This window comes from Coffea arabica, chromosome 1e (assembly GCF_036785885.1).
Source record: "Coffea arabica cultivar ET-39 chromosome 1e, Coffea Arabica ET-39 HiFi, whole genome shotgun sequence".
Taxonomy (NCBI): Eukaryota; Viridiplantae; Streptophyta; class Magnoliopsida; order Gentianales; family Rubiaceae; genus Coffea; species Coffea arabica.
Window position 1 is genome coordinate 47259977 of NC_092311.1, and position 55709 is coordinate 47315685.

At 36.1% G+C, this 55709-nt stretch overlaps 6 protein-coding genes and 3 long non-coding RNA genes across 18 annotated transcripts; 5 read left to right on the plus strand and 4 right to left on the minus strand.

The window, feature by feature from the left end:
- The first annotated feature begins 2877 nt into the window (after window positions 1-2877).
- On the plus strand, window positions 2878-6861 carry LOC113708297 (proteasome subunit beta type-4). Of its 5 annotated transcripts, none has more exons than XM_072059247.1 (8): window positions 2929-3120; window positions 3219-3292; window positions 3395-3468; window positions 3754-3855; window positions 4376-4505; window positions 4677-4836; window positions 4938-5127; window positions 6429-6861. In XM_072059247.1, the coding sequence occupies exons 4-8, from the start codon at window positions 3801-3803 to the stop codon at window positions 6536-6538; spliced, it is 645 nt and encodes a 214-aa protein (XP_071915348.1). In that variant the 5' UTR covers window positions 2929-3120; window positions 3219-3292; window positions 3395-3468; window positions 3754-3800; the 3' UTR covers window positions 6539-6861. The 5 variants fall into 5 exon arrangements, with proteins under 5 accessions (XP_071915332.1, XP_071915348.1, XP_071915345.1 ...); XM_072059241.1 differs by having other exon boundaries at window positions 2931-3120; window positions 3754-3830; XM_072059231.1 differs by having other exon boundaries at window positions 2878-3120; window positions 3219-3468; window positions 3754-3830.
- Window positions 6862-14933: 8072 nt separating this feature from the next.
- On the minus strand, window positions 14934-16549 carry LOC113708319 (uncharacterized). 2 transcript variants are annotated; one of them, XR_003452414.2, is made up of 3 exons: window positions 16196-16549; window positions 15640-15951; window positions 14934-15510 (listed from the first exon to the last, which is right to left on the minus strand). It is a non-coding gene; the product is annotated as an uncharacterized lncRNA (long non-coding RNA). The 2 variants fall into 2 exon arrangements; XR_003452415.2 differs by having other exon boundaries at window positions 16049-16549.
- A 6482-nt stretch (window positions 16550-23031) lies between these two features.
- On the plus strand, window positions 23032-24100 carry LOC140011095 (uncharacterized). The gene is made up of 2 exons (XR_011818332.1): window positions 23032-23550; window positions 23685-24100. It is a non-coding gene; the product is annotated as an uncharacterized lncRNA (long non-coding RNA).
- A 3622-nt stretch (window positions 24101-27722) lies between these two features.
- Window positions 27723-30597, plus strand: LOC140011096 (elongation factor 1-alpha-like). Of its 2 annotated transcripts, none has more exons than XM_072059265.1 (3): window positions 27723-27990; window positions 28816-29294; window positions 29383-30597. In XM_072059265.1, the coding sequence occupies exons 2-3, from the start codon at window positions 28833-28835 to the stop codon at window positions 30268-30270; spliced, it is 1350 nt and encodes a 449-aa protein (XP_071915366.1). In that variant the 5' UTR covers window positions 27723-27990; window positions 28816-28832; the 3' UTR covers window positions 30271-30597. The 2 variants fall into 2 exon arrangements, with proteins under 2 accessions (XP_071915366.1, XP_071915362.1); XM_072059261.1 differs by having other exon boundaries at window positions 27724-27990; window positions 28809-29294.
- A 925-nt stretch (window positions 30598-31522) lies between these two features.
- On the minus strand, window positions 31523-35729 carry LOC140011097 (protein disulfide-isomerase 5-1-like). Of its 2 annotated transcripts, XR_011818334.1 has the most exons (6): window positions 35393-35729; window positions 34521-34579; window positions 34250-34425; window positions 32431-32538; window positions 31987-32092; window positions 31523-31836 (listed from the first exon to the last, which is right to left on the minus strand). XR_011818334.1 is itself a non-coding variant. In XM_072059274.1 (5 exons), exons 1-4 carry the CDS (start codon window positions 35507-35509, stop codon window positions 31998-32000), a joined length of 447 nt encoding a protein of 148 aa, XP_071915375.1. In that variant the 5' UTR covers window positions 35510-35699; the 3' UTR covers window positions 31523-31836; window positions 31987-31997. The 2 variants fall into 2 exon arrangements, 1 of the variants encoding a protein (XP_071915375.1); XM_072059274.1 differs by lacking the exon at window positions 32431-32538 and having other exon boundaries at window positions 35393-35699.
- Window positions 35730-38803: 3074 nt separating this feature from the next.
- On the minus strand, window positions 38804-42071 carry LOC140019047 (uncharacterized). The gene is made up of 11 exons (XM_072071529.1): window positions 42066-42071; window positions 41823-41943; window positions 41635-41721; window positions 41485-41535; window positions 41188-41307; window positions 41029-41091; window positions 40866-40928; window positions 40707-40784; window positions 39621-39705; window positions 39408-39455; window positions 38804-38932 (listed from the first exon to the last, which is right to left on the minus strand). Exons 1-11 carry the CDS (start codon window positions 42069-42071, stop codon window positions 38851-38853), a joined length of 804 nt encoding a protein of 267 aa, XP_071927630.1. The 3' UTR covers window positions 38804-38850.
- A 2584-nt stretch (window positions 42072-44655) lies between these two features.
- Window positions 44656-45838, plus strand: LOC140021552 (uncharacterized). 2 transcript variants are annotated; one of them, XR_011825408.1, is made up of 3 exons: window positions 44656-44890; window positions 44997-45098; window positions 45375-45838. It is a non-coding gene; the product is annotated as an uncharacterized lncRNA (long non-coding RNA). The 2 variants fall into 2 exon arrangements; XR_011825409.1 differs by having other exon boundaries at window positions 45013-45098.
- Window positions 45839-48981: 3143 nt separating this feature from the next.
- Window positions 48982-51730, plus strand: LOC140004115 (elongation factor 1-alpha-like). Of its 2 annotated transcripts, none has more exons than XM_072059284.1 (3): window positions 48982-49124; window positions 49943-50428; window positions 50517-51730. In XM_072059284.1, the coding sequence occupies exons 2-3, from the start codon at window positions 49967-49969 to the stop codon at window positions 51402-51404; spliced, it is 1350 nt and encodes a 449-aa protein (XP_071915385.1). In that variant the 5' UTR covers window positions 48982-49124; window positions 49943-49966; the 3' UTR covers window positions 51405-51730. The 2 variants fall into 2 exon arrangements, with proteins under 2 accessions (XP_071915385.1, XP_071915379.1); XM_072059278.1 differs by having other exon boundaries at window positions 49950-50428.
- A 954-nt stretch (window positions 51731-52684) lies between these two features.
- On the minus strand, window positions 52685-55214 carry LOC113708324 (vicilin-like seed storage protein At2g28490). The gene is made up of 5 exons (XM_027230787.2): window positions 54689-55214; window positions 54096-54289; window positions 53929-54009; window positions 53449-53853; window positions 52685-53332 (listed from the first exon to the last, which is right to left on the minus strand). The coding sequence occupies exons 1-5, from the start codon at window positions 55050-55052 to the stop codon at window positions 52850-52852; spliced, it is 1527 nt and encodes a 508-aa protein (XP_027086588.1). The 5' UTR covers window positions 55053-55214; the 3' UTR covers window positions 52685-52849.
- Window positions 55215-55709: the final 495 nt, after the last annotated feature.

Consider the following 55709-nt stretch of genomic DNA (forward strand, 5'->3'; position numbering starts at 1 on the left):
TATGACATTTTCGTTATGGATATTTGAATTTTGGTGGATTGAAAACTCTGCAACAGAAAAATATGATAGCTGATTTACCTCAAATCACAACACCTTCAGAAGTTTGTGAAGAGTGTGTTATTGGCAAACAACATCGGAATAGCTTTCCAAAAGGAAAATCGTGGAGAGCAAAAAATGTCTTGGAGTTGATTCACTCTTATCTATGCGGACCCATAAATCCGTCATCTAATGGTGGAAAACGTTATTTTATGATGTTTACTGATGATTATAGTCGAAAAACTTGGGTCTATTTTTTGCAGGAAAAATCAGAAGCATTTTCAACATTCAAAAATTTCATGACTCTTGTCGAAAAGGAAGCAGGCAAATCAATAAAATTTTTTCGCAGTAATCGTGGTGGAGAGTATAATTCACAAGAATTTATAAATTTTTGTGAGGAGCATGGAATTCAGAAGCAGCTTACAACAGCTTATACGTCGCAACAGAATGGTGTTTCAGAAAGGAAGAATCGTACAATATTGAACATGGTGAGGAGCATTTTGACAAAAAGTGGTGTTTCAAAAATTTTTTGGCATGAAGTTGTCAACTGGAGCATTCATATATTGAACAGAAGTCCCACACTTGCTGTTAAAAATATGACGCCTGAGGAAGTATGGAGTGGACGGAAACCAATAGTGGATTACTTCAAAATTTTTGGATGCATTGCCTATGCTCATGTTCCAGAACGAAAGAGGACAAAACTAGACAACAAAGGGGAGAAATGCATTTTTCTTGGTGTTAGTGATCAGTCAAAAACTTATAAGCTTTATAATCCTATCACCAAGAAAAATGTCATCAGTCGGGATGTAATTTTTGATGAGAAAATTTTTGGCCATGGAGTAGCAATATTATTAAACAACAAATACCTGCTGATTTTGATGGAGTTGATGAAGAAAACAGGCAGCAGTTGGCAAAACAAATTCCATCAAATGGTCCAAATAATGTATCAATTTCCCAAACAGTAGCAGAAGATGAAGGACGGCCTCAACGTATTAGAAAAAGACCTGCATGGATGATTGATTATGAGGTAACTGGAATTGATCAATCTGAATACCCACTTACATATTTTGCACTATTTTCCAATTATGATCCTACAGTTTTTGAAGAAACTGTCAAAGATTTGAAGTGGCAGAAGGCAATGGATGAAGAAATTGCAGCTATTGAACGAAATAATACTTGGGAGTTAACTAATCTTCCAGAAGGACAAAAATCTATAGGTGTCAAGTGGGTGTACAAGACGAAATTAAAGGAGAATGGAAAAGTTGACAAGTACAAGGCACGTCTGGTAGTTAAAGACTATATACAAGAGTTTGGGGTGGATTATGGAGAAATCTTTGCTCCAGTCGCAAGGCATGACACGATTAGGATGGTGATAGCATTGGCAGCTCAAAATTCATGGCCTATCTTCCAATTGGATGTGAAATCAGCATTTTTACATGGTGATTTACAGGAATAGGTATTTATTGATCAACCTCCTGGTTATGTGAAGGTTGGAAGTGAACATAAGGTATACAAACTCAAGAAAGCATTATACGGGTTAAAACAAGGCCCACGTGCTTGGTATAGTCGTATAGATGCTTATTTTTTTAAGAAAGGATTTAAGAAATGTCCATATGAGCATACACTTTTTATAAAGATTGGAGATGGAGGTAAATTGCTGATTGTTTGCTTATATGTTGATGATCTTATTTTTACTGGGAATGATAGTGCCATGTTTGAGAAACTCAAGAAATCTATGATGACTGAATTTGATATGTCTGATCTTGGAAAGATGCATTATTTTTTGGGTATTGAAGTGGTGCAATCTGCTGATGGAATTTTTGTCTCTCAAAGAAAATATGTGCAAGAAATTCTGAACAGGTTTCAAATGTCGAATTGTAATTCTGTTAGTACGCCAGTTGAAATGGATTTAAAACTCATCAAAGAACCAGGAGGAAAGATGGTTGATAGCACCCTTTACAAGCAAATTGTGGGAAGTTTGATGTATTTGACAGCAACTAGGCCTGATATTATACATGCTGTAAGTCTTATTAGTAGATACATGGAAAGTCCAAGGGAGACACATCTTCTAGCTGCCAAGAGGATTCTTCGATACTTGCAGGGAACCATTGAGTATGGATTATTTTACAAGAATGGTGGAAAATCAGATTTGTTTGGTTTTACTGACAGTGACTATGTAGGCGATTCTGATGATAGAAAGAGTACGTCTGGATATGTGTTCATGATGGGTTCAGCAGCTATTTCATGGTGTTCAAAAAAGCAACCAATTGTTACGTTATCAACAACTGAAGCAGAGTATGTAGCTGCAACCGCCTGTGCCTAATTTGGTTAAGGAATATTCTTGAAGAGTTGTATTTTCAGCAAGAAGGAGCTACTACAATTTATTGTGACAACAGTTCTGCCATCAAGCTCTCTAAAAATCCAGTTGTACATGGAAGAACCAAGCACATAGACGTTAGGTTTCACTTTCTAAGGGAGCTCACAAGGGATGGAATAATTGATTTTCTCTACTGCAAAAGTGAAGATCAGATTGCAGACATAATGACCAAGCCATTGAAGTTATTCACGTTTCAGAAATTAAGGAAGTTACTTGGAGTCTGTGCAGTTGATAAGTCCTATTAAACTGAATGTTTGAGAAACTTTCAGTTTAAGGGAGGAATTGTTAGAAATATTTACCGTTATTAATTAATTAATGAAATTAGTAGAATTAGTGGAGTTAGTGAAATAATTAGTAGAGCAACTAGTGGAATTAGTGTAGCTAATGGAGTTAGTGGGATAGTTAATGGAGTTGGTTTCAACTCTATAAATAGATTAATTTCATGTTACGAGGAATGTCAGTTTTACAAAGAAATAAACATTTTGTCCCTTGCTTCTCTTATTATTTGCCTCAATATTTGTATCAGTTTCAAAATTGGATCGGGAACTAACCGCTCTTATAGAAACCCGACACGTCACCGATGTTTTCTTCAAGGGAGGGGAAACGTTAAACAAGACAGCTTCTCAAATGACACACCTGACACCACCGCCCAAATTGTGGACCCGTCTTCCCAATTTCTGCATCGATTAATAATTCAAAAACTGAACGTAAGCAATTTCAATTATCAATAGAAAATAAGCAGAAGCCAGTTCAGTACTTTTTTTTTTAATTTAATTTAATTTTTTGGATTTTTAAATTTCTACAGATGTTGGACTCTGAAGTTCCGGCTGCTACTAAGAATAGCTCAGTTATCTCTGAAGCCGATTCGCAGCGAACTTTGTAGTGTTTTCTCCCTCGTTCTCATTTAATTTAAGAATAGGACTCTGAAGTTCAGTACTTTTTTTTTTAATTTAATTTTTTTGGATTTTTAAATTTCTACAGATGTTGGACTCTGAAGTTCCGGCTACTTCTAAGAATAGCTCAGTAATCTCTGAAGCCGATTCGCAGCGAACTTTGTAGTGTTTTCTCCCTCGTTCTCATTTAGTACTTAATTACTAATTTCATGTTTAATTTTTAAGTGGAGATCAGTTTAGCTTGTTTTTTTATCAGTTGATTTTTTAAAAATTGTGAGACTAGGGTTGGGTTAAAGCAGAGTCGGGAAAAGGAAGTTGAAAAAACTATCTATTGTTACCTTTACGTTTATTACATGCATGATCAATGTGTGGGGTTTTTTAAGTATAGTTTTTTTTTTTTGGGTGGGATTCATATGTATATGTTTGATTAAAGTGGTTTTGTTATAGGTACCCGTATGTGACGGGGACGTCTGTGGTTGGGATTAAATACAAGGATGGCATTCTTATGGCTGCTGATATGGGAGGTCAGATCTCCTTCTCTCCATCCATGTATTGACTTGCTGCAACTCATAACTGAGTTTATGCCCTGTTGTTTATTTACTTACTTTTGGGGTTGGGAGGATATTTGTCTGAGTTAAGCTCATGTCAGTCGGCATGACCAAGTTAAATTATATCCCATCAATTATACAAGCCTCCAATCTCAGTCTCATTGAACTGTGGCAGGCTTCTATGGGAATTAGATTATAAGGCTTGAACTGGTGAGGTTATAACTGTGAAGAGACGACACATTGCTGCTAAGCTATATCGCTTTCTCTGCCCTCATTGGGAATTATAATTGCCTAATCTTGAGTGAGCCGGTCCAGAGAATCTGAGGTTGATGTGTACAGATATAGATCCATATTGCATTCTTAAATTACCATCATGTTAAGAACTACTAGAGTTCTTGGGGTTCAAGTTTTTCAATGAGGACATCAGAAGGCTGTTGGTCTGCTTGGGATAAAGACAAATTCATGAGTATAAAACATACTAATTATATCAGTCTTCTTGTGTAATTATGTCTTTCTTTCAGGTTCCTATGGCTCAACCCTTCGGTATAAGGGTGTTGAGAGAATGAAACCAGTAGGAAAACATTCGCTTATTGGCGCAAGTGGAGAACTTAGTGATTTCCAGGAGATATTACGTTACCTTGATGAACTCATGTAAGTTTTTCTTATCCTGGATGGGTGCTACTGTACTTAGGGCGCAATGAATGGGTTTTATGTTCTGTATTCATGTTCCTTCAATTTAGGGTGTGTTTGGGATTTTGACTGCTGATGATGGAGATACAATTTGTGGTGAAAATAGCTATTATCTATACTTTGTGGATGCAGGTTATATGATAACCTGTGGGACAACGGTAATTCCTTGGGCCCTAAAGAGGTTCATAACTATTTAACCCGAGTGATGTACAATCGCCGTAACCAGTTTAATCCGTTGTGGAATTCTCTTGTGCTTGGTGGAGTGAAGAATGGGCAGAAGTATCTTGGAACAGTAAACCTCTTTCAGTATTATTTTGGATACATAGATTGCTATGTATGTATGACTGCATAGTATCTACTTTTTGTTGATGCACGTGACTTTTTTTTCCCCAGGTTAATATGATTGGTGTGCATTACGAGGACAATCATGTTGCAACTGGGTTTGGGAATCACCTGGCACGACCTATTCTCCGGGATGAATGGCATGAAAACTTGAGTTTTGAAGATGGTGTTAAGCTACTGGAGAAATGCATGCGTGTGCTTCTCTATCGCGATAGATCAGCAGTGAACAAGCTCCAGGCAAGTTTAATGTATAATTCGGGTCCTGCTGTCTGTTTGGTAATTTACACTCATATGGCTGAGCTTGAGATGTCTTGCTTGTGGCTTTTGCATACTTGGGTATTTGGTGAGGTGAAATAAAAAGGAATTGAAATTTTGGAATGTAAAAAATCAAGCATTGTCTGGCCATTTAAATGTTGACATGGCACCTGACTTATTTTCACTGAAATGGCTACCCTTTAGGTGTATTCTTACTGAGACATAGTTTTTCCTTTTCCAACACCTGCTTTAGTACCATAGGAGGTGAATAGGTTGAAATAAGCTTAAGCTCTTGACTCTGTATACCATTGGATACATATTCAACTTATTCACAAATACTGATTTCTAATGGTCAAATAACCTCATGAATTGTTGGTGATAAATTTGGATTTTCTTCAATACTACTAAGAATATTATGCTGAGTGTCAGTGATTCGAGTCAGCATTTCCAGTTCTATGGGAACAACAAAAGGGGATAGAGTTGGAAAAAAGGGATGGGACAGGGTGTCGATAAAGAACTTCTCAAGGTAGTAATGGTTGGGAAAGGTTGTTTTACTAGATAGTCATCTAGGCAACCAATTTTTACTGTGGTTTCTATCCCGTGTGATCCACGAGCAGTCAAAGAGTCTTGAGCAAAAAACCATGGGAGCATGTAGAATCATAGATTGGTCCTGTGAACCACAGGGTGGTGGGTTCAGTAGGGTTGTGTAATTAGGAAAGGATACTCATGTGCGAGGAGTGACTTCATCTGTGGTGAAAGGACATTTGATGAGTCCTATGTTGAGCAAGGTGTCCAGTAATGCAAAATTCCATCTAGCAGGGCCTTTGTGGTTTTTGTTTCCTTAATTATAGTCATACTAAATCCAACTCAAAGGAGGAACTTTGCTTAAATAAAAGGACACTGATGTGTCACGTGTTAAAAAATGTTCAGCATTGCAATTTCGAATTTAGTTGTGGATTAAAGTTGCTAAGCTCTGTAGTAAAAGTGCAACCAGTTTTTTTTTTTTTTTTTTTAAGGCTTAATTTTCAGTCATGTATTGCCAACATTTCATCCCCTTGACTCCCTCTTTAGTCTTTCACAGCTTCTCAGAGAACTAATGGTTCAGTTATATTTTTATCTCATGCTAAAGTTGTGCTCTCTCCTTACCTTAGACTTTTCTTCTTCCTGGGGATGTGTTGTTGCATCTGAACTGGTTTTGCGCTGCTGCTTCCAGTTTTGTGTTTTAGACACACATTACTTTCCTTGATTGAAAGATGTTGTATTCACATGAGTTGATTTTGCAGATAGCAAATATCACTGAGGAAGGTGTGACAATTTCTCAGCCGTATGCATTGAAGACATCCTGGAATCTTGCTGCTTTTAAGAATCCAACAGTTGGTGCTGAGGGCTCATGGTAATCAGCCACTGTGGTGCCTGAAATACAAATGTTGCTCAACTTTACGCTTGGCATGAGGATTTGCAGCATCTTAAGTGAACAATATCTTTATAAATCAGAGTTCCTGTGTATTAGGGTGGCTTAATATGTAGTCCTTGGCAGCTTTTTGTCATTTTGCTGCGCAACTTCAAAACTACAGATTAAGCTGGATTTTTTTCTTTTTCCCTGATGTCCATTTTATTTTGGACCATCAAACAGTAATTTGCTGCTCATTGGTTTTTCTAGTTCTGTGTTCTAGTTATTTGTTGCGGAATAACAAGTTTTCAAGCTTTTACTTGTTGGTTACTTTGAGATTTTCATACAAGTGGTACTGCCAGTTTTCATGAGTACAATAAAATAGACGTACGGGACTATTAATCTTCAAATTTATTGTCTAAGCCTTCCTTGGGCTTACAGCGAAAAGGCGGGAACATCCGCAAAAGCAACTCGGTGCGCAGAAGTCGAGCACTGCGCATGGAGTGTCAAGAAACCAGTGATTGAAGCAGGGATGGTTAACTTAACACTTGTACGGTTACAGTCATGCTTGTACTCACATGTTGAATTGGTGGACATGAGTGGGCACGAGTCGGAGTAAAATTTACTCGTACAGCAAATTTATGTGAGTGCATTCGTGCAACGACAGTTTGTAGCAAAACTGTGGTAAATCTCAATCCTGCCCCAAACCCGAGAAAACAATTGGTTGGCTGAACATGTCAGGTAAACAAGTAATCCCGGAGGGTGCTATGATCTCAATTCCACCAATTCGCTGGATGTAGGTTTTTTGTGGATCCCCCTTAGATCACTCTTAACTGGGTCATTTAGCCGTTAACTCCTGAGTGTTTCTAATCTAATTAATTGTCTATCTCTTGACAGAAAAAAAAAGCTATGATCTCAATTCCATTCGTCCGTATTCGTTTCTTTCAACAGTAGCCCTTCGGAAGAGGGGTGACAATCGGGTCAGAAACGGGTTTGATGAGTCGGTTTGAAATTCGGGTATAATAGATAACTTGCTAACTCGAACATGACCCGTCAATTCGAAATGGGTTAGGATATTTGACATGAACCCGAATGACTTGAAATATAATTTTAATTTACTAATTTACCACTTTAGTTTCTAACAGAACCAATTTCGCCCAAGACTAATTAAATAATCAAGTAATAAAAATCTCGATAAAATAATTTCAAATCAAATTTGAAATAAATTAAAACACTCTAAAAGTATTTTATCCCAAATCAGATTGAAAATAAATTAAGACACTATAAAAATAGAAAATAATGTAAAATATTATTTGTCCAAACATAATAATTCAAACTTCACACAAGTTAAATAAATTTATTTAGGATTAAGTGGTTAATGCCTTTGGGAAAAAAAGAATAACTTAGTTTAGTTAGATAAAATATTTTATATTTATTAAATTATTTTTAATTCATAAGCGGGTTATCAGGTTGACCTGAATTTGACATGCTTTTTTCGGGTTCATCGAGTTCGATTCGACTCTGATCCGAACTCGTGAAATCTCAAACCAAATCCATTAATTTCGTGTTAGATTCGTGTCTAGGGCTGCAAACGAGCCGAGTCGAGTCGAGTTTTGAGCTAATCGAGCCGAGCCTCGACTAAATTTTACCAAGCTCGAGCTCGAGCTCGAGCTCGACGAGCCGGCAAATTTCGAGCTCGAGCTCGACTCGAATCAAGTCGAGCCGAGCTCGAGCTCGAGCTCGAGTTCGAAAAAAAATAAAAAATAATTATTTTATTTAAAAAAAAATAAATAAAATAATATTTTTTCTTAATAAATAATAAAATATTAAGGATATATACGTAATTTTACTATAAAAATAAAAAATAAAAAAAAAATATATATAATATACGTAATTTTATTATTAAACAAAAATAAAAATAAAAAATATATATATATATACCCAAGCTCGCGAGCCGGCTCGCGAGCTAACGAGCTTAATATTCTGAGCTCGAGCTCGACTCGAGCTCGATTAATAACGAGCTCGACTTGCTCGATTCGTTTGGAGCCTATTCGTGTCATGTTTTCGGATCGAAAATTATCACCCATACTTCAGAAATGCGCCTATTATCGCAAAATACCGTAGATGATCCAATTATCTGCCCATTAATCTCAAATGATAGGAGGCCCCCATCTACCAAGTTTCTTTCGTAAAAAGGCTTTAGGTATTATTCAGAAAACGCGAATATAATGCCGAGTATTATATTGGGGAAGCCGAGTATTGTTCGTAAAAAGGTTTCTTTCCCCATGTTTTGCCTCCTTTCCTTATTTTGCAGTAAGTACAAATAATACCTGTTCCAATGGCTGTACCTTGGGGAGACACTGATACGGTGGCATTAATTGGCGAAGCCGTCATTGGTACCAGATCCTCAGTCGCACAAATTAAAGGAAGACACGTTGCACTCATTTAAAACACCCCACAGAATTTTTTTTTTTTTTTTTGGAATTCCTGTTGTCTGTTCTCTACCCAAGTCCAAGTCAACTTCTTTCATCACCTTTTTCACTTGCCAGTTACCACCGCCGCCTTGGTGGTGCCGGAGGTCAGAGTTCAACCCCGTCTCTCTCAAATTTATTATAATATGTGACTGATCTTAGTTGACCATCTCCTCTTATTCCTTTTCCCTAGATTAGGCTTATATAACATCTATCGTTGCAGACAAAAAAAAAAAGTCACCATCCTCAAACAATTCCTATTTAGAAAGATTTTAGCAAATGGATGCCCAGAAATATTTTCAAAATTTTCTGAACCAAAACTCCAAATCAATCTGTAATTGTAAGTATTGAACATTATACGTTTACTTTAATTCGGACTCTACGGCTTGGAAGCAATAATGGATGCCCAAACCCAATCCATTAACTAAACCTGAATGAGTAATTTTATGGTTCTAGTTTTTGATGAAGATGGTTCTTCGGTGGTGATGGCGGTAGTAACTGCAGCAGAATAATTGAGTTATTGCTTTTGAAAGCGGACCACTAAAGATTTGTTGTGTTGCTAAGGTGTTGGTGGATTGGTCTTTCGGACCGATAATTAACGTGCGACCGAGCGAGGATTTGAACCCAGCAGTCAACAGTTTAAACTTGGGTTTTGAGTTTCCAGAAACATAAAACGATACCTTTGTTTCAAGGATTACGTTCACAAATTGAGATTTAGCAGCATCATAAGCGCAACTTTAATGGAATCAGTAGCTAGTCATGCAAAGTTGCAGACAGAACAAAAAATAGGCACTACAATTTTTAAGAGAGAACACGTACATCTTCTCAACATCATTCTTGTATCCAAGAAAGAGATCATATGGTAGAAAATTACTTTAAGAGAGAAGTGATTAATAAGGCCACACGTGTGTGAATACAGCTGAGTGTTTTGCAAATATAGCTTAAGAGTAATGGCAAATGCATATACCTGATCAAGTAATACGAATTACTACAATCAAATAATTTACTGTGCAGGCAAAGTGGGGAGGGATACGGCCATACGGGTTTGGATGCTTGTCAGTAACAATCATTCAGAATAATAATTTTTTGAATAAGGTATAATTTTACGTGAACTACTTATAAAACTTAACAATAAAAGCATAATTATTACATATGTAACTCACATGCACACCTCTTCTATTATGAAGAGGTAAAAGAAATTTACATATCGTTCCAAAAAAAATTACACATTTCAGGCACGCTTGTACCTGCCCCGCATCAAAGTGGGGAGGAGTGTCGGTACTAGTATATACTGTAGCTTGTCTTTTCTCTTTTGGTAATTTAAGAGATGTTGGCTCGCGAGGGATGAGCATTGATCTGTAGGCTTGCGAGTTGCGGAAAGAAAACAAGAAAGAGCTACAGCCATTGGTTTGACGTTGACTCTACTGAACAAAATAGTTCTCAGCATAGTGATATGCATGAGAAAGCCAAAATGGAGTCCCGGTTAGATTATGCAGGTACCTTTTAAGTTTCAGGAATCCGCAGAACGGATGTCTTCTCTTACTACATACACTAAAAGTGTCGGTGATTTGTTCAGTAGCTAAAATGGAAGCATCCAAAGCATAAGGTGAAAAGAAACATTACCGAAGTGTGAACATGTAAACTTGATAATGGTAAACTTCTGGCACAGGCAGCCACATGGATCAAAGAACAAAACTGCAGGAATGTTGGGGCTGATGGGTCAGATGCAATTCGTGAAGGAAAATTATGGATATAGTAAATTCAAGCCGTAAGAAGATGAGGGAAACAAGATATGACCATAGGGACCGCCGTTTTTGACCATTTCCTAGTCCACAAAATCTGCACAACATGAACCCTGTGAACGAAAACAACTAGTATAAATTTCTTGTAGAAATTGGAAAAGTAAACATAAAAGGGACATGGCTGCAAAGATATAAGGTTCCTGACGCAGAGAGATGGCAGCCAATGACCCTCCCTATCTCCAGACTCTAGAAACCGGAATAGTCATGGGCGCCATCTCTCCTGCGTGAGGAACCTCTCAATGCTTCTTTTCTTCTTTGTTCCATCCGCGAGAGCATGTGGCCAAGTCCCTACTCAGTACATTATTTATAGAGAGTTCACTGCTGAAAAATATAACTTTAAGACCGTGTAAAACTAGGCTTGCTGGGCATGGCCCCCCGGATCGAGACCCAGCCTTATGCTATTTTTGCATTTCATTTATTTATCAACAGAAGTCGCTTGCATGATTAACTTCTGTCCCTACTGCTTGTGGTCTTCGTTTCGTTGTTGTCGTTAAATTAAACATGGACAGGTCCAGCGATAGATGGAATTGACGTTTGCATAATATCAGCAGCTGAAGTCAGTTGCTTACTCAAAAAACTGTTGACAAGAACATCACCATCAATTAATTAGTTTACTCCTAATCTCTGCTAAAGCTAGATGCCTGGTTTTGGTTAATATCGATGCATCTTTCTAGTTTGTGTTTTTTTTTGTGTTTCTATACAAGGGATCTTTTTGTTTGACAATTTCAAAGCTTAGACGATCATTTCGTGATTGCATCATATAGAGATGACAACTAACGCTTAACAAAGGTTTGATTGGACATTAAAAATTCAAGGGTGAGAAAAACTAGGAAGACTCGAATGGATTAATTGGCAGAAAGAACAGAATTAGAAAAACAAATGTAACCGTTTCGGTGGATCAAGTGAAGAGCACATTACTCCGACTGGCATAGGAAGGGTTGGCACTTGATAGTGAGCGCCTTAGTTAATATTGCTACTAATTAACCAGGTATTTCTACTGCCTATTTTGAAATGATTGAGGGAAGTACACGTGTGATGCACGCATTTGCGGTCAGTGTTGCACTATCTAGTTGTTAAAGAATTCTGTGGAGAATTCAAGTTGACAAGTAAGCCACCAATTCATGCAATGCCTCTGGAAGGGGAACGATGTTGGAGAATTTTCAAAATTTGGTCATTTGTATGTCTGGTTCCGACTTCGAACCCGATATAGGTCCATCATTGTTTGATTCGTGCAACGGTTAGAAGTTGTTCAAGTTTATTGTTTGATACGTTTTCATGTTTTTGATAGTTAATTGCCATTCAAATGATGTTTCAACATTAAAAAACTATCTGAAAACTTGCATTAGTGTTGAGGAATCTTTTGACCAACACAATTCAAAGAAAAGTCACAATTAGTGGAGAAAGATTGCAGCTCTTGATCATTCTCAATCTTAATTCTATAGAGGTCTATCAGTGATGATTTGTTGAAAAATATCATTTTCCTATTATTGGAATTCTTTGCAAAAGCACAACATAATTTAAGTAGGTTTGTTTAGCTTTATGTAAGAGTTAAAGACAAATACCTTTCAAATTATTCTAAAGATTATTTGTTCAAGTTCTTTGTACACTGATTTCTGGACAAATAAAGTCTAAAGGAAATTGATTCGAACAAAGTGATTCGAATCACAATTTGAAATCTTTTTGCATCATTTGTTTTGTAACTTTTTGTCACTTTCTCTTGTATTATCCCCAACAAATGGCACCGTGAAGGCCTCTCTAGCCTTGAAAAGGTTCGTACAAGAGCTGAAGTACAAATTGTGTGTCTTGTGCGATTCCATTCAATCGTTGTACATATTTAAATTTTTAGTGTATAAATATATCACAATATTTTACCGAATATATGTCAAATATTTTATTCATATTCACCAATTTTACCTTGAATGCAATAATAATGTGATATAAGTGTACATCAACTAATATTAAAAGTGTACAATAATTAGACCCCAACCATATCCAATGCACTGCCCCTCTCCCAAAAAATTCATAGGGATGGACCCGTAAACACAAAAATGTGTCTATTCATGCCACGAGCTTATCCCCACTCTAGACGCCAGGGACTTGTCCAAGCACTGTCCATTTCGAGCAATGGCAAATTGGATATGTCGATTATGGCGGCTGAGTGATTTGACTGCCAAGAAACGGTCATCTTAGCTGTGGTATAGGTGCTCTCCAGTTGGAAATGGTTTCTAGGCAACATAATTGATAATTGGCCTTGTCTTAGCTTCATCCCATAGTCGCATTAACGGCTTATAATTTATAATAAAAACATAACCAGAACCCATCTCCAGTTGAATCGCGAGGGCTTTAAGCTTGTAAAAGTTTAAACATGGCGTGATCATCATGGACATGGCCAGTAAGACTAATCTCTTTTTAGAATATGCTCCCTAAGTTTGGTACAGCTTAACCAATGGATGGACATGGCCTCTTTGTGGGATTTTCGTCTGACTTCAGCAGATGCCACTTTGCATATAAATATGATGCGCTAGACTCCATTGTGGGATATCCTTTTTCAACTGATAACTTTTAGCATGTCCGAGGAAGGAGCAAGTAGATCTGGGAACGAGGGCGGCGGAATTTCATGCTTGTAATATTTAATGTTTGGTTTTGGGAAGAAATGGTAGGTTCTGTCTGCACCAAATTATATATGGAAGACTTTCAAGCTTGAATACTGATGCTACTCTCTCTCCCTCTCTCTCTCTTTTTTATTTTTTGTTATTATTTATTAAAACACCGACGCAACATGAAATATGTTTGAAAATAGAGTCGAAAAGCGATACTGATGCTACTTTCTCTCTCTCTCTCTGACATTTCTTGACTACAGCAGAAATATTTTACTACTTAATACATTAAATACGGCTTAATTTGTGTTTAAAACTTTAAGAGAAATACACATGTTCTCGTACACAATAAATTCTCGTACATATAATTTTTACGTGAAATTACACAAAACCACCTTACAGTTTGGCTCATTACCACATAACCTTCTTAACATTTCAAAATATCCACTTAACCAGGGCTAGAGTCAAGACCTCGTGGTAAGTGGGGTCAAATGAGGTAAGTGGGGTCAAATTTTAATACTCTAAACCTTAGAGTCCATTTTGATTGCTAGTTTTTTTGAAATTTTTGTAAGAAAAGTACTACATTGATTTAATGTATTTAAGGTAAAATGATAATTCAAAAATATGTTCATGAAAAATATAAATTTTTTTTAAGAAAATCCAAAATTTTTTGGCAGTGCATTAAAGCTTTTATAAAGAAAAAAATTAGAATAAAAAAATAAAAACTACTACCATTATATACATATTATTTTTTTAATAGAAGCAAGTTTCATTAACGGATTGTTGGAAATCATCCATCATGATTTGATTTGTATTACCGTCCTAATAGCAGATTAAATAGACACTAGAAATAATATACCTGCAGATTAAATTTTGTATTATACATAAAAAATTTAGCATCCATTTGAAAAATTATTGTTTTTGGAAACTTTGAAGTTTGAAAGAATTGATTTTCCCACTCCACTCAAGAAAACTCATCTCTTATTTTTGGAAACTTTGGAAGAATTTATTCTTGTAATAACTTCCATAAATAACTTGAATAAATTCAAAATTCTTGTGATGGTAACAATTATACATTTTCAATTGTTTGGGGGTCAATGTGTATAGAAAAGATAATTTGTTAAAATTTACTAGGATCAAATAAGATGCAATTTTAAAATTTTCTAAATCTAATCCAAAGTTAAGTGGGGTCAGTTGACCCTACTTGCTTTCACATGGCTCTGCCATTTGCACCTAACCCTCTTATAGTTTTAGTAAAACGGAAACTTGATTCAAAAATAGTTTCATGTAATATTGTTAACTAAAATACCTATATTGCCCTTACTTAAATAATGACTTGATTGCCTTGTATAATTAATAAAATCGTAGGGGATTATGTGGATAAGTGCAAAAATCATAATGAAATTAGGTGGATATTCGTGCAAATTATAGGGAGTTAACTGGCTATTATGATTCTGTTGTGCGCATGTTTTTAGCTCATCTAGTTCAATTGACATAACCGATCGTGTATTCTACCTATTTTTCACTCTATATAAATTCACAGGAGGATTATAATTATTTTGAAACCTTAGGGATAACGTGGCATTAGACAAAAGTACAAGAGATTACATGTAACGTACCCCAATTCTATCACTAGAACGGGAATGTCATCATGCTCAAATTGTTGATCTCTCTTGCTCCTTCTTTTCCCTCCGGTTCTTTTGAAAAAGTGCTATGCAATCATGCCTTTTCTTATGGGAAGATAGGTGGTTCCGATGTTTGTTTCTTCTGGAGCACTGAGGATGAATGGTAGCTTCAGTTGTGGAAGTAGTTACCAGTTTGAACCTGAGTTTTGATCAGAAACATAAACTGCTTAAGGATTATGTTTACAAAATAGAGATTTAATAGCTTCATAACCACAATTTAGTCAGTAGCTAATTATGCAACTCGCAATTGGGAGTTTAAACATTCAAGATCTACTATCACAACATCCTCGGTAATTAGCTCATTCATGCTAGTAACACTTTACTAAAATCACGTCTTCACAACATCATCATCGTACTTAAATACTCTTGAGCCCTCTCCTTTCTCCTTTCTTCATTGTACAGCTTGATGAAGGCTTCCTTGCATCTTTAAAAAAAAAAAAAAAAAAGGAAATGGTATTAGAGAATATATATATATATATACCAGACATGTATCACTACCTTAACTTAACGTTGAGTTATCGTTATGAAATGCATTAGTAATGGCAAATGATACCTCTTCACTTGAAAGTTGAAACGAATGACTACAGAATCTGATGCACAATTTACTGTGCATAGAAATTGAGGAGGAGTGTCGGATAATAGCTACGGACATAGCATATATGGCGTAATCTTTTCATTTGGCGATTTAGGAAACATGGCTAATGGAGGCTCAGCACTCTGGAGGTTGTAAGTTCGCGGATCGGAAAGAAACCAAGAAAGAGCGGAGCTGCAGCCGTTGGCTTCCGTTGACTCCACTCAACGCATAATTCTCAACATAATGCCTTCTCTGACTACATAGTAAAAGTGTCGGTCATTTTTTCAGTACCTGAAATGGATGCAACCAAAGGATAAGCCAAAGAAGAAGTACCTAAATGATTTTCTAAAATTTGATATTTCTCCATAATTAGCACAAGCAAGCTTACAGATGAAAGAACGAACTGCATCTGAAAGGTCGAGGCTAACAAATGGGATGCATTTCGTGAAGGAAAATTATGGGTATATATTACAATCAAGCAGTATGAGAAACTATCGAGAAACTAGAGGAAACCGAAAGACCGACTTAAATTTACCATTTTCCGGTACACAAATCTGCAGCCAGATGAACCCTTTGAGCAAAACCAACTAATTTTTTTTTTTTTTTTTTTTTCTAGAAATAGCTAGGGTAGTAAATAACATAAACGCATACATAAGGCTGCAAAGATACAAGGTTTCCTTAACGCAGGACGATGACACCGACGACCATCCCTATCTCTTGGCTGTAGAAACCGGAATAATCTTCGGTTTCATCTCTCCTGCGAAGGGAACCTCATCTTCGTTGTTCTATACTCAGAAATATGTGGCTAAGGTCCCTACTCGATATTTTTTAGAGATTTACTGGAGGAATGAAACGTTACTACTGTCTAATATGTTTTGCTTGGTCTGGCCCCAAGAGACCCAACCTTACGACATCTTTTTCTTTTGCATTTCACTTATCTTTAAGGGGCTCGCATGCTTAATTTCTGTCCTATGGTGGTTGCCATCTTGTGATTGTCGTACAAACATGGACAGATGTCATAGAGATCTGGCAATGGACAAAGATAATGACAAATTGTATTATGTCAGCTGGCTGAAGTCAGCTGCTTGCTAATAAAAAGTTTACACCACCATATCAGACTATCAGTCTCCCGAAAATTATATTTGCCCTCCAGTTAACACCTCTAACACTCCAATCATTTATTTTAGGGTTATTATCCGTCTATCCCCTTAAACTATATCACTACTATCAGTTTATCTCTTAACGTTATCTTTTAATCACTTTACCCCTATAAGTAATTCAACTCAACATGTTAATAAATTTTGGACAAAAATATCCTTTTATTTTATAGCATTACTACGTTGTTATTATCATTTTATTCGTTTGAATTATAGTGATACAATCATTTTAGTTCCTAACATTATTTTTTAGGCATTTTACCTCATCATTAATCTAACTAGTATGGTCAAAAAATTTTAAATATATTTATCCTTTTTTAGATATAATTAAAAATAAAAAGTTAGAATGGTTATTCTTCTTTTTTTTTTCACTTTAAGAGATCGAAAAACATAAAAATAAAAGAGTTTTCTCAAATTTTTTTTTCACACTTATTAATACTAGGAAAAGAAAAGGAGATAGGAAAGAAGGAGACAACAAATTAGATTTTGCAAAAAATTAAAATAAAGAAAAGTCTAACATTATCGTATTACTTTAAGGTTTTCGGGATTAGAATTGAAATTTGGTGGTAAACGAAAAAGTGAAATAATTTTAAAATAATAAAAGTATTTAATTCTTTCTTATTTGTAATTTTTTTTTAAAAAATTGAGTTCTCTCTCTCCCCCTCCCCCTCTCCATCTTTCTATTTTTTTTTCAATATTAATAAGATTGTCAAGAAGAAAAAAATTAATACTTTGACTTTTTTTCTTGATATTAAAAGGAGAAGAGTCGCTCTAAATTTTTTGTTATTTTTATTATGCAAAGAGAATGGTATTTTCTTCTAAAGTTTTTTAACTTGCTAAGTTGGTTTAATGGTAGGATAAATTATCTAAAAAATAACTCTATGAGGTAAATTGATAATGAGACTATATTTTATGGGGGTAAAGTGATAATAATTTTAAGGGTTAAACATGTCTTTTCATTTTAATTAACAAACTCCGTTAAGTTTGGCCGTTAGTCTTGAGGGTAAAGTGACTAAAAGATAACGTTAAGGGGGAAATTGATAGTAACACCAAACGTTAAGGGGGTAAAGTGATAATAACCCTTTATTTTATGTTCCTTGAGTTTCCAAAATGCCCTCTTTTGTCCATTGTTTATGGCATTTCTTCTATGCTTATTCAAGTCCTAGATTTATGCTTGTTACTTTTTCGAATCAAAATCATCCCTTTTCATCAATTCAATGTAATCTTCTACTCACAATCTAAACAAATCATTACACCAGAATTTTAATCTAGCCTCAAATGCATTTAAATATCACAAGAATAACCTCCAATTACAATAATGTATCTTGTAAACACATCACCAAACTAGACAGAAATATATCTCATCGTAAATAGAACATATTCGACCCCTGCTGTGGTAAAATTGCTAGTATCCTTGGGCAGGGCTCTGCTGGCCTTAGGGGGATTAGTCTGGCAAAAAAAAAAAAAAGGCTGGGACACCCCCTAAGTGAAAAAAAGAACATATTCAAATCTTTAGTTGGCCACAAAATTGAGAAAAAAAAAAAAAGAAACACACAATTAGTTCCAAATACTTGCGCCAAAAAAAAAAAGAAATAGAAAGCAATTTCGTCAATTAGATCATAATTCAGCATGAAAGGAGTGCTAGACACTTCTTTAGAAACGCCAATATTATTTGCCTTAGTTTACTCCTACTAATTAATTTAATGTCTAGTTAATTACTATCGTTAGTGTCACCATCTAGAGCTAGATGCTTGGTTTTGGACCTTTCGGTTTGCCTTGATGCATTTTTCTATCTTTGTTTGACAATTTCAAAGCTTAGACTTCATTAATCATTTCATGGTTGCATCATAGATGATAATAAACATTAAACAAATGTTTGATTGGACATTATTAATCTAAGGGTGACAGGTGTGAGGAAGAATCGAATGGAATAATTTGCTGAAAGAAGAGAACTAGTAAAACAAATGCAATCCAATTTGAGATCGAGTCAAAGAACACTTTTCTCCAACTGGCCTGGGAAGGGTTGATGATGAGACGCTTAATTAAAGTGTATTCTACAATTCTTGAAATGATTGCAGGGTATGCAATATTGCAATGGAGCCTGTGTTCTGTATATACTATACACATCTACTTGTTGAAAATTCTGCATAGAATTCAGGGTGACAAGTATACTACCAATTCAATGCTTGTGGAAGAGAAATGGCACCGTCAAGTCCCCATCCAGCCTTCGAAAAAGTTCAAATGGACCCGTAAAGGTAATAATTTCATATCTTGATTCATGCCACGAGTCGGGGACAAATTTGATTGCAAAAAAATCATCTTATCTATGGGTGCTCTCCAGTTGTCTTTTGTTTCTAATTAAGCAACAATATCCGCCTTCTGATTAGCTTGATCTCGTTAAGGGCTTATAAACTTAATGAAAACCTTAATCTCAGCCCAAAAAACAAAAAAAAAAAAAAAAAAAAAAAAAGAAAAGAAAACGTTGCCAAAACTACGTTCTTATACTACCTGTTTCCTGACTTTTTCTGGTGCTGTAGAGCTTAAGTGGGAAGGGGTGTTTAAACTTTAAGCATGATCTAATCGTGCACATGGCTGTATGTAGCATACGGGTCTCGTAATGGACTAGTTCTCCAACAAGACCACCCACTAATATGTTTCTCCTTTCAGGAATGAGGATGGAATTTGATGCTTATAAGAGTAATGTTTGGTTTTTAAAGAAATGGTCATGAGGAGGAAGAATCCACCTCCATTATTGCCGAAGACTTTCCTGCATGAACCCTGATGCTACTTGAAAGATGTTTGAAGATATAGTGGAGAAACGATATGTGAACAGGACGTATTCTCAAATGTATGACCTTTTACCATTCGTTGAGAAAATTTTGGTTGGTCAATTATGGCGTTTCCACGTTTTGGTGTTTTCACTTAATGGCGTTTCCACGTTTTGGCTCATTCTCCGTTAACAAGAGGAGGTCTTGGTCTTTGGGGTTTGTAGGTTTATGTCCATGAAGCTGATTGGAGAATGGAGAATAAAACACGTATGTATGAAATGGATTAGGTTTACAAAGCTTATTGGAAAATAAAACACGTGTGAAATAGATTAGGTTTACAAATTCAATTCTAAACACTCTATATCATATATATATATATATATATATATATTAAGCCTAAGCCCTGTATCTCTCTCTCTCTCTTAAATTTCCAGTTTTGCACCGCATGGTGGGTGGAGTGACAAAATATGTCTACTCAACCTGTTTGCAAAGTGAATTGCATACCAACTCTCAGCTCACTGTCGGAAGTAAATATATATGATAATTTATCCGGTTAAAAGAATGTATGCAAGAGGGTAGTCTACTACTAATAAATTATTTTCTAGAAGCAGACAACATAAATGTGCAATATGGGGAATCTATAGCCAGTAGTGTTGTCAATTGTTGTTGGATATTATTACAAGAAGAAAGGCCAAGAAGAATGTAAAAGATTAATACGCTACTATTCAATAAGCAATCTACTTCTAGCATAATTTTTATACAGGACTTGGCGCTCAGTCGCTAACTAAAAATGCTAACATGTAGAACAAGGAAAGAACTACTCCATAAATGTGAACATTCTGAGATAGACTGAAGGCTCAATTGCCTGGCAATATATATTTGTTTAGTCTAGTTCATAGGAAACTCGAAGTCTTATGAAATAAAGAAGAAAAAGAGTTTGATAGTTGAAAGATGAATCATGCAACCGAGTTAATGTTTCAATTGGTTGAGTTCGAGTTAGGAGATTTTAAATAAGAAAAAAAAAATGAATGTCTTTCTTGAGCAATACATATTCTAGTAATTAAATGTAAAATACAAAATTCAATCCTTGACCGTCATGCCTTATGAGACCACTGACACTGGAAGCTTATGGGTGTTGATGTATTTGTAAGTCATAGGGAATTTTTACCATTAGTTTTAGGTATCATACTAATGATTTTATAATCTAATAAACTTTTACTACGTTATCTAATAATTTAAACTCTAATATTTACCTAAAAGTTAATGTCTCTTTTTACTCATCCGTATGGTGCCTAATACGAACTCTCCTAAGTTTTAAGCCACTACTATATAGTTGTAATACTAACTTTTGGGAAGTTTTATGGTACCTTTTGGATACCATACTACTATTACGTATCTATTCATTGTTGAATGTATTAAAAAAGATATCAACTCTTAGATGGTTTTAAAAGTTTAAATTATTGAATGATGTGGTAAGAATTTATTGAATTGCAATCATGGGTATGATAATTGGTAGTATTTCCCTAAGTTTGTAGGTATTATTAGGTTAGTACAAATAATTAGGAACCAACTACCTGGCCACCACATATCTTGTGCGCTAGGCGGTCAATGGTTCAAACCTTACCTCTTATCGAAATTGCCGCTTAATGTGGCTTCTCTTAAATCCATATGGGTGTTCTGTGCATCTGTATGATTCGATGGTGGTTCAGTCCCCGTCAGTTTTTCGTGATTCTCTTGGATCACTCCCCTAATATAGATTAGAGTAGGAGTAAGTGTAGATGATGACAATAAATAAATAAAAAAAAAAGTACAAATAATTAGTAGGAAAAGTAGAGAAAAGATCAATTGCCAGTAATTTGGTAGGGTAGAGTTGCACTTGGTGCAACCACACCACCGATTGAATTGTGAATACTATATAAATACTTACCTGTTATGGGCAGCTTTCTAGCTTTGTCTTTGGTTACTGGGTTAACGACTGGGCTGGAATTTGGACCGGACCCTAGTACAGTACAGATGAGAAGACGAAACCGAATCGTTATTGAATGACGGTGTCGTTCTCCGGGTCCCTGGGCTTCCTGTAATGGCAATCTGTTAAGTTTCCTAATGAATGAGCTTCGACTTCGAAAATGAAATTGCACAAGAAGTACCCGTTGCTTGCTATTGACATGTCCACGGCCCGCTGTATAAGTAGAAGCATCGCCCAAGTGGAGCTAGTCAATTTAAAAATCAACTCAACATTAAATGCAAAATTTTTGGTTTCAGGTAAATTCATAATTTTAAAATTAGTCTAAATGGTTATACTAGAGCTAAAAAGAGCTAAATATGTTTATCATTAATTTGGATTTTATCAAAAATAAGAATGGTTGTCCTCTCAAAATTCTCAGTCCAAATCCTTACCCCGCTTAGATAATTCAATCAATTCTATAACCAAATTCGCTTGCTTACGTGTTCAGATTAAATATTAGGTACCTTGTACTTATTTAAACTTATGAAATCTATCGTAAAACAAAAATACAAGCATCTAAATAATGCAAAAAAAAAAAAAAAAAGTGGTACTTAACTTTCATTATATCAAGAACGTAGTAAATGAAGATAAAAACATTCTATATTCTATAAGAATAAAAGTATAGGGTAATGTCATGGTTTAATAATCTTATAGCATAAAAAAATCACTTAAAATATGGTGTCCAAATGGTGAAAATGAAATAAGAACAATTTGATACAAGAATCCCTAGAAGATAAAATGATATATTTTTTCTTCTAACTACCGATCATGAAATGGTATATCTAAGTTTTCGCGTGTATATATATAGTAAATCTTATATGTACTAATGGTGTATACACTATCACAGTTAGATATACGACACATATGCAAAATTTGAGTTTTTAATTCAAATTCGAATTATGTATCATGCATTTAATGGTGAAAGTGTGTACACTATGAGTGTATAGAAAATTAATTCATATATATATATATATATATTTGTATGGTATTTTGCATCCAATTTTTAAGAATCGCTTATTGAATCTTATTGGGCTACCCATTTATAACTCATATGTGCCACCAAATTCTAATAAATAACTCAACAATCGATTGATCATTAGGACGGTATCTACTCTCACCTCACATGTCATCATTCTTATTCTAAAATGGGCTTCGATCTACAATTACGAGTCATGGGCATCTAAAATGGCATTAATTCATATAGAAGCATTATTCAATGAGATATCAAGCTAAATTAAAACTCAATCCAGATCTACTCTCTATAGTAAGTGGAAGGAAAAATCTGTTTTAAGTTCCTTTGGACATGCACACGACCAAACTCAAGCTTTCTACTGTCTGTACTAGTATCAGAGCACAACGAATAACCCCGTATCAGAAAATATCAGAAAATACATAAATAAAAAAATATATATATAATATCCGACGAATATACAAAAGACAAACAAGATTGTCCAATCCTGCAACTGGAAGCAACCCAAAAAAAGGACTGAAAAGGTTCCGTACCATGAGCTCAACCATTGGTGGCAAACATAATGGGTTGTTCCTTAAAACATACACACATGCCTGGGGCAGTGATTTAGTTGGTTTAGTCCTCAAAAGCCCTAGGCCTTGCTTCTCCACCAATTTCTTATGTTAGCTACTTTTATCTAGTTGTTCAACTTAAGACTGAATTTAATGCTTATTAACTCTTTACCAGTTTTCTTGCTACTGATAAAGAAAGGAATAGAAACACTAGTTGTAATAGATTTCCTGTCAGAACCCACAAAAGAAAATCCAGCAACTGTTTATTTCTCTTCCATCTTCAGGACAACCCCTTGAACAAGAACAAGACTCTCCAGCAGCAACCGTTGAAAGCTTTAACGTCACATCTGTAAATGGCACCAGTCTTGAATACACAAACTGTCACTGGGCTTCCCATTTGTCTTTCTGGGTTTACGCATCCTGTTGCTCTCTCCAAAGAGTATGTACTACTTTTTAATTATCTGATCTACTCTCTCTGTCTTTTTTATTTATTAAAAATAAATACCTAATGGATATAGGAGTAACTTCTTCTTCTTCTTTTTTTTACCCTTTGCTTTTTCTTTGGAGATTTAGGATGGCAGATCATGATCGCAGAAGAAAAGGGTTCAAGAAGTTAAGATTTGGAGCAAGCAAAGACATGCATGCAATTGCAGATCAAGAGAGAGTAAGAAGGCTATTATCCCAAAGAAACCATGAAGAAGAGGAGGAGAGAGTTTCTCAAGAGATCAGAAGTGGAGAGGAAGTAGCTGGAGATCTGGCAGCTGCTGATGTTGTTCTTGTACTTCATGATCTATCATGCATCTCTTTGTCTTCTTGCACAGCTAAGGCTGCATAAGAATGTTCTCTACTTTTTAGGTCATTATTTAGGGGTTCTTTTTTTTTTTTTTTCCTTTTTTCAGATGTAATCTTCTTTTAGATTAATTTAGGTAGATTCTTCTTGCTTCTGTATTTTCCCTTGTTAATTTGAGATCAAAGTCTGTTGAACTTTAGTTGCTTTTTCCTCGTCTTTTATTTTTTTGGTCTTTGTTTTTGGGTGTTGGGGCCTGGGGGATGAAGTGTTGAAATATTTGTTCTTGATCCGAAATGGATGCAGAAAGAAAGAAGGTTCGATGATTATTTGATCCGGTCTGAGAAATGGTTTGATCGTCAGAACAGGGCTGTGTTAAGTTCTGTCGATGAAGTTATGCCGGCGAGAACTAAATACCGCCGGAGACGGAGAAATGATGCCTGGTTGGTGGAGAGATACGCAGGCGTGCAACACTGCAACCGTGCGAGGCTGACCAGAAGATAAGGACAAAGGCCAAAGGCCAAAGGGCAGTCTAAGAGGAAAGGGCAACAACCCGACAACCAGATAAAATGGTACCGTCGAGTCTTAACTCTTATCAACTCTGAACTCTTACTTACCACATGGCAATCTTCTCGTTGTCGGGTAGAAAATATTAGATGCAAGGGATAATCTTAGAAATCTCCCCTAAGATTTTTTACAATATTTCACTGGCCTCCCTTGAGGTTTTCAAAATATTAGCCACCCGCTAATTAGGCAGTAATAAATCCAACCCATTTAAAAAACACAAACAATATAAAATAATGTGTATCCGGAGAGAGAAAAAAAACTTCATTCCACAGCTACCCTTGAGATTGTCATTAGTAGGTTAATTTGTAATGTACTTAGGCATATAACAAGAATGAAAATTCGGGCGGTGTATTTGAAACTCTCGTCAAAGGCTAGGTTGCTATTTCATTTTGGAAGCTAGCAACCAACGGCTCTTTGTGAATAGCTTCTAACGTCTCTTTGCAGCCATACTCTTGCACGAAACTCTATATAACAGCAAAATGAAGTAGCAACAGATAAAAATGCTTGGGTGTTTTGATGAGTTTTGCCTATGTTATTAGGATTATATTTTGCCTCAGAAGAATAGCATACTTTGGCATCTCACTGTATGAAGCAACGCGTGTGCCTTCAATTTCATGTCTGAATCAAGACTTTTAAGTCCTGTACATCAATCACAACTACAAAATGGCGCAAAAAAGGCACCTCAATTTGGCGCCCTTGCAAATGGTTGTCATTTCAATTAAGCACACTTAGAGATGATTTAATTAATTCAATTAACATAATCATGAAATATAACATAAGTTTTGGGGATAATTAAGTCATTTCACCATATAATTTGTAATAATCAGGCCCCATCAATCTAATGGGGAGGTGGTTGATATTTCCAGAGGTTTCTGAAATTATCCCTGAATACAAACACCTCTAACAGCCTAATGCTCTATTATTACATTTCGATTGCCGTACAAATACCTATTTAGCTCTCTGCCTTGAATTTTATTTTATTTTTTTACTTTCAAGCTGCTCGTAGAATTTTAAATTTTTTATTTATTTTCAGACTACTTGTCCTTTATCATATTAACTTCATGTTACTTAATAAACTGTTTAGATTAGAGTTTTGTCTTTGAATAGTATATTAATTTTTGGAGTGTAAAATTTTTTGGAGTTTTTTAATGTACTTGCACTTTTTATAATGTGATATAGTTAAGATAAAAATGATGGTAAAAAAAAATAAAAAATTAATTGAAAACGTGTTTATAATGCAAGTATAAAAAATTGTTGGGCAAAAAATTCTAGCGGCCATTAAACTATTGTCAAGATCATGTTTTGGCCATCGAACTATTTTTCGTCAATAATTGGCCACTGAACAATTTAATCAGTAAACTCGTGACCATTTCGTCGATAATGATTCTTAATTTCTGAAATTAGCATGACACGTGGCAAAGCGTAGGACAATTTTGTCCAACAATAGATTTAACAACTCTTCTTTAGTGATTCTTTCATGCTTCCCAAATTCTCGCGTGTTTATCGCTAGTGGGTTCTCCTTTTTGGTCCAGCTGCTTTTGGAGGTCAAAAGCAAGCTTTGCTTTTTGGTGACACACGATGCTTGTCCTTCGGTCTTTTGGGCTTGTATATTAGGGCATTCCATGTAGTCTTTCGAAGATTATATGCCAGTTGAATGGCATTTCAGGGATGAGATCACATTTCTTGGTTGTAAAAGCCAGCAAAAATGTGGCTGCATTGATGTCCAAGCACAATTTATCTGTCTCGGGCATCATCCTCTTCACTTTTCGTGGAGACCCAACACCATGGTTCTCGGGCTCTTATAGTCGTCTGATCACAGAATCATTCTGCTCTTGATCCGTTTGCAACACATTGTTTTGTTACCAAATTGGTCAAAGAAACGATTTTTCTGTAGTTTAAGCTACATCTCCTATGGCAATAGAAGTGAGAGGCAGCTGACTAGTTGAGGTAAGGTAGGATGGGTTTGGAAAATGTCCATCAAGCTCAGGTCTGACTGATATATTGAGGGGAAGATGAATCCCACATTGGTATTCTGGAACAAACTGGCCAGGATTGCCTACCCACCCTTTCTTTCTACCCTAAAGTGTTGAACTGCAGTCTTCCCTGATTCTCGCTCGCTCTTCTCCTTGTCCTGCCAAAGAAATTGTTGGACAAAATTGTTCTGTGTTTTGACACGTGTCCTGCTAATTTCAGAAATTAAGAGTCATTATCGACGAAATGGCCACGGTTTACTGATTAAGTTGTTCAGTGGTTAATTATTGACGAAAAATAGTTCGATGGTCAAAACATGATCCTGACAATAGTTTAATGGCTGTTAGGGTTTTCTGCCCAAAATTTTTCAATTCAAATAAACCATTATTCAAAATTTTGAGAGGCATGAAAAAGTAGAAGATGTGAAAGCAAAGTTCTTAACCTCGTATCATAGATAATTACCTTTGTATACCTTTGAGATTTAACCATATATGGAAAACTTTAAATTCTTAAAATGAAACAAACAAACAACCAATCTTGGAGTGTAAAATATTTTGGTCATTTAATAGTCTAATTTGCAATATTTGATGAATTTTATGCAACTTTTAAGGTGAATTCTAATGGACACTAAAATAACATGAATATCACTTTTTTCCCTTATTATCCAATTAAATGAATTTGTCCTCTAAAATTTTCCATTTTTCTAAAAACAATACACTTAACCTAGCAAATCTAGAAATGAAAAAATAATAGCAAATCTCAAATTGGATTCAACTTTGTATATTGCACAAAAAACAAAAATATATACACTCAACAGGAGCAATAATTCGAAAAATATTTTTGTAGAGGACTTGGAATGCACGCGTTAAAAAAGAGGCCAAATTTCACTTATGCCAGCGTGACAAAGCAAAAAGGACCTAATACTCTCCAACACTTACTCCTATTCTACACTAAGGAGAGGGACCTAAAGAAATCAAGGGTCAGGGAAAATCGTGAACAATCACTAGAAAAGTGTGAATAATAGAATGTAGGTCAAAAGATTTGATCACTTAACCTGCACCTAATCTATACAAGGGGGACGGGACTTAAAAGGAGAATCTGATGAATCACTATACTATAGGGAGGGGATTTAAAGGAAAATTCAATGAACCAACACTGAGGGTTGGATAATAGAATGTAGACCAAGGAATTTTTTCTTGACCTATATCCATTAGAGTAGTTGGTTCTCACGTGTCGTCATGATATCAAAAAACGAGGTGAAAAAATGTAAAATCAAAAAATCAAACAAAATTCCTGACTCACCGAGACACCGACCCTAAATGGGCTGCGTTTTGCTCGGGGCTCCATTGCCTCCTCTCCAAGAAACGCCGCCATTAACAAAAATACAAGGGTATTTTCGTCAAACAGGGCCCAAAGAAGCCCTAGACCAGGCTCGCATCCTTTTTTGCCTATAAAAACTCAAAGAAAACCCCTCAAACCCTACCTTCTCTTTTGTTTCCGTTAATTTTTTCGACTCTCTGCGGCAGCTCTCTCTCGCCTACTGTCTTCGAGAAGGTTAGATCTGTGCTCATATCTCGTTTATTTCAGCATTTTTTTGCCGTAATTTTGTTGATTATGCATGTCTACGAGCTTTTGTACTCTCAGTAGATGTTCACAAATGCTAGAATTCTTCCTAAATGAATTTAGGAATCGATGCATGTTAATTCTTTTAGTTTATGACTATTTTGTAGATTTTTTTTTGCCTTAGTTTTGCCTGATTTTTTTCGTTTTTTTATAAGCTTTAATACAGCCGATTTTTTCTTGATCCTATGGATGTTGATTTGTCGAGCTGTTGATTACTGTTGTATGATTAAAATCAATGCATGTGAAAATTCAATGCTCTATGGGTTTATTTTCTTTGATGAATTGTGTGAATCTGTCGTTTTGTGATTCATTCACGTGGAGTTAATTTTTGTTCACGGGCGTCAATTGTCTGGTGTATGCGCTCTTGTTGGTCAATCACTCGATGGTGAGAAGATTGATATATCTATCCGACCTGATTTATTCGTTTGGGAAGTGGATCAGTTTTTGGTTGCTTTCTGTTTGTCGTTTTATTTTCCGAGTCATGTTTATGTTTTGAGATATTGGTTGCTTTTTGATCTGTCATGCTCGTATATAGTAAATTGTTTGCGATCAGTTACATAGGAGTTTTTATTTGGATCTATAACTTTACATGTTTTAGAAATTTATAGTGTGACATGCTTGCTATAATGGTTTGAGGGAGATTTTCATGATTAAAGTTGCATCTAATGTATATGTACTCCATGTTATGTTTTCAGTCAAATTCTTTTGGATTTTGAATGTTAGCTGATAAAAGTATTTACTGTGTTTAGTTTTCAGATTTTTAGCACTTCAGAATGGGTAAGGAAAAGGTTCATATCAACATTGTGGTCATTGGTCATGTCGACTCTGGGAAGTCGACCACTACTGGTCACTTGATCTACAAGCTTGGAGGAATTGACAAGCGTGTGATTGAGAGGTTTGAGAAAGAAGCTGCTGAAATGAACAAGAGGTCATTCAAGTATGCTTGGGTGCTTGACAAGCTCAAGGCTGAGCGTGAACGTGGTATCACCATTGATATTGCCTTGTGGAAGTTTGAGACCACAAAGTACTACTGCACTGTCATTGATGCTCCTGGACATCGCGACTTTATCAAGAACATGATTACTGGTACTTCTCAGGCTGATTGTGCTGTCCTTATCATTGACTCCACCACTGGTGGTTTTGAAGCTGGTATTTCTAAGGACGGTCAGACCCGTGAGCATGCTTTGCTTGCTTTCACCCTTGGTGTCAAGCAAATGATTTGCTGCTGCAACAAGGTGAGCTCCTGGGGTTTTAATATCAAACACAAATACTGCAGGCTTTTTGTTTATCTCTAACTTCTCTTCAATCTTTTTTGTTGTCTAGATGGATGCCACCACTCCCAAGTACTCCAAGGCACGTTATGATGAAATTGTGAAGGAAGTGTCTTCATACTTGAAGAAGGTCGGATATAATCCTGACAAAATAAACTTCGTCCCTATCTCTGGATTTGAGGGAGACAACATGATTGAGAGGTCTACCAATCTTGACTGGTACAAGGGCCCAACCCTCCTTGAGGCTCTTGACCAGATCCAGGAGCCCAAGAGGCCTACAGACAAGCCACTCCGTCTCCCACTTCAGGATGTGTACAAGATTGGTGGCATTGGAACTGTCCCCGTGGGACGTGTTGAAACAGGTGTTCTCAAGCCTGGTATGGTTGTGACCTTTGGTCCAACTGGTCTGACAACTGAAGTTAAGTCTGTTGAGATGCACCATGAAGCTCTTCAAGAGGCACTTCCTGGTGACAATGTTGGTTTCAATGTGAAGAACGTTGCTGTGAAGGATCTCAAGCGTGGTTTTGTTGCTTCCAACTCCAAGGATGACCCAGCCAAGGGAGCTTCCAGCTTTACCTCCCAGGTCATCATCATGAACCACCCAGGCCAAATTGGCAATGGATATGCCCCTGTCCTTGATTGCCACACTTCTCACATTGCTGTCAAGTTCTCTGAGATCGTGACCAAGATTGACAGGCGATCTGGCAAGGAGCTTGAGAAGGAGCCCAAGTTCTTGAAGAATGGTGATGCTGGTTTTGTCAAGATGATTCCCACCAAGCCCATGGTGGTTGAAACTTTCTCAGAGTACCCTCCCCTTGGTCGTTTTGCTGTTAGGGACATGCGACAAACTGTTGCTGTTGGTGTTATCAAGGCTGTTGACAAGAAGGATCCTACTGGTGCCAAGGTCACCAAGGCTGCTGCTAAGAAGGGTGCCAAATGAACCGTGCAGGTTCATGCTGGTCGGCCCTCAAATGAAATCTACTACTACAATAAATCGTGTCATGCAAACTTTTCGAGTGCTGCTTCAGTAGTTTTGTCTATGTGTTATTTGTTGTGTCGTAGTTTTCTGCCCTGTATGCTGGTTAGCCTCTCTCAGAATTGGGTGCTTGACAGACGGTGGCAGATCCTACAGAACTGAGTCTTTGTGATTTCTGCTTTTGGATGTTTGTGGTTTGAGGTGCTTTGGAATATATTACTATAATTCCAGGCAGCTCAAGAGTTTTGTGGTTTGCCTTCCAAGGATAATATACTACTATAATTCGTGAAATTTTTGCTTTCTGCTTATATTCTGAGATGATTGCACTTGTTCCAAGGTGTAAGAAGCTTTTAGTCTTTCCTTTGTCTCATGGCATCATAGTTTTAATTATGCATAGCTGCTTGGCCACTTTACTAGGTACAAATCATCGTTCTTTCTTGTTAGAACTAACAAGTGCATCCTTCTTGCACTTTCTACAATTTAAAAGCCTAAAAGGGGTGGATCTCTGATTATTTCATCATTATTCTTCTAGGGGTTTACAACATATTGTATAGATTATATATCATTTGAATTAACTCAATAAGGTTATGACGTCAGTATGTACCCTATCGGTAATTGTCAGCAGATTGGAAGAATGAAAATTTGTAGTTCTACAGATCATATGTAATGGTTAGCAAATTGGGTTGGTTTTTACTACGCCAAAAAGGATGCAATCAAGCTGCTGTTTTCTCGTTATCTTACCATGTTCACTGTCTCGCAACTTTTAAGTCCAACCGATTCTCACTTGCGATGGCGCCATATTCAGATAGCTTTACAACGGTAACGTATACAAGCCATCATTCAAGCTACAAGAGTAGTAGACAATTGAAACACGAGGCACTTCTTGGCAGTTTTGTGCGTCAAAGGTGGTTGATTTCTTAATTACCGTACAACAGAAAATTTTGCTCAAATTAACACCACATCATAGTCTCTTCTCCAAGCACGAGAGGGCCACGAGCCTTCAATGCTCACGTATCTATTTCTCTTCTTTTTGCAATTTTGATGTGTCAAAATTGTCATCTTAAGCACGAAGGATTTAACCTATGGTACATGTACTCTTTCAAGTAAAGGAGCAAATCCAGATTATACTGACATCCGACTAAATTCTTGATTCTCTTGGTCAAATAGATAGTACGAGAGTGAAGGCCCGTTTGAGTAAGCAGAGAATTGGACTATGTTACCTGAGAAAAACGGTGAACCCTTTTTGCAACTTTCAGGCAGAGTCAAACATGAATATAGAACCTTATAAAGATTTGTAATCTTGATGGAAATATAAAAAGTAACTCTATACCCAATGGTTCTAACAACAAAGTTACAACCATCGAATTCTAATAGGATCTTGCAGAGGAAATAACCGTGTAACTGATGACGAAAAACAGAGCGACCATAAACCAAGTATACGAGTTTTTCTCAATCAGCTTGACTAGAAATTTCCTGTCCTGCTGAATATTCCCCAAAGCCAAAATGCTTTTCCTCGTGAAAGCTGCAAAACTGCATGGAATGCAACCATGTATCAGGAAAAAAATGTTGGATCATAAACAAGCATGTGCTGTCAAATACAACTACCAATTTGCAAAGTAAATCATCATGGTAGGTTTTGCAACTTGTGCAGCCGAATGATATATTGCTATAAAGTATTACCCGTTCAATAACTACAGCTCCTGATCGCTGTCAAGTTGCGCCTTTGTTGCTGCCTTTTCTGTTTCCTCTACAGCAAATAGTCTTAGTGATTCCACATCCCTTGCTCCTATTGTGCACCAATATAGCAAATCAGTTTTAATTTCAGCCACCGTGGTAATTACGTCTTTTGCCCCAGAAGAAATTAACAACAAAGAATAGAACAAACAACTCCAATTCCATAACTGGGGGAAAATGCATCAGATAAAATGAACTTAGCTTGTTGTAGAAAGATTATAGGAGCCCATACATGTGTCACCGCTTGAAAACAAGCTGACTTGACTTTAAATGTCAGGATGATATGTGACACTTGATCTCTTAGTCCACATGTCGTTATGTTGCATAGAAAGCATAAACAAACAAATTTGGGAATTTTAAAGTGACATGAAGCAATTAGAAGCTGATAACCTGACTAGGAGCAAATTTCCCAAAGAATTTTCAGAAGATCGAACAAAAAACCAATTGATGATAGATGACCCCCACCAATGCCAGCCCTGAACTTCGTTGAAAACATTTCTAGAGAGTAAAGATGTACATCAGCAGAAATGAGCAAAAATGAAGAAAAGATCATGCTTACAGGAAATTAGTCAACTTTGTTTTCCACATGAACTGATAGATATATAGGCTCTAGTTTTATTAACCAACAAGACCAACCAGAAAATATGGACAGTTAATTTTCATCAGGAAACAATGGCCAGTACCAACAAAGTGGTTTGTTCTGGATACCATTTAAGGTGAATAAGACGAAAGACAATGGCATAATTCTAATGTTCTGTTCATTTTAAGCTCCTTATTCCCAGCATGCAGGAACTTTTCCATTATTATCACAAAAACCTTGTTATGGCAATTTCTGAACTAGGACTTGGAACCAAGAACATATTTGAGAACTTGAAAAATAGAATCCTTATCTGCACAAAATGGGATAACATATTGGTTTTGAGGCAAATGAGGTGTCAGATTCCGCTTGATACTTCTCTACCTTTATCACAACTACTTAAGGTAAGCTGTACTTATCGGCCTAGCAGTTCTAAAAAGAAATGATGATTAAGCACAACAGACACCACCATGTTGAATTTTATTCTTATTATAAAGTACCTAATCTCCTTATATTTACGGTGGGCTCCTTCTCCTCCTTTTTTCTTAAATTTTCATCTTGGTTTTTTGGAGGCACCCCGGGTTTTTGGTGTGTGTTTTTTGGGGGGGGGGGGGTTATGGCACTTTTTTCAACTTAACCCAATAAACATTGAAAAGTACGCCATACGTATTAGGCTACACAGGAAAACCATTTCAAGTGTAACTCATTATCTTACCGAACACAATTTTCGGTATCTTCCAATTATTCGGAAGATAGAAGGTACTTGACATTACAATTCAAGGATACTATCGACCATCAAACAGCTTACAAAGATTTGCAATTAACATATAAGCTTCTAATTATGTGAAAAAGGGTGGATGAGCCTTTTGGACATCTCATGATCTGAAGGAAGGTAGCTTTGGTGTTTAATGTGATAATTTGAATGTTTTCTAAGCATGGCTAAGAAGTTTTAGCTCCACAAAAGAATAGTAAATAGCCTATAATCTCCTCTCTGTATTTCCAGATCTCAATATACAGTCTTCTGTCCTTGTTCACCATATCAACAGGGCCAACATCCAAATCTACCACAATAGAAACTCAAAAAGTCCGTGTCTGCAAAGGAGGTATTTTGGTTTGCCTAGACTTGTGAAATTCAAGAATAGCCCGAACACCTAGATCAAAATTGCTCTCTTCCTAATCTTGGCTCTAACTCCCACCAGAGTCCTGAAGTTCCTGTAGGTTATGCTGCTACCTGGCTAATACGGCATGATTGCATCTTCTAAAGGGGGGAAAAAAGCAAGTTTTCCATTAAAAGAGGAAAACTTGGAAGGCAACCATTTTTTCATTTTAGCTTCACTGTGTTACTTTAGGCTTCTCCCTTTAGTAAAACATTATTCATAGTTCAAGCACTGTAATATAATGGAGAGGCTCAAACCTACTTTTAAAGACTTTTGTCTTGGTAGAAGTTTTAGGTATTGCCAAGCTTATTCATCAATATACAAAATTATCAGCCAGAGAAGGCTTAAAAACGAAAAGAAAACACAATTATGAAAGGTTTGTGTGCTTGAAGTCAAAGATTTACACGAAAGCATGCACAGAAGCTCGTTGATTAGTATGTAGAAAGAAAGTTATCTTGTGTAGAGAAGTTTGTACCTTTATATTTTGCAGCTTCCTCTCCATTGTAGAAGAGCTTGAATGTGGGATATGAATGAATGTCAACTTTATTGCATATCTCTTTGTTCGTACCACAGTCAACTTGTCCAATCTCTATCTCGTCTTCTCCTTCCATTGCTTTCCCCAGATCCTCCCACAGCGTCCCGAGGTTTTTACTACAAAAGAATTCAATAGTTACTGTCAAATGAACTCATTGGCAGAATGCATTGATCACAAACTAAAGAATGTAGCAGATTCAAAAGAACTTTACCAGTGCTTACACCAAGGAACACAAAATTGCACAAACCAAGCAGTGTCTTTCTCGTTCACCTGAATGGAACAAACTTAAGAGACATGCATATACGGGGCTAAAACATGTAACCAGCTGCCAAACAAGAACATTTAGTAGGCAAAAAGTAGTACAGCGATAACTAATTGGATAACTCCTGAAAGCAGAAAATTTCAACTTCCATGCCAAGCAGTATCCATTTCAACTGATGAGAATAACAAGAGTATGGTATCCCAGGAAAAGAATCAACTAAGCATGAAATTAAGCTAGAATTACATGCCCATTTAGCCACAGAGTTTAAGAAACCACAAGAAAGGCCAAAAGAGAGAAGAAAGGATCCAACGGAAAGGAAATCTCTACTGCTCATTTTCCTGCATTTCAATCTCTGAGGCTTATGAAATCTGAGTTGGTTCTAGGTCAAACCGAGAAATTACCGGATTATCATAGGAGACTAATAAGCCATAAATTTCACAAACTCATACGTATAAAAAATTTCAGACTTGCAGATATTAACAGCTCATGAGTTCCGCTTAACCATCGCCCATTGTTGTTAGACGTACAATTGAACAAAACCACCGAAGGAAAACATACCCACAAACGTTTTAAAATTGACCATGATTCGTTTTCTGCATTCAATACTACTATATACTGGATTAGAATTACAAACATACACCGGATGCCACATTCAGCTGCTCAAGAACCCGGAAGTTGTTAGAAAAGAATACCAAAAATTGCATCTCATCTACGTATCAAAGACTAGAACTTTATAATTGATCTGAGATCTTCAATTAAAGAGTAAACAAATCAAGTGAGCTTGCCGAAATACATAAGAGCTAGAAAAGTCAAGGTGTTACCTTGTCATTGAAGGTATCAGCTGTTAGGGTTATAACCTCGGCTTTACTGTTGATTATCGGATTTAACAGGAAAAAAGAAGCGAACATTAACAAGAGAAGATGAACAACTTTTGACATGGTCGCCGCCTCGCCCACCAGGGCCAAATTGTTAAAATGAAATGCAACTTCCAGAATCTGAGGAGGCTGCTTCTTTTTTTTTTTTTTCGGTTATCGGAATCTACGAATCGAAGTCTTTGGTGACGCTCGCAGCAGCCAGGCTATGGTGAGAAGAGGATGATGAATCACAGTTCCTATTATTTTTATTTTTATTTTCCTGAGACAAAGAACAAGTTCTTATACGCCTTCGGAGAGATAGAGCAGGCAGGTACCTTACAATTTTTTTGGGATTTTTTTTTATGAAGTACCAATGGACAAAAATTTTTTTTTTTTTAAATGATCTGTGAAAAGTTAAAACACTACCAGTATTAAAAACAATCAGCTCCTTGTATATCAACAGTGTTGAATGTCAATTTAAATGTCCAATTAAACCCATAAGAAATTAGTTAATGACATTTTACAGATAATTCAAATAATTGGATTCCTTTTTTTTCTCTCTCTATTGATTAATTTACTAGGACTAGAATTGGCTATTTTTTCAAAAATAAGTTTTTCAAATATAATGTTATAGTAATACACAAATAAAAATAACTTAAAAAATATCTCATCCATACAATATATCAAATATTTTTAAAAAAATTTATTATAAAAATTTTTCATTTACATTACTACAGTAAAATTTTTAAAAAATACCAAAAAATAGCTAATTCACATTGAGCAGTCGTCTATTCATTGTAAAAAACTCTGTCAGAGTTGTAAAACGTGCTTCCATTGCTGTGCAACTAGTTTGGCTGTAAAAAAGGCGACTTCTTTTACCATAGAAAAGGTTCTACCATTACAGACGCTAACATTTTATAGGCTCACTTTCAGCATTTAAATAAGGGTTAAGGAGAAGAATTTTTTTTTAAGTTTAAGATGCAGGATTATGCAATTTTCACTTCAATGACTCTAACTGAGGACCTTTTTATAATAATAACAATAACAATAATAATTATTATTTTAGCAACAGGAGGTATTAGGCTTTTGCAAGGCCGTATCATAGATGTTTGCATAAATTATTAAATTTGGATATTGTTTTTATCAACCAGATAATGACTCGGTATATAGGTCTATTTTCCAAAACTAACAGTGTTGAGTTTTCAGGAACGACAGAAATCTTGAAAAGAGAATCATATATATATACTAGGAGGCTTCCCTGCGCAATGCGCAGGCGCCAGGTGTTTTATTAAAAAATTTTGGTCGTTTATATTTTGGTGGACAATTTTTCCGCATATGGATTATAAGATTGTATGGCTAATGGAAAATGAGTGGGTGAACTCCATCAGGCGCCTCTTTTTAGGCCCTTTATTTTTTTCGTTTGCCAGCAGAGCTAGAAGCAAACTCGATTCTGATATTCCTAGGCAAAATAAATTAAGAGAAAAAACTTCGTAAACAGTAGCGAGGAATACATAACCAACTGTGCAAAATAAGATTAAACTGATGATATTATATGCAATAGCCCTCAAACAAATGTGATTTACTATCATCAAGTAAAAGAAAGTTTTCAATCGCAAAATAAGATCAAAGATCAAAAAAAGTTCTTCTGGACAAGCTTTTACAAGATCAGCTCATTTGGCGGAAATGAATTCTGTGATCTTCCTCCTTTTTTCAAGATACTTCGGTGCTCTCTTGCTACTCTTTGATCTTGGTGTTTTTTTCCTTTCTTCAATGCTTTGTGTACCTACTCTTTCCTCAAGCTTTTCATCCAGAAGCTTATGAGTTCCACTGAAACTCCTTCTCACCAAGAACACCCCTTCTTCAAGCTTCTGTAATTTGGATTTTGCCACTCATAGAGGCAGGTCTCCTGCAACGTTTAACTTCTTGCATCGTTTTTCCCACTGCATTTGCACATCAACTCCAATTTTTACCTTCCTTTCTTCATTACACAATCATTTAAGATTCAAAAATGCAGTTCAGTATGGTATGCAAACTATCTTGTCAACTACTATTAAAGTACAAGTTCACAGCAGAAGTACAAGCAAGCTATAGAAAAACTTCCACTTGATTCTTGCAGCAAATGAGATCAAAGCTTTCAACTTCATTACCAAAGTGTGTGTACTACAATCCTCATGCTAAAGTGTAGCTGAATTTTTTAAATAAACTAAAATATTTTAGTGAGGAAGAAAATTTGGGGACTGAAGAAAGACAATAAGTTAGGAATTTTACTTCTTTCGCTATAGCAGCAAAAACCCATTGCTTGGATGTGATTGGGATCAAGGGCTGGCAAACATTCTCTCTGAAACCAGCCAATCAGTTATTCTAGATCACAGTAATGTGTAGAAGTTGATTTAGGGATAGTCACATTGAATCATTCAAACAGAAAGATCTAGAAGCTGCACAAAGTATGATATTCCTATATCAACAGGCTTCAATGATAATGTATAAGAGTAGATAATAGAACCGGAAACAATGTGAATTAATTTACAACGATCCATGTGGAAATCCTACAATGTCAATCTCTATTTAGAAGTCTTCAAACAACATGATAAAGATGAGAAACGATATCAGATAAGAAGCATTTGGTAACTTCAAATTCTACGGTGACAAACTTTCTAATTAGTAATACTGCACAAACATGGAAGCACTACAAAAGACAATGACAGATAACAATGAAAGAATACAAATATAGATGTAAATGCAAAAATACTTGGAGACCAAATTCAACCTAATGATCAAATAGGAATCGTGAACAAGATTATAATCTCTGCAATTTCCAAGCACTAATCAAATAGTAGTTTATGATTACATCCTCACAATTTTCACAACATCGCAGAACTTGTAGATCAGATTATTCTTACATGACATCACCTTAGGATCCTGCATTGCAAGTCTGGTTCACTCTCTAGTCCTCTGTAAATTTTCTGCAAGGGATTCACCGGGTTGTTTGACACAAATTAATAGCTTAAAAATAAGCACATGTTGTACATCCAAAAGGCCAGTAGAAGAACCACCTGAACTGTGGTTCCTTGCTTTGTTCCTGGAGGTGTTCCCTTCGTTAGCTTTCGAAAATGCTCATCCTTCTCAACAATTACACGGAATACCCAAAAATTAACAAATACATATGAAATTGGAGTAAAAATTTCAGGGTTAATTTAGAACATAAGATTAAGACAACAAAACCTCTACCTCTATCACTGGACTTCTTTTCATCCAGAAATGGGAGTATCAAAACCACCAGCTCCTGGCTGAGGCGTAAGATGCTTCGTGACACTTACAAAAATAATAAGACCTAAAAATTGGAAAACTATCATAGCTAATATCTCTAAAAGCCCAAAGAACAAACTAAAGAGTTGTACCAAAACTAACTATTGTCAGCACTATATTTAAAAAAAAATACACAAAAGCGTTACCATCACATATAGATATATTTGCTGAAAATCCACAACCTCCATGAAAGAATCCCACCTGATCAAAAGTTTAAATTCAAGGAAAAAATATGAACAAAATATGAGAATAGATAACAATATAATTGCTGGGCAAAGAAGTCTTCACAAAAAAAAAGGTGAAAGAAAAGTAGAAGCACAAAAATCCTAAGGAAAATAGATACATAAAGATGTAGCAATAAGAATTACTTGAACAAAACAAATAGCAAGAAAGGGGGGTAAAAGAGCAAGACCAAGAACCACAAGAGAAAACAAAGAAGCAGGAGACAAAGCAGAAATATTTTCTCAAGTTCTGGCACAAGAAGCCGTCACTTGTGAATATAGTCATGACAAGCGGTTTCTCGGCGAGTGAGATGATCACGCATACTCCAAAAGCAAGAGTTGCAGGCTATGTGGATCAAAGGGTAAAACAGATTTTGAAAACCAGATCCCCAAAACTTAACATACTAAGCATGCATGTGAAGAAAGTGAACTATACGTAAAAAGAAGCAAAATACCTCCATTGATATACCAAACCAAGATAACAAAAGCAAATCCACTGGCACCTAAGATAAGAAAGTTGAACACAGTATGCACATGGGCATTAAAGAGCTGAATACCAAATATTGCACATGAACATAAATAGATAAACCTGAAACAAGTGAGCAAAAAACCAGCAAAGAAAAACCAGGAGGAGAAGTGAAAAAAATTTCTGGAAAACAAAAGAATACCTGATTCTTCTCCTAAACAAGCGAAGGAAAACCCCTGGGAGTTCTTCTTCTTGAATATATACAGAAATTTGCAAGTAGCTTGATCCTTGAATATACAGAGGAACTTGCATGAAACTTCATTTGTCTATCAAATACACACTATCGCATCAATGCATCATTATCAGTGAGATGCAAGAAGTAGTGGCGTCCAAAGACCAACAAGTATGAAATTACAAAAATGGTTAAGGTCAGGTATTAAGGATCCACATAATCAGCATCTAGAAGGGCAACACGGTAACAAAGTTTTGGTAATGGCAAACAATGATTTAACCGTGCTGTCAAATCTAATTGAAAGGTTAAAACTATCATTGATGCGACCACCAATTTGACCAAAAGGCTTTTGCAGATAGTGTATATGCCTGATCATTAATAAATTGGAGTGCATGAACTCTATCGACAGCTTGGTTACCTATAAAATTAGCAATTAGTTCAGCCAAACTAAAGGTTGAAGTGAAAATAAGAAGGTAGAAGAGGAACAACCAGTAGTTTCTAATGTATACATCTGCTTTTTTTCTTTTTGTTCTTAATAGCTTTCACTTGTTTTGCTGATGAATGACTTCTGCCTGGATGATTCAACTATATATAATCAGAAGCAGAAGCCATAAGCTTCATATACATAGTGGTACAAATATGAACAAGGTATTTGGATGAACAGAAGTGGCTTGAGATTATATAATGGAACTATTACTTATGCATGTCAGCGTGATATTATGAACCAGTCAGAGAAGCTGATTTTGCAGCTTTGAAAGCCTGCCATAGGAAATACTGGAGCATTTTCAGTCATATCAGAAGCAATTAAAGAGTTTAGCATGTTTCAATGAGCTGATTATTTAATCAATTGTTAATCTGAAATTAGTTTACAGATGATTTATTGCAAAACATGAGAGTGAAATAGAGTCTATGAGCATGGAACAAAAATAACAAATTTGTAGGTATACAACTAAATTGAGAATAAAATGACAACCTTATGACAGTTGTTAAGTATGTGATATGCTAATTTGAGATCTTCTACACAGAAGGTAGTAATTTCACATCAAAGCTAGTAACCTGCACTTCTTCTTGTTTTAGCAGAGGGATTATGAGGAAGTTCATACACCTGGTTTGTTGGCAGCAGAGCTGACAAACCTATTAAAAATAAAGTCCATCAGATTGTTAGAGACAATGGAACCAGGACTTTTTTGAAAAAGTTGAAAGAAGATTTATCACCTGAAGTTTTTTCTGCTATTTCTGTCAAGAATTTGTAGCAGTTCATACATATGAATGATTTATCTAAGAATCAAAGAAGAATACTAATATAGCTGGTGATAATAATGTTCATGGTTGTATATAATGAACAACAATCAATGATTAATTTTAAAGCTTAAATCACCTGCATTGTGTGTGATATCAGTGGCTACACATGTATCTTGTGTCACAGAGTTAGAAGTAGACCCTGCATATGAAAGTTGGAAATAGATCATTGTATCAATAGAATAGTGTTTATAATATCAGTATCAAGAATGCATTGAAAACAAAGTATGACATGTACCTTTCTCATAGCTTGAGAATGAAGAAATCTGGTCCTTCAATTTTTTACCCGACTCAGTATAAGGTAGTTCACCACTATTGTTTGGAGACTGAGAAATTCGGATACCAGGTTTTGAAGCACCTATTACAATAAATAGAGTTGGGACTGGTGCCATGGATATTATAAAAAAGGAAATGCAATTGAAATAGGATAAGAAACAATGGACAGCCTAAATCACTACAATGTAGCAGGAAACAAACAAACATATACAGCTAAGTTGAGGTGGATTTATTGATTCATGGTAGATAGAAATAGTACCTCTGAAGTGTTCTGTAAAATCAGAGCATGAGAACTGACTGCGTGAATCAGCTGAAGGTCATGGAGAAAAATACCAAGTTTAGTATACGTAAACATAGTGGTTAAAATTGTAAGAAAAGTTGACAAAGAAGAATAAATATTGTCACTAACCTTGATTACAACCAATATTTCCAAGAACGTTTCCCTTGTCTTTGAAGGTTGGAGAAGGAAAGGGTCTAGTAACTTTATTATTCAAAGCTAACCATCAACGAAGCAAGAGAAATAGACAGATTATCATGAACAAACCATGAAGAGACAGATTATGAGAATATAATAAGAGTTTTTGGATTAGCATGTACCATAGGAACATTGTTCAGCAGGAAGGGTACGTATAATAGATGCAGAAGCTGGTGAGTTAGAAGCCTGTTGAAATTGCTGTGGCAAGGAGACTTGGAAAGGATTTTTTCCAATTATAATCCTCTCTATTCAACGATTTTTTCCAATTAGAAGCCTCTCTATTCTTTTTGCGTCGAGCCTCTTTCTCTTCGACAGATAGAGCAGCAAATTTTTCTCTCTTTTTACGATTTCGGTTATCCTTTTACGATCATCTCTTATCCATAGCTTAGAGCAGCTCATGTTTTTTATATACGCAGACGAAGGCAGAAACAAAGACAGACAAAGAAGAATGTAGGCATACGGACAGATATATATATTCTTTGTATATATATGCGTAAACAGGTATATCCGGTGATGCGTAAGGGACAAATTATTTACGTAAAATGCGGCAAGGGTCTCAGTACAGAAGGAGCGAGCTATGAACTAAATATATTCAGGCAGAACAGAAAAGCAGTTAAACGAACGGGAAAGAGTACAAAACCTCCATGGAGAGAGCAGATGAAGCTGATCGAACCACCTCTGCTACTGCGTATTATAAGAAACTTCGAACACCTGAGTAGAGATTGAGATGAAAGAAATATACACTATCATGAAACAAACGAATAGCTCATCTAAATGAAGTTTGGATGAGGATAAAACAATAGCTAATCTCAAGGAAGCTGTAAGATGTACTATAATTTGCAGGTAAACTGGTTCTATGAATGTAGGAAACTATTTGCACGAAATCTGTCTTTGCTATGTATCCGTCGTCCATTAGTAAGAAACAAGAAATATATGGAAAACCGAGGCAAAGGAATTCCAAATGACAAAAAGAGCCAACCTTAGGAGGAAACTGGTCCATAAAATAAGCATCTGAATGGCCAAAACAGTAAAAAACAAAAGGTAGTGGCAGACAACTGATTTAACCCTTATGACACATGATTCAGCTCCTTGGTCAAGATTCAGGAGTAGACTATATCTCATGTTTATCACAAATCTAAAAATATCTGAATTTATATATTATCATTCTAACGTTTCCGGGAAAAAAAAAAGAATTTATTATTATCTAAATCTACATATTATCACTTACATACATTTCTATATAAAAAATTTATTTAATATTTCTCTAATCTCTAAATCTATAGGCTCCAATTATTATGTCAACCATAATTCTTGATTTGTTTTCATGGTTTAATAAATATACATGTTCATATTAGAAATGTATGTAATATCTCTACATCTATGAGCTCCAATTCTAATGTCCATCATAATTCTTGATTTTTTCCATGATTTTAATGGCTTTTATCTAAAATTTAATGGTTTTTTCCATGATTTTAATGGTTTTATCATAATTCTGATGGTTTTTTTTTGGATTTTAATTCAGTAGTTTGATTAAATTCCTGGTTTTTTTCCATATTGCAGATTTTAAACATGGTTTTTTTCCATGATTGTTAAGTCTATGAATTTAACTTCTGGTCTGAACTTAAATTCTTTTTTTTTTTTACATTTCAATTGAGTAATTTAATAAAATTCGTGGTTTTTTTTTTCGCATTTCACATTTTAAACTTGATTTATCATTTAAGTGAAGTTATAATTCCAAGAGAAGAGGCATTTTTTTCTTTCCCATCCGCACAGCTCTGGAGTACAACAGAAGCCATCTATCTATACAAATAATAATCAAGGCGGGGTCCACAGCCCACAGCCAATAAACCAGCAGTCCAAATGCACTGAAGCAGGAGTGGGAGCACTCAATGAGTCAATGTACAAACCAGCACTGCAACGTACAATAGCCTGGAGCAGGGGGATAGCGTCGAAATCCGAGCAACGGTAGAAACACCAAGTGCTTCAGTCCAACGTACAAACCAGCATTGCAACGTACAAGAGCCCGAAGCACCCGATGCACTCGAAATCCCAGCAACAGTAGAAGGGCCAAGTGCTTCTTATATATATAAAAGGATATACTAGGTGGTCTTGCTGGGCAAGGCGCGGGGGGTGCCTGGGGGTTGTTTTGTTTTGTTGGACTTATTATAAAAAATTTGATCATGAATTGAATGGTAAAAGTAAATATTTGAAAGAATTAGGGGTGAAAATTGAAAAGGTAGTATGGTGAAAACTTTTAAATGATATTATTAAATTTTACACAAGAGTTTTAGAAAATAATGGTTTGAAATTGGTATGATAATTATTGTTTGAACTTGTGAGGGAATGAAGTAAGTTGTGAAAATGGACTCATGGATTCAATGAACTAAGCAAAAATTGATACATTGGAATGTAAAGTTAAAATATATATATATATATATATATATATATATATGTATATATGTATGTATTTATGTTTATTTATTTATGTTGTTAATTGTAAAATATAGGAATAAATACGTATTGTAGTTTAGAACTGTAAATAATTAAAGTAGTTATTTCATTTATGAAGTTATTAATGATGTGGTGGCCTAATGAGCATTTGTAAGATAAAAGAAGAAACGGGGTAGCTATTGTGAAATGAGGAGAAAGCTTAAAATATTATGCTAGCCAAGAATCAGGAATAAATGGTCAAGGGAATGAATTTGTCTGAGGATGTAGTTATCATTATTGTGTGTTAGAAATTTTTGTATAGATATTTGTGAAGCTACAAATTTTTCTTGCTATATCTTTTTGGCTAAAGGTGTATTGTCAATGGTTGTTTGTCTTTTTTTTTGTACTCTTAGATTCTTTGTTCACATGTGTATAGTACTCTTGTTTTTAACTGAGTAGAGTTTTTTTATAAATTAGAGTGGTCAGACATAATGTGTTTGTAAAAGTTGAAAGTTTTTTTATAAGTTTAAGCTTGTTAGCAGAGAGTTAGTTTGCTTCTACTTGTGTGGTAAGTTTGGTGTTTTGTGAAAATGGAGTATAATCGTGTTCGCTTGCCTATTGTGCAGGATCATTATCCAGATTTGGTGAATCAGATGAATCAGATGGCACTTGATGGGGGCCGGGACATGTTTCTAACAATGAAAGTCTGGAGAATGCTTTTATTGATCGTAGGATTCGTGAAGCTGCTAATGTTGTAGCGGTAAGGAATGAAATATATGAGCTTTTCAAGGGTTTCTATAGGTTTCTGAGTGGACACCGATTCTTGAACGTGCCTTATGTGTTCATGGGAATCTGTCATTTCTAAGGTTGATTGCTGAACAGATGCGTGATGAAGTGCGGGAGGAGGAAGAGGCAATTCGCAGTGCTATGGAGTTTGAAGCTAAGTAGCATGAGCAGGGATTTTAATGGTAAGCAGAACACTTTAAATATATATTATAAAGAGTCGGTCTTTGGTAGATCCTACTCCAACCAATTTCAGTTTAGATCGGTTGGTAGTTTATCTACCATCAAAAGAGTTAGATAAGTACATAAAGTGATTTTCTTAGTTGTCTTTTACAAAAGTTATTATACATACATTAGAGGTGTAGATGGAGTCCATACTACACATGCATTCCATTTATGGCAAAAGCAGAAATTCTTGTGAGAAGCTTATTGAGATTAGTCTTCATCGCTTAATTTTGCAGTGCGTTGCTTCTTTGGTGGACTTTCAGTTAGCTTCAGTGAAGTTAGCAAGCAGTCATCCACTCTAGCTTTTATGGATGCCTCTGCTTGGTTGACTGAGGTTATTTCAGTGTCTTGTTCCTTTTCAACGTAATTAGCTTCTCCTTCCTGTTCTAGAGCTGTCCCTTCTTTATCCTTTTGTTGAGTGCTGTTTAAAAAATAGGGCTTCGATCCTTTTGGAAGTACAATTGGAAGTACTTGACGAAAATCACCCCTAAAAACTATGACTTTGCCTCCAAAAAGATCATCGGTGTCCATCAACTCTCTCAGTAGTTTGTCTTCTCCTTTGATTCCTATTCTGTGCTTCATTGGAGTTTCGTCCCATATTGTTAGCTTTGCCTGTTGAAGTAATCTTGTTAATGCACTCTGTTTGCTAACTGTACACATATTGCTTATGTCCATATTGATCGGTATTTTGAAGCGTGAATGGGCAGTTCGTCCTCCAGGAAGAATAGATGCTGCAACTCCACTGGATGTTGTAGCTAGTGCAATGAAACCTTTTGATCTGATATCAGCCAGTAAAGCTTTATATAAAAACATTTTGCCCATCCCTCCTGGTCCATCTAAGAAGAAAGATCATTTCAGATTATTGTATACATAAGCTGTAATAATGTCGATTGCGAGTTTCTGCTCCATATTTAGTCGATTAATGGATGCAATATCTTCATCTGACACTATAAACTCAGTCTCACTTATAGTGCCCCTGGTTTCTCTATCTGCTTCATTAAACCTCAGAATTTGTGGAACTAAGTTATAGCTATTGATATTCTTGACCATTGATTGTAAAAACTTACTTATTTTGCAAAGAACTTTGAATCGTATCTGATCAGAATGCATATCGGATCGACGATAAAAATCTTCAGATAAGAATGCCTCAAATTTTTTCCAAAGCTGTCTAGGATTTGCTGGCGGAAAGTGTACTAATAATGTGGCAAAAAATCTCCTGAAATTGTGTGGCATATGATACAAAGCTACTTCTTCAAGGCATTGTTCTTGTGCATTGTTTGATTCAAAATATCCTTTGAGCATTATTGCTTCCTGAAAGCTAGTTGCATATTTACCATTTATCATTTTCAGATCATCAAATGAAGTTGGTCCCTTAACATTTGTTAACTGCAGGCGTAGAAAATAACGCTCTTCTTCATTTGGATTAGCTGCAACAATTCTCCCAATACAATCTTTTGTTTCCTTGCTGACCAGTACCTCTTATCTGGATGCCAAACGAAATGTTCAAGAAACTCTTTATATGTACATTTTAAGGTTTTTGCTAAGCCATCAGTTGCATTTATATAGAAAAACTGTGTTAACATGGTCCTTTTCTTGAATTGATTTTCCAGAACATCTCTGATATCTTCATTGTCCTTGAAAGTCATGGATTGATAATTCTTTAAGTGTAACTGTAAGTTCATAACTGAATGATATGCATGATAAACCTTTAATGGAAACATTAGTCTCATTGATATTTGGTTGTATCACATGATTTAGAGAAGGCACCACAGCAATGCCTATAAAAATACAAATGAATGCATCTGAGACATTTTGTTAAAATGATTGTTAGAGTAACATCAGCTAACAATACGAAGAATAAAACTGTTCATGGCAAACCTGGTGTATTTTGTACAACATCAGAAATATAGTTATAACTGTTGGTGCAAATTGGAGATTGACCTGCTATATAAGAGTAATTAGTAAATAATAATGATCACAAAATAGAAAAAGTGTTTTGTACTTATGCAAATGAACCTGCATTTTGGTGTGTATTGGACTGTAAGGATTGGTGGACACACTATAGTACACTTGTGAGTACATAAAGACATCTCACCCTTCAATTGGTCATCAACATTGGTGCTAGCTGATATATTCTGAGCATTAATGGATTCTTCATAGCATTTGCTAGGTTCGTTATCCACTATTTATAAGGGAAAAACAATGACATTGAATAATCACCATTCATACAGATAAAAATTGAGATTAATACTAAATTCGAATAAGTGAGTACAGTAAATAGCATCTGCACCTCTATCAGGAGTAATTCGCACGTCGGGGCAGAGCAAAATGACACCTCTGGTATTGGTTTCTTTTTCATGACATGAATTAGCCAGATTTTTTTGGCTTTCCTCTTTCGATAGGCCTCTATCTGCTTGAGACTACGCAGTTCTTTCTCCACAGGTGATAACATAGCATATTTCTCCCTTAACTTCTGATTACGAATAGCTTTTTGCGCAGCTAACTTATGACTATTGCTATGACTACTCATCCTATGGTCTAGCTAAATACACTTGCTTTACAAGTAAAATTCCCAAACACCACAACTACTTTAATAGTACTGGCTAAAACTGGCAGATGATAAATAAAAATGAAAGCTGTAAACACATAAACATCATAAGGCTAAAAATGAGACAAGCAGAAGTTTAGTTGATAATCATTGGGAAAACATGGATAGGAATACGAATGAAACTTGATGCAACCATGCAGGTGCAGGAAATTGCAGTGAAAGTAAGTAAATATAGCAGAGAAAATATTACCGAACAAAAGATCTCCAAAAGTATTAAGCAGTTGCTGTAGAAGAAGAAAAATAATGATAAAAACACATGCATGCAAACCATAAATGCACAGTGAACAGAAGCATGCAGCAGCAAAGCATGGAAACCAAGAGGTAAACAACTGATTAGTAGCTATTCATTGAACAAATATAACGGAATAATGTAAAAGAGAGTGAAACAAAAGTAAAATCTTAACATATCTATAACAAAGAGAAAAAGGTACCAGCACCGAAAATGCAAATGAAGCAAACGAATCCGAGGTGAAAGAAAGCAGAACAAAGCAAATTCATGAAGAACAACACATCTGTACGTGTCTTCATATTGAGGTCAATACACGCATATAACCCTGTTGAATCAGCAGATACATGCAAGTGGATACAGAAAATCTACTTTCCAATGGTAACCTCAATCTAAAATCTCATAATCCATAAGAAAGGCATCTTTGAGGAGGAAATGGTAAATTGGAGGCTGCAATTTGTTTGGATAGAGGATTATTTGTCAAAATTTATTTGGTTACGTCACCATTACAATTTTCAACACACCTTTTTATCTTTCCAATTATCTTTTTATCTCACATACATCACATCATAAAAAGTGCTACAGTAAAAATATCCAAATAATTTACAATCCAAATAATATCCAAAAAAGTGTTTGTTGATCTAACAGAGCAATCTTGTCAAACTAATTGATTAAAAAGGCCACTTGATAAAAGTCCCTTTTTTTTTTGGTCAAACGTCAACTTCATATATATACTTAATAAAAGTCGAAGAACCATTAAAAAAAGAATCTGTTGAGGGCATACAAAGGAACAATGAATGTACAAACGATAGAAATGTTAATATCAACTAAAAAAATCTGTGGTTGTTACACATTTATAAGACAACAAAAATGAGTGGCACATATAGAGTAGAAAATGTTTGACAAAAAAAAATATATATAGAGTAGAAAATGACGCCAAAGTCCCTGGAAGAGCAGATGAAAGTAGCTTTGCACACTAAAGAAGAAGTGCCTCCTATATATTGTAAGGATAAGGTTATATATATATATATATATACATATCACTCTTTTACACTCCAATTTATATAGATCATTAATATTATTTTGAACGGTAGAAAAGAAAAGGGTTCAAAAGAAAAGGGCAGCTCTCTCTCGCCTGCTGTCTTCGACAAGGCTAGATCTGTGCTCATATCTCGTTTATTTCAGCATTTTTTTGCCGTAATTTTGTTGATTATGCATGTCTATGAGCTTTTGTACTCTCAGTAGATGTTCACAAATGCTAGAATTCTTCCTAAATGAATTTAGGAATCGATGCATGTTAATTCTTTTAGTTTATGACTATTTTGTAGATTTTTTTTTGCCTTAGTTTTCCTGATTTTTTCCCTTTTTTTATAACCTTTAATACAGCCGATTTTTTCTTGATCCTATGGATGTTGATTGGTCGAGCTATTGATTACTGTTCTATGATTAAAATCAACGCATGTGAAAATTCAATGCTCTATGGGTTTATTTTCTTTGATGAATTGTGTGAATTGGTCGTTTTGTGATTCATTGACGTGGAGTTAATTTTTGTTTACGGGCGTCAATTGTCTGGTGTATGCGCTCTTGTTGGTCAATCACTCAGATGGTGAGAAGATTGATATATCTATCCGACCTGATTTATTCGTTTGGGAAGTGGATCAGTTTTTCGTTGCTTTCTGTTTGTCGTTTTATTTTTCGAGTCATGTTTATGTTTTGAGATATTGGTTGCTTTTTGATCTGTCATGCTTGTATGCAGTAAATTGTTTGCGATCAGTTACATAGGAGTTTTTATTTGGATCTAGAACTTTGCATGTTTTAGAAATTTATAGTGTGACATGCTTGCTATAATGGTTTGAGGGAAATTTTCATGATTAAAGTTGCATCTAATGTATATGTACTCTATGTTATGTTTTCAGTCAAATTCTTTTGGATTTTGAATGTTAGCTGATAAAAGTATTTACTGTGTTTAGTTTTCAGTTTTCTAGCACTTCAGAATGGGTAAGGAAAAGGTTCATATCAACATTGTGGTCATTGGTCACGTCGACTCTGGAAAGTCGACCACTACTGGTCACTTGATCTACAAGCTTGGAGGAATTGACAAGCGTGTGATTGAGAGGTTTGAGAAAGAAGCTGCTGAAATGAACAAGAGGTCATTCAAGTATGCTTGGGTGCTTGACAAGCTCAAGGCTGAGCGTGAACGTGGTATCACCATTGATATTGCCTTGTGGAAGTTTGAGACCACAAAGTACTACTGCACTGTCATTGATGCTCCTGGACATCGTGACTTTATCAAGAACATGATTACTGGTACTTCTCAGGCTGATTGTGCTGTCCTTATCATTGACTCCACCACTGGTGGTTTTGAAGCTGGTATTTCTAAGGACGGTCAGACCCGTGAGCACGCGTTGCTTGCTTTCACCCTTGGTGTGAGGCAAATGATTTGCTGCTGCAACAAGGTGAGCTCCTGGGGGTGTAATATTAAACACAAATACTGCAGGCGTGTTGTTTATCTCTAACTTCTCTTCAATCTTTTTTGTTGCCTAGATGGATGCCACCACTCCCAAGTACTCCAAGGCACGTTATGATGAAATTGTGAAGGAAGTGTCTTCATACTTGAAGAAGGTCGGATATAATCCTGACAAAATAAACTTCGTCCCTATCTCTGGATTTGAGGGAGACAACATGATTGAGAGGTCTACCAATCTTGACTGGTACAAGGGCCCAACCCTCCTTGAGGCTCTTGACCAGATCCAGGAGCCCAAGAGGCCTTCAGACAAGCCACTCCGTCTCCCACTTCAGGATGTGTACAAGATTGGTGGCATTGGAACCGTCCCCGTGGGACGTGTTGAAACAGGTGTTCTCAAGCCTGGTATGGTTGTGACCTTTGGTCCAACTGGTCTGACAACTGAAGTTAAGTCTGTTGAGATGCACCATGAAGCTCTTCAAGAGGCACTTCCTGGTGACAATGTTGGTTTCAATGTGAAGAACGTTGCTGTGAAGGATCTCAAGCGTGGTTTTGTTGCTTCCAACTCCAAGGATGACCCAGCTAAGGGAGCTTCCAGCTTTACCTCCCAGGTCATCATCATGAACCACCCAGGCCAAATTGGCAATGGATATGCCCCCGTCCTTGATTGCCACACCTCTCACATTGCTGTCAAGTTCTCTGAGATCTTGACCAAGATTGACAGGCGATCTGGCAAGGAGCTTGAGAAGGAGCCCAAGTTCTTGAAGAATGGTGATGCGGGTTTGGTCAAGATGATTCCCTCCAAGCCCATGGTTGTTGAAACTTTCTCAGAGTACCCTCCCCTTGGTCGTTTTGCTGTTAGGGACATGCGCCAAACTGTTGCTGTTGGTGTTATCAAGGCTGTTGACAAGAAGGATGCTACTGGTGCCAAAGTCACCAAGGCTGCTGCTAAGAAGGGTGCCAAATGAACCGTACAGGTTCATGCTGGTCGGCCCTCAAATGAAATCTACTACTACAATAAATCATGTCATGCAAACTTTTCAAGTGCTGCTTCAGTAGTTTTGTCTATGTTTTATTTGTTGTGTCGTAGTTTTCTGCCCTGTATACTGGCTAGCCTCTCTCAGAATTGGGTGCTTGACAGACGGTGGCAGATCCTACAAAACCGAGTCTTTGTGATTTCTGCTTTTGGATGTTTGTGGTTTGAGGTGCTTTGGAGTATATTACTATAATTCCAGGCAGTTCAAAAATAATACAATGTTACAGTAATATATAAATAAAAATAATTTAAAAAATATCTCATTCATACAATATATCAAATATTTTTAAAATGTTTTTTCATAAATATTATTCCAGTAAAATTTTTAAAAAATACTCAAAAACAGTTAATCTAAACAGAGCACTTTATTCATTATAAAACACTCTATCGGAGTTTTAAATTCATTGTATAACTCTCTATAGGAGTTGTAAAACGTGCTTCCATTGTTGTGCAACTAGTTTGGCTATAAAAAAAGTGACTTCTTTTATCATAGAAAAGGTTCTACCATTATGGGCGGTGACATTTTATGGGCTCACTTTTAGCATTTAAATAAGGGTTAAGGTGAAGAATTTTTTTTTTTTAAGTTTAAGATGCAGGATTATCCAATTTTCACTTCAATGACTCTAACTGAGGACCTTTTTATAATAATAATAATAATAATAATAATAATAATATTTGTATTATTATTATTATAACTGAGGACCTTTTTATTATTATTATTATATTTAGCAACAGGAGGTATTAGGTTTTTGCAAGGCCATATCAGATGTGTTTGCATAAATTATTAAATTTGTATATTGTTTTTATCAACCAGATAATGACTCGGTACATAGGTTTATTTTCCAAAACTAACAGTGTTGAATTTTCAGGAACGCCAGAAATCTTGAAAAGAGAACCACACACATTTATATAAATATATATATATATATATATATATATATATATCACCCTTTACACTCCAATTTATATAGATCATTAGTATCATTTTGGACGTAAGAAAAGAAAAGGGTTCAAAATAAAGGTATCACCTCCTCTCAGAATCCGAAGAAAACAGAGCTGGAAAACTGATGGTTAAGCAATAACTGCAAGAAAACTTATCCAAAAGGTAGTAGTATTATTGCCGTTCGTCCAAAAGCCTCAGATTTTATTCACACAGAGCCGAACACAAAGGCAAAACAATTAAAAAAAAAAAAGAGAGAGAGAGAAAGAAAATGCTGAAAAGTGGTCACAGATTTATTCACGTCCTAGTCTTCAGAAACAACTGAAGACAGAATTCGAACCAAAACAGAAGGCAAAAGCCGAACACAGGAGTGGTGTGCTGTGAAATGGTGTGCATCATTCCAGCATCAATGTGACAAAAAACAACCCTTCTAAATTCTAATCAAAACCCATGATCATGTCACTGCCAAAGCTCCTGATCATTTTTGGTACAGCTCTCTCTTCCCTACTACTAGGCTTCGTCGGCTCGCCCTCGCCCGATGGTGCAACAGGTGAAGAAGGTAAGATTGTGGATTCGCGCTGAGCGTCGAGGATTTCTCCGAGCCTTTCCTCATCCACACCAAATGCAGCTGCAAGTTCAGGTCCCCTCATGTTATCTAGAAGTGAATTTGCTCCTACCAAGAACTGGGGCCGGTTGTCTCGCGAAGATGTGGTGAAGCCGAAGAACTCAAACGGGCCAGCTCTTGATGCAATTTGGCAGAATGGGAAGTACCTAGGAATCCAAAATGCATCTCCCTCTTTCACTTGTGCATCCATTGCCAAACTTCCATTCGGAAAGACAATCTGGATTCTACCGGTTCCTCTCAAAACTATTCCATACTCGACTGCTCTTGGATTAACGTGGGGTGCCATCATTGATCCCTAGATTCATCGAACAAATAGCACTTTGATACCATAATACAGTCTTGACAAAATATTAAGCCATATATATAGTCTAAGAAATGCGTGAAGGGGTGCAGCAAAGGAAAAGAATTTACCGCGGTAAGATTGACGAGGTAGACACCAATATCAGAGTGGCGAAGAGGAGAGTAATCATTTTCGTCCACGGCTTTGCTCCATCCATAATCGTTCTTGAAGTCGGCTTTTCTTTCGTAAATGTTGCAAGCCTCTGGGCCTCTCCCTCTGCCTCTCGTGTCATCATCTCTATTCTTTTCCTCCCCGAAGATTGATATCAATAGCTTCCTGAATGACCAAGTTGGCTGCTCTTCGTCTTGGTTTGCCTCTTCTTCAGCATGCACGATTCTCTTCAAGTGAGCTAGCCTCTGATGCTCTTTTAGGTCCAAGAATTTTGACCACATGCTTGGTGCACTAGAATCAGATAAATACACGATTGGGCCTAAATGTTGCCTTGTCATGAAATCTCTCAATTCATCCACTGAGACCTGTTGAAGAAATTTATTGAAGAAAAGGTAGCAACAATGATTGTTTTAGGAAACATTTCTAAGGTTTGTACTTACATTAAACGCAGTCGACATTGTTAAAGGATCGAATCCAGAGAGTATAGATGTGGGATTTGTTCCTCCACCGACGAAGAAAGACTGCAGACAGATCATGTGTGATTAATTAAGACACGGCTAACAGATAATCATGCTATAAAATCGAAACAGAACACAGAAGTAGTAACCCGGAAGCCATGCTGATGCCAATGCCATCCATAGTTCTCGGACGTTTCAATGCTACAGATTATGTAAAGCTTCTGGCCTTCTGCGGCGTTAACCAAGTAGAATGCAGAACCAGATGCAATTCTATACAGATCCCCAGTCTTCAAATGCCTTTCTGCAAAATCATCCTCGTAGACGTGTCCAATTCTTGCTTCCCCTGAAATATCAAATCCGTTTATAAAACATAAATCATCTAAACCAATTTGCAATTACAGAGATGATAAACATAATTAATAAGAGGTTTCCATCCCAATATGGCACAGCTGGTCAACTGAAGAAGATGAGACACTTTGTCATTACGTTGATAGTTACTAGGAGACACAATCATGGACTAGCTAGAAACTTCTCTAGTTCTCTCTTGCCGTAAACATATGAACATAAATCCTTAAGTAGTAGATCATATCAATTTCATTTGATGCTTCAATTTTTCGATAAACTAAGCTCCATATTTCTAAGGATATTCAATATAAGTAAGTGAGGACGTAGTCTAACAGTGTCGAGTTCACAACCAAGAAACTCTTGAGAGTTGAGAGGGACTGAGAGATCAAAAGAATACCTCTACGGACGAAGAGGATGAGATTGGAATCAAGATACTGAGGGATGAAAAGACTGTTTGGTTCCATAGTAATCAAGCCCATATGCATTGGACTTCTCCAGAGTCTATGACCGCCATTCCTTATCACCCTCATATGCCCAGCATCAGTTCTCACCACATCCAGTGACTCCCGCAACAAGAACCTGCTGTTTCCCCCCACCCCAGGCTCTCCTCCTTCGCCACCGCCCTCCTCCCTCTCTCCTCCTTTTCCTCCTCCACCGATCCCTGCTCCCCCTTCATCTTGGTTATAGAAACCACCAACAGTGGCCACCAGTGCAAAACACACCACCAATAAAGCTAAAAACACTGCAGAAATCTTTCCCATGCTCAGTTTTTTCTTTTCCTGAATTCTTTGTTTACTGCTCTTCTTTTTCTTGGGTTTTTTTTTCCCCTCATTCTCTTTGAAATCTCTGATTGTGTGAAATGCGAGAGTGAAAAGGGGGTTTAAGTAGAGGGGGATTGACGAGTGAGAAGGGAGGGAGGAGTAACAGGTGTCTTTCATGCAGGTTTTCAAGGCTTTGCTGGCAATATCCAGGAGTAGCCAGTTTGCCACAGTACTAGCGTCGGGGCATGCACCCAGAAATATCCGTTCTGCATGCGAGACGAAGTCTTTCTAACCACTCCTCTCCTGCATTCCCTGGTCTATTATTACTGCTTAATTACCTATTACCAGTTAAAACTTGGAAGAAAAGGCCCAAAGGCCTTGAAATTTTTCTGTCGTGAGTTCTTCATTGAAGGCATGTCATATTTGTCACTTGTCTCCTTCCTTCCTGAATACTACAATTCCTCTTGGGCATTCCTGAATCAATTGCAGTTCGTTGAGGTCGATGATTTATCAGTTTCAAGAGAGAAATAATGATTGGTATTACAGTTTCATAATGAATACTTGCTTGAGAAATGGCCATTGAGATTGCAGGTGGGATTGAATAAGGGTCCTCAGTTGCCATCATGATTATATTATTATTCACTTTTGTGTACCAAA

Bases quoted from the DNA above. Each gene is read 5' to 3' on its own strand.
- LOC140004115 (XM_072059284.1), top strand. From the start codon at position 49,967: ATGGGTAAGGAAAAGGTTCATATCAACATTGTGGTCATTGGTCACGTC. The intron at 50,429-50,516 runs GTGAGCTCCTGG...TTTGTTGCCTAG, and splicing joins TGATTTGCTGCTGCAACAAG to ATGGATGCCACCACTCCCAA.
- LOC140019047 (XM_072071529.1), bottom strand. The intron at 40,785-40,865 runs GTGATAAATCTT...TATTTTTAATAG, and splicing joins AATAGCAGAAAAAACTTCAG to GTTTGTCAGCTCTGCTGCCA. The intron at 39,706-40,706 runs GTTACTAGCTTT...TGTATATTCAAG, and splicing joins TAAAACAAGAAGAAGTGCAG to GATCAAGCTACTTGCAAATT.
- LOC113708324 (XM_027230787.2), bottom strand. From the start codon at position 55,052: ATGGGAAAGATTTCTGCAGTGTTTTTAGCTTTATTGGTGGTGTGTTTT. The intron at 53,854-53,928 runs GTAAGTACAAAC...TTTCTTCAACAG, and splicing joins CAATGTCGACTGCGTTTAAT to GTCTCAGTGGATGAATTGAG. The intron at 53,333-53,448 runs GTAAATTCTTTT...CGATGAATCTAG, and splicing joins ACCTCGTCAATCTTACCGCG to GGATCAATGATGGCACCCCA.
- LOC113708297 (XM_072059231.1), top strand. From the start codon at position 3,395: ATGTTGGACTCTGAAGTTCCGGCTACTTCTAAGAATAGCTCAGTAATC. The intron at 3,469-3,753 runs GTAGTGTTTTCT...GTTTTGTTATAG, and splicing joins GCCGATTCGCAGCGAACTTT to GTACCCGTATGTGACGGGGA. The intron at 4,506-4,676 runs GTAAGTTTTTCT...TTGTGGATGCAG, and splicing joins CGTTACCTTGATGAACTCAT to GTTATATGATAACCTGTGGG.
- LOC140011096 (XM_072059265.1), top strand. From the start codon at position 28,833: ATGGGTAAGGAAAAGGTTCATATCAACATTGTGGTCATTGGTCATGTC. The intron at 29,295-29,382 runs GTGAGCTCCTGG...TTTGTTGTCTAG, and splicing joins TGATTTGCTGCTGCAACAAG to ATGGATGCCACCACTCCCAA.
- LOC140011097 (XM_072059274.1), bottom strand. From the start codon at position 35,509: ATGTCAAAAGTTGTTCATCTTCTCTTGTTAATGTTCGCTTCTTTTTTC. The intron at 34,580-35,392 runs GTAACACCTTGA...TGTTCCATTCAG, and splicing joins CTGATACCTTCAATGACAAG to GTGAACGAGAAAGACACTGC. The intron at 32,093-34,249 runs GTACAAACTTCT...GGTGCACAATAG, and splicing joins GGAAGCTGCAAAATATAAAG to GAGCAAGGGATGTGGAATCA.